The sequence below is a fragment of the Mugil cephalus genome, chromosome 1 (genome assembly GCF_022458985.1).
Source record: "Mugil cephalus isolate CIBA_MC_2020 chromosome 1, CIBA_Mcephalus_1.1, whole genome shotgun sequence".
Classification (NCBI taxonomy): domain Eukaryota; kingdom Metazoa; phylum Chordata; class Actinopteri; order Mugiliformes; family Mugilidae; genus Mugil; species Mugil cephalus.
In genome coordinates this window covers 46,610,737-46,680,377 of record NC_061770.1, presented here as the reverse complement: position 1 = coordinate 46,680,377, position 69,641 = coordinate 46,610,737, and the positions used below count along the sequence as shown (strand labels likewise).

The 69,641-nt window shown below is 43.7% G+C and overlaps 3 protein-coding genes and 5 long non-coding RNA genes across 37 annotated transcripts; 4 read left to right on the top strand and 4 right to left on the bottom strand.

Annotated features, from left to right (window-relative positions):
* Positions 1-29,893: 29,893 nt before the first annotated feature.
* LOC125011408 lies at positions 29,894-31,053 on the top strand. Its single transcript, XM_047590656.1, has 3 exons — positions 29,894-30,183; positions 30,328-30,577; positions 30,913-31,053. The coding sequence occupies exons 1-3, from the start codon at positions 29,894-29,896 to the stop codon at positions 31,051-31,053; spliced, it is 681 nt and encodes a 226-aa protein (XP_047446612.1).
* LOC125021212 lies at positions 30,959-33,246 on the top strand. 2 transcript variants are annotated; one of them, XM_047607188.1, is made up of 6 exons: positions 30,959-31,267; positions 31,401-31,598; positions 31,703-31,950; positions 32,055-32,273; positions 32,369-32,783; positions 32,916-33,246. In XM_047607188.1, exons 1-5 carry the CDS (start codon positions 31,065-31,067, stop codon positions 32,764-32,766), a joined length of 1,266 nt encoding a protein of 421 aa, XP_047463144.1. In that variant the 5' UTR covers positions 30,959-31,064; the 3' UTR covers positions 32,767-32,783; positions 32,916-33,246. The 2 variants fall into 2 exon arrangements, with proteins under 2 accessions (XP_047463144.1, XP_047463135.1); XM_047607179.1 differs by lacking the exon at positions 32,916-33,246 and having other exon boundaries at positions 32,369-32,909.
* Positions 33,247-33,873: 627 nt separating this feature from the next.
* LOC125023137 lies at positions 33,874-35,637 on the top strand. The gene is made up of 2 exons (XR_007114551.1): positions 33,874-34,021; positions 34,683-35,637. It is a non-coding gene; the product is annotated as an uncharacterized LOC125023137 (long non-coding RNA).
* Positions 35,638-35,769: 132 nt separating this feature from the next.
* On the bottom strand, positions 35,770-38,130 carry LOC125023036. Its single transcript, XR_007114515.1, has 4 exons — positions 38,031-38,130; positions 36,887-37,914; positions 36,112-36,664; positions 35,770-35,849 (listed from the first exon to the last, which is right to left on the bottom strand). It is a non-coding gene; the product is annotated as an uncharacterized LOC125023036 (long non-coding RNA).
* A 97-nt stretch (positions 38,131-38,227) lies between these two features.
* Positions 38,228-52,753, bottom strand: LOC125023042. 26 transcript variants are annotated; one of them, XR_007114516.1, is made up of 22 exons: positions 52,654-52,753; positions 51,698-51,856; positions 51,547-51,601; positions 49,319-49,410; positions 48,363-48,521; positions 48,213-48,267; positions 48,005-48,096; positions 47,050-47,208; positions 46,898-46,952; positions 46,690-46,781; positions 45,736-45,894; positions 45,585-45,639; positions 45,378-45,469; positions 44,423-44,581; positions 44,270-44,324; positions 41,774-41,865; positions 40,816-40,974; positions 40,664-40,718; positions 39,493-40,547; positions 39,342-39,396; positions 39,134-39,225; positions 38,228-38,337 (listed from the first exon to the last, which is right to left on the bottom strand). It is a non-coding gene; the product is annotated as an uncharacterized LOC125023042 (long non-coding RNA). The 26 variants fall into 26 exon arrangements; XR_007114517.1 differs by having other exon boundaries at positions 51,698-51,867; positions 52,654-52,752; XR_007114524.1 differs by lacking the exon at positions 52,654-52,753 and having other exon boundaries at positions 48,363-48,532; positions 51,698-52,645.
* A 115-nt stretch (positions 52,754-52,868) lies between these two features.
* On the bottom strand, positions 52,869-59,250 carry LOC125019452. 4 transcript variants are annotated; one of them, XR_007114065.1, is made up of 5 exons: positions 58,281-58,859; positions 58,130-58,184; positions 57,921-58,012; positions 53,005-53,163; positions 52,869-52,908 (listed from the first exon to the last, which is right to left on the bottom strand). It is a non-coding gene; the product is annotated as an uncharacterized LOC125019452 (long non-coding RNA). The 4 variants fall into 4 exon arrangements; XR_007114067.1 differs by lacking the exon at positions 52,869-52,908 and adding an exon at positions 59,234-59,250 and having other exon boundaries at positions 53,026-53,163; positions 58,281-58,439; XR_007114069.1 differs by lacking the exon at positions 52,869-52,908 and having other exon boundaries at positions 53,026-53,174; positions 58,281-58,864.
* A 3,407-nt stretch (positions 59,251-62,657) lies between these two features.
* Positions 62,658-63,835, top strand: LOC124998751. Its single transcript, XR_007111116.1, has 2 exons — positions 62,658-63,337; positions 63,558-63,835. It is a non-coding gene; the product is annotated as an uncharacterized LOC124998751 (long non-coding RNA).
* Positions 63,836-66,179: 2,344 nt separating this feature from the next.
* LOC124997981 (N-lysine methyltransferase KMT5A-like) lies at positions 66,180-68,311 on the bottom strand. Its single transcript, XM_047572480.1, has 4 exons — positions 68,102-68,311; positions 67,779-67,997; positions 67,269-67,683; positions 66,180-67,136 (listed from the first exon to the last, which is right to left on the bottom strand). Exons 1-3 carry the CDS (start codon positions 68,250-68,252, stop codon positions 67,286-67,288), a joined length of 768 nt encoding a protein of 255 aa, XP_047428436.1. The 5' UTR covers positions 68,253-68,311; the 3' UTR covers positions 66,180-67,136; positions 67,269-67,285.
* Positions 68,312-69,641: the final 1,330 nt, after the last annotated feature.

Sequence of the window (69,641 nt, the reverse complement as noted above, 5' to 3'; positions counted from 1 at the left end):
GAAAAGGAGCAGATGCTCGATTTACTAGCCCCAAAAAACCTCACCAGCAAAGCCCATTGGTGAAGTAAAGGATTACTTTCACCGTGCGGAGTTTCAAGCCAGAGGAAGCCCACACATTCACATGCTGGTCTGGATAAAAAAATGCACCCAAGTTTGAAGACCATCCCGACATCCATGTTTTTTCAACAATTTCGATGAAAACCCAGATCCCGTCGCACAATTGAAAAAGGGGCAACAAAAACCAAAAAACACGGGTTTTAAAGGGAATCTACGGGCAAAGCTTCACCAGTAAGAGAAATTTTTTAAAGGGAAACCCCACCCTCATTCAACAGCTTCTCAGATATACCCACCGAAGCAACATGACCAAAAGAACGGGAAACCCGGACACGTCATCTGTCCGGGCAACACTATTATGTTTTTGAAGCGTGATCCAAATGATTGGGTTGGCTTTAACAATTACAATCCCAGATCTCTTCGGCCTGAAAAAAGCCAAATGGGGGCATCCAATACGGTTGTTTACTTCACTGCACAATGTCCCTTTGGGGTTCCTATGTTTTCCAACCAAAGCAGGGGATGACCAAATCCTCAACCGTCATCAAAACCCCCCCCAAAAAATCCAAGGGTTTAAAGACGCGATGAGATAAGCAATCGGCAGGCGACGCAAAGCAAAAGAGGGGGTCCCGGCCCCTCAAGAAGCTGCAGCTTTGCACTTTCCGCTTACCCCTGAAAAGTGCTCTCGCCCTGTTGTGTTTTCCTTTTAACCGATGAGGACGGGTCTTAAAATGATCAAAACCCCCCAAAAGAGAAAAACATGGAGCCCGGCCCTCGGGGAGGTTTTGGCCCTCCGGTGTGCCAGAAAAGACTTAGACCCCACCCCCGTCGGAAAGAGACTTTGAAAGTATGTTTGGGGCAGCCGAATTTTCATCAGAGTACAGGGGAGTGTATGGACAGGGTTTGCCCCCAAAACGAACAAGGGTTTTCCTTTAGAAGAGAAAATGAGGGAAACCAGCCAAAACCCCAATTTTCTGGTTTCCCAGAAAACAAAACACCAGAAAGGTTCTACAGGAGGCCCGTACAATTATCAAAGCTGAACGAAACACAACCAAAATTCTAAAAGTGGGGCGTCAGGGTCCTTTAAACGAAGGGGGTGGGGCCATTTTAAATTTTTTTTAAAACGGGGGGGAGCTGGGGTGTGGGAAAATCCCCATATCATCAATGCATTCATCGGGGGCAACCCGGGAAACAGGGTTTTTTATTGCTTTGAAATTTAACCCGGTCAACAAATTGGGAGTTTTTTGATTTGGGAAAATAAAGGGAATTTTTTGTGATCCTTGTAACCCGACAATTTTGAAAGAGATCCTTATGGCTCTTTTTTGCAGAATGGATAGTGATTGTAGTGAACATATACAGTATAACTATTCCCTTAGACCTCCATACAGTAATTTAAATATGGTAAAGTGATTTGTGGTCTAGAATGTACCATTGAGTAGTGAGATGCTTCTTGAAAGTTTATTTTTTACCTATTTTGAGTGAGCTTTCCAGTTTGTCATCTATTATTACACAGAGAAATTAAATGTCATTAACCTTTTTTCCCTTTTTAACAAACCTTTTACTTCCACCTGCCCTTGGGTAAAACCTTTTTTATTTTCCAAAAAACAGAATGTAGTTTTTACTTTAAATTTATCCCCCTCCAGTACTCCTTTAAATCCCGCCCTTTCCCGAAGCGATGATGACTTCCCCCCCAAAAGGGGTTTGAAAACTCCTTCCCCCGGTGACAAAAGGAGTTTGGAGGAGGGGTGAAAATTTTGGGGAAAATTCCTATTGATGAGAGAGGTGGGAGGCCACAAAGGGCCCAAGGGGCCCGCCAGGGGACCTGAAAGACCTGGAAAAGAAAGGGCCCAACCCAAAAATAAACTCCAAAACCCCTTTCCCCCTGGTAGATGGCAGCAATTAACACTGTGTCTTTCCTTTTTTTTTTTTTTTTTTTTACAGTCCCACACGCTTATCTAGTTATTTCTGCCTTTTCCCACGGAATTTTTTTTTAAAATTGTCTTTCCTTTTCCCTTTTTTTTCCCCGGTCAGGGGTGTGGTGGACTGCAGGAATACGGGGGCCCCGGGCCCGTCCGTTAAACAAATGGTGGGGCCCAAACCCGTGCTCACAAACCAAACCCCCTATTAACAAAACCCTTTCCCCCCAAGTGGGCAGAGGGAAGGTTCAGGGAAAAACAGAGCCTGGGGGTCAGCCGGGCAGTGTGAAGAATTTTCCCATTGGTGAGAGGGGTAGGGCCCTGCCAGGTGGGCCTGAACGCGGGCCCAAAAAGGATAAGTCCCCCCACATGCCCTGAGGGCCACCCCTTCACTCCACTCCCATACTCAAAAACCCCCACCAAAGAGGTTTGTATAAATTTGGGCAGACTGTTTGTCCTGATCCTATTAAAAAAGGGAACTTCCAATAAGTAATTTTCAATAAGCCAAAAGGGAATTTAAATTTATAGTTTATGGTTAAAGGGGATAACACGCCCCCCCGCCTCTCCCCAGGAAATACCAGGGGGGACTTGGCCTGAGGCTGCAAAATATACGGTGTAATTTCTAAAAACTCCCAAATTAAAGGGCCCCCTGCCTTGCTTGCAAAAAAACCCCGTGTCCTAAAAATCTTTTCAAATATAGCAGCAGGTTTTCTCGGAAAGACCCCCAGCATAGGCTCACGAGTCATGAATACGCCAACAACCTACTTTTAGGAAAAAAAACACGCCATCCCGAATGGGGGCTTTTTTTGTTATATGAGTAAAGTCTTTCATGCTTATCTATTACTCTTCTAGGGTCTTTTTCCCAAAGGGAATTTTTTTTAAAAAACAAAGGACAAACATGCCAAATGTGATCTTGTCTTTTATTTTTTTTAATGTTTTTGAGTTCCCCGTTTTATTTCCCCCGTTCAGTGACATGTCAATGCAGAGGCAATGTTTCGGGAAATTCCCCTCTCTTCTGATCACACACACCAGACTGCATGCTTTAAATAATACACAGGTAAAAAGACTTAAAAACCTCGACAAAACTTTAATAGGCCACAAGCAAATTACTTTCATACTTTTTTGCACATACAATAAAAAACCCCCGAAAAAACCCCAAAAAGAGACAATTAAAGGACTTCATAGAGAGCCATGGCCACCTGGGCACCTAATATCAGGGCTTTTTGTTGGCCAACGACTGAAAAAACCCAAAAATGCTTATCTAGTTTCTGCTTTTTCCCCGTGTAACAGGCCAGGGCCCTTTTAAACAAAGAAGCAAAAACAGTGTGGAATCATGACAAGGTGAACCAAAAATAAGCCCCAAAAACATGCCCTGCAGAGTCAAACCCATTATGGGACCAAAAAAAGGAGAGGGTTTTGGATAAACAGAGCCCCCTCGCATTTTTAAATTGGGGAAAAATTCCCATTGATGAGAGTGGGGTAGGGGCAAAAAATTACAGAACAAACCTGGACAAGGCCAATAAGATAAGCCCAACACCTGCCCTGCAGATCCCCTCATTATGGGAACCCCAACAGAGAGAGGTTTTTGAAAATTTTCAAAAGCCCCATCCCGCAGTGAAATCGGAAGAGTTTTCCCATTGAGAAAGTGGGGTAGGGACCAGGGCCCAGGCCATGAATAAACAACCGAGCAATGGGTGGAAAATTTCTGTGGAATCAATGCTTTACTGCAAACCCCCTCTTTAGACAGCAGACATACATACAAAGACAAAAAGGGGGACTGGTGGGGGGGACAGAAACTCCCAAAAAAAGAGAGAGGTTTAGGAAATTTTTAGAGCCCCCCTCGGGAGTAAATCGTGAAGAATTTCCCATTTAGAGAGTGGTGTCGGGGACAAAAAATTACAAACAAACCTGGACAAGGCCAAAAAGGATAAGCCCAACACATGCCCTTCCCGAGTCACCCCCATTATGGGGCCAAAACAGAGAGGTTTTTGAATTTCCCGAGCCCCATCTCAGTGAAATCGTGAAGATTCCCCATTGATGAAAGTGGTGGAGGGACCGGGCCCAGGGCCATGAAAAAACAACCCCCCGGCCCAAAAGGGTGGAAATTTTCTTTTGGAATCAATGCTCACTGGGACCCCCTGAACAGCAAACATACCTACAAAGACATTGGTGGGGCTGGTTTTTGGTGGACAGGGGGCTCCCAAAAAAAGAGAGGGTTTTGAATTTTTCAGAGCCCCATCTTTCAGTGAAATTCCCTGAAGATTCCTATTGAAGAGATGGTGTAGGGGACAAAAACTTAAAAATCATCTGGACAAGGTGAACGAAGAAAAAGCCCAACACATGCCCTGTATGTATGCTGCTGTCCAAGGAGGGGGCAGTGAGCACTGATTGCCCCCACCCTTTGGGGGGCCCCCCCCCCCCCCCCCTCTTGGACAGCAACAAAAATACCCAAAAACATTGGTGGAAATGGGGGAGGGGGCAGGGCCCCCCAAAACAGAGAAAAGGTTTTAGAAATTTTCAGAGGCCCCCAACTGCAGTGAAATCGTTTAAGATTCCCATTAAGGAAAAAAGGGGGTAGGGGCAAAACATACCCCAAAAGACACATGCTTTTAGGGGTCCAAACCCCCTTCACACCACTCGCAATAAATCAAAAACCCCCACCCACAGACAGAGCTGGGCCCCTTTGGGGGTAAAAATAACAACCCAAAAAAAACTTTTGGTTTGGGCGGGGGGGGACCTGGGAGCTCCCAAAACAGAGAGGGTTTAGAAAATACAGAGGCCCCCCTCTGCAGTGAAATCGTGAAGTTCCTATTGATGAGAGTGGTGGGAAGGGGACAAAACTTACAAAACGACCCGGATAAGGCGAATAAGGATAAGCCCAACACATCCCTGAGGGAAACATGCTCACCGCACCCTCTCTTGGGCGCAACATACTCAAAGACACTGGTGGGCTGGTGGAGGAAAAAGAGGAACCCCCACTAAAAACCCGGAGTTTCAAAGGAACCCGGGTGCAGCGTCCCCCCCCCGAAAAAGCCTTTAACACAGAAACAAAAACATGTCTCTGTGTTTAAGGCATCTTCCGGGGGACAGAAAAAAAATGCACTGAATCGTCACCTCAAAGTAAATCCAGTTTAAAAGAGAGGAGTCACCTGTCCCCTCCCCCAGTCCACCAAAGTGGGCCGCTGCTATCTGAAAGAGGGCGCAGTTTAGCACCGATTCCAATCGGACCCGAAAATTCGAATGTTTTCATTTTCCCCAAAAACGAAAGTCCCGAGGGTTTTAAGACCAATGTGTTTTAAATTGGCCCCCTAAAAGATCAGAAGCACGCCGAGGGGTTTTATGAAACCCCCTTCAGCCCGCATTGAAATGGGCCGTGTAGTGAGCCCCCACCAGTCTGCCCGCTCCCGCCCCTTTTAGATGGTTCAATGTGGGGAAACCCCATTCCAAAGGGGGCAAAGGAGGGGTTTGGCCCCTTTCCCCGTTTTTCCCTAGCGGCAAAGGAGGGTTTTTCAATTTTCCAGTTCCAAAGCTGCAAAGGAAAGGGTTTTGGGAATCTCCAGTTCCAAAGCTGCAAAAAGGGAAGGGTTGGGGAATCTCCAGTTTCCAAAACCCGCAAAGGAAAAAGGTTTTGGAAAACTCCAGTTTTCCAAAAACTGCAAAAAAGGGACAAAAAACCCTTCACTCTCAGCACTGAATGATTTCATTTTTCTCTTAATCATATCTATTTATTGAATGCCCAAAGGGTCATTAAAACTCATTAAACCCCCAACCCCCCTTGTCTGGGACAGTGGCCTCCTGTTGTTACAAAACCCTTTCTACAAATAATTTAAAAAACCCAAAAAGAAAACAAAAGTGGGACTTTTTTCTCTCATTTTTGTTAAGACCAACAGAAATCCTTCCCCTGTGGGCAAGATCCCCTTTTAAAGTAAATCCTCCTCTCCGGTGTCACATCAGGGGCAGCAAAATACATGGGGCTTGTCGTCCAACTCTGCATATTGTCAAAGTGACTCGTAATTTTTTGAATGGTAATATAAATTTAAAAAAATTACAAATATTTTTTTCACCATGTGTTTCCATCAGGCCCACTGGGAGTTTACTCCCTAGGACTTTCACAAAGGGCAGCGCTCTGCGCCGGTTTTTGGTTTCCCGACCAAGTTTTTGAAAACCCGGGCCGGGGCATTCAGGGGGGTAAAAAAACGAGGGTTTTTAAAAGTAACCCTTATAAGTTGCATTAAAAAATCCCTTGGTTCTGCGTTTGGGGTTAGCTAACAGCAGCCAGTGCGTCTTGGCTAAAGTACGTTAAATCTGAAAAATATTTGGGCTTTTTATACTTTTTTACATACCTCTCGTTCCACCTTTTCCTACATCTTTTTCGTCATCGGGGGTGATGGATGCTTGACTGCTGGGTGGGAAACAAAAAACGTACAACAGGACCAAAAACCCCGGGACACTCCCCCGCATGCGGAGCAGCCATTTGTCTAATTTTTTTTTTTCTTGGGCCCTCGCCCTGGAAACAGTGGGGCCCTCCTTTTCCCCCCACAAAAATGGGGTTTTCGTAGGTGACGATTTCCCCCGCAGTCTGTTTTCCCCCTGGCCCCGATTTTACCCGGTTTTAAAAAATTTTAAAAATTTTTTTATTTTTAAATCTTAGAAAAGAATATTTTTTTTTTCTTGTCTTCCCTTTTCTTTTCCCCCCAAATATAATAAACGAAAGTTGTTTTTTTCCCTGAAATTGTATTTATTGTATCAGGGGGTGTCCCCAAAACAATGAAAAAAAAAAGTACAACAAAAAATACTTTTATCAAAAATACTAAGACAGTTTGGGGGCAAGGGGTTTTACACATAAAAATACCACAAAAGTAAAAATGGGGTCAAAAGGTGATACTGAGGGTAAAAAATGGCCAAGCTTTATCTAGGGAAACATTTTCCTGGCATCAATTGGAAAAATGCAGGGTTTAATTTTTTTGTCTCAAAAGTCCCCCCAAAAAGACTGAGAAAAAAAAATCCCAAATGCACGGTGGATGATCCCCCTATTGAGTTTGTAGCCCCACGGGGGGAAAAACTGAACTCCAGTCCAAGGGACTCACGAGAATTGGAGGGGAAAACCGAGAGAGAAGAGAAAAGAGAGAAGACAGAGAGATACTGGTTAGAAGGGGGACCTCACAGTGAGTTTAAACAGGATTTTCTTTTCCGTTCTGGGTTTAGTCTCACCTCTGTTTAACCCCAGAACCCGAGTGATCTACGGTCCCAGACCAAAGGACTTTAAAGGGCTTTCCCGGGGCCCCCAAGAAAAAGGGGGGGAGAGAGGGGAGACATAGGTTAACATGCTATTCAGGGAGGGGCACAGAAATTTATAAAAAATTGTGGGAAAAATCCCCCCATAAAACACCTGTAAATGGCTGGGGCAAGTGTTTCCCAAACCCTTCCCCGCTCAGCCCCCCCCTCCCACCCCCAAAAATTCAAAATGCCCCGGTCAAAATGGGTCTGTGTGTTTACCTTTTTCCCTGTCGTGGGTGTTCAGAGGGGAGAAAGAGGGAAAACACAGGGGGTTTAAAAAGATTAAAAGCAAATAGCACACGGACTTGAAGTCGAACGGACTAGTAACGAAAACAAATATATAAAAGGGCCCCACCACTGTACAGTGGGTTGGGGAAACAAAAATCCGCCATTCCAGGGCCAGTCCCTTTTCCCCCGCGAAAGACCCGCCTGCACACGCCGTAGTCCGAAGCGGGTCCCTCACCCACTTCGATGTCCCTGGTTGGGGGGGGAGGGGGATGGTGTCCCGTTTTCTCCTTGGGGAAGCTATTAAATTTCCGCGACGGGGGGGTTTGGGGTTGAAAACCCTTTTTTTCCCAGTGGTTTTAGCCGCCCACTGCTCCAAGTGAAAGGGGACACCACAGGGGAAAGTCTTGGGGGTTTCCAAAAGCAGAGCTCTTGGGAAAAAAGAAAAGGAAACCCAATTTCGTTTTTTCCAAGCCTGCATCATTCCTTTTCCCCTTTTGCCTTCCGGGTTAAACCCCCCGCCAAGGTAATCGCAATTAAAGGGCCCTTTGAAAACCGCGGTGGCAACAACCCTGGGGGCAAAGGGAGGGGAGATTAAAGAGGGGTTCACAATATGAAATTTCATTTGTGTTAGGCTTTTTAAATGGCTCACAAGCCCTTTGCACATACCTTTCCCCTTTGGCTCACCAAAATCCTTGATGGGCCCGAAACCCACCACTTCTGAGGGTGACCTTCTTTATTTATGATTGGGGCACTTTCCCCTGTGTCGAGGGGTGGACACCCTTTGGACACCAAAACCCGTTGCTTGGGGAGTGTTGCCACCCAGCCCCCCTTCTTTTCCCTTCGCCTTTCCACAGTCTTAACCCGTGGTTTCTCCCTCCACAAACACGGCTGGGAAAAGAGGAGAGGACATTCACATTAAAGTTTTTACCCTTGTTAGCTGTAGATGTCCCTGTAACCCAACCTAATCAAAAGACTGTCTACTTTTTTACACCCTTTCACAAAAGATGCTCCTCCCCATGCCACGGGTGCATAACCCTCCACTTTTTCCCTACAGCAACCGCCTTTACTGAACCCACACTGACTCTGACCGCTTGCAGGGAGGGGCCCCCCATTCAGTGTTACGGGAATTTTGGGAGAAAAAGCTGTCCATGTTTTTTCCTTTTTCTTCCTCTCCCGAATCATCTCTTCCTCCCTCCCCCTCTTCTGTAAAGGACCAGGCCCCCCCGGCATTGAAATCCTCAGAAGAAAAATCTGCAAGATTAAAAAGGTTTTTAAGGTTTAAAAACCCGACAATCAGGTCAAACCTCGTAAGGCAAATAATGACTCAATGTTGTGTGTTTTAGACCACCATGCATACCCTCTTAAGCTCTGCAGCAGGTTTTCTAGTTTACAACAATTTTTCCGTGAAGTGTCCCCCATCCGATAATTTTTGCTTTGCAACGGAGGGGTTTTTAAAAGGGCCCCTGTATGCGCCACACCAACGGGGCTCCTCTGTGGGAGGGGGTTTTGGCCCGGGCCCCCGTTTCCACAACCCTCCTTTCCCCCCCGACTCGTCACGTTCCCCCCATTTGTACTGGAATGGAGCAAAAATCCCCCAGAGGGCACATCCACCACGCACTGAAAGATTTTTATTTTCTCTTTTCTCCTCCCCAAAACCCCCTTTTGGGCTGCACCGTACAAAACGCACATGCCCGGCCTCCTGTTGTTAAATTACTACTCGTGCAGACGAGCCCCCAACCCCTTGGGGCACCCCCCGCAATGGGCCCCGGGCCCCATTTGGGCAGGAAAAATTTTGCCTTCCTCGTCTACCCTTTTGGTCGATGGACTTTTGGGGGGGATGTGCTCAAAATATGCCTAAAAAATCGTGGAGACAGAATAAGAATGAAGTTAATGTCCCGTGGAGTTTTTTAAATTGGGCGCTGTAACACAAGGTGAGCCTTTTTCAGCCTGTTAGAAAAACTTACCGCCCCTCCTCCCCCCATCAGGGCAAATGTGGCTATTTCATCGTGGGGCCGTCTTTTTGCCTGCTGACACCAATGCAACCCCCTGCCATCAAATTTTTTCCCCGTCCAACCCCCTCTGGGGAGGGCCCGGAAAACACAGAAGACAAGGGGTTTAATTACAGACATCAAGAATCAAGAGACAAAATTTTGTAAACCCCAAAGGACTCCTTTGGGTTTTAAATGCACACACATAATACACAGCCCTTCAAATAAAACTAAAGAATAAAAAATGGTTTCCCTTTTTCTCTATTAAAATCACCAATGATTAAGACCAACAGAAATCTTCCCTTGGGACAAGATCCCCTTTTAAAGTAAAAACCACTCCTCTCTGGCTTCACTTTAAAGGAGGATGGCTCGTCTTTTGTGTGGCTGCAGGGGGTGGTGCATGAGTGCTGAAAGGGGTGGGAAAAGATTTTAGAGTAACACTGCTGTCACTAGATTTTGGGCCCGAGCCCCCGTTTAAAAGGGAAAGAAACTTACTGTCATTCCTTCCACTGCTTTCCCCTTTCCCCTGGAAGGCCCCAAGATCATTAGGGGCCCACAGTAAAAAAAGCAAATGTGTTACTTTATCCTCACCGGTGAAAAGAAAGGGGATTTTGGAGTTCCATGGTATTGAGTGTCCCCCCTTCTTTGGGAACAGTCAGTACCCCTTTTGACACTCCTTGATGCCTTCCCCGCCCCCCAACTAGTACTTTATACCTTAATAAAAAACAAGACCACAATTAGGGGCAGCACTACATGTTTTTTGTAACACATAAAAACCCCTGTTGGGGCCCAAATGGTGAGTTTTCAAAACCACAAAGAAATCGTAAAAGGAAGAAAGAGTAGGCAGATTAAAACTGACCTGGTTTTGGGCATAGGCCCACTTTTTTCCTTGCCACCGACTTTCTCAGGGGAAAGCAGGGGGGGGTCGATTAGGTTTTGGGACTTTGGAATCTGGATCCCTTTGCCCGCAACGAGAAGAAAGGTCTTCGCATACCCGGGACAAACCGGGTAATTTTTTTTATGTATTGAGGAACGGGCCGGAAACCCAACCCGGGGATTTTTTAGGTCGCCAGCGGGAATTTGCTGGCTTTTGTGCTTTTAGTGAGGGAAAACCCCAAGGGTCACTTTCACCCCTTCAGCTGGGTGTATCTCAGCATCCTGGGGATGTTGTCCACCTTTTCAGGGAAAATTAAAAAGAAGCATTAAAAGATGCCCAAAAAAGCAGAGCCATGTGTGCTGAAACCCCCTCTCTGACACGGAGTGGGAAACTTTTAAATAATATCCAGTGGCTAAATAAGTAACGTCTTATCTCTCCCCTCCCTAAATCAAAACGTACTGTGGAGCTTCAGAAGAGCATAGAATCAGGGTTTTTTTCTCTTAAACCCCCTGTTTTGGGATTTTTGGGCCCCAAACAAGGGCTTTAACAAATTTCCTCTTGAACCCCCCTCAGCAAATTTTTCAATCGACTTGGGAAAATTTTTGGGAAGGCCCCTTGCTGCAAATTTTTATCCGCCACAAAATTCCCGGGAGAATAGGTGGGTTTTTTGAAAGAACAAAGCAACGTTAGTTTCAAATCTGCAGACAAAAACCCCTTGGGGACACTCAAGCCGAAACGCTGTTTTTAACTGGGTGTGTGTTCACAACCGGGTGCCCATGAACTTACCTTTGCCAGTTGGGTCAAAGTGAGCCAGCCCTCATCCTCGTGGGAATCAGTGGGCCCCTCCTTTACCGTGCTTTTAAAGGGTCCACAGCAAAAGGCAGGTTCCTCCGTGGCCAAACTGCACTCCCCCCCCCCCTGGTGGCATTTTGGATGGGCTCCAAGTCCTGCTGGGTTGGGGGCGTTGGGGGCCCCGAAAAACCCCCTGGGGTGAAGGTCCTCCACCAAACCAGCCTTGTTTCTCTGTCTGGGTAGCGCTCGCCCATGGCGTTGTAGTCCCAGTTTTTTTCCCCCGCGTGCCACGCCTTTTATAGAGTCCTTGGCCCCCTGCACTCTGCCCCCTCTTCATGGTGCCCTTCTTCATGCAGACCCGGGGAAAAGGGGGAGCCGGGGGGAATCCTTTTGGTTTTTCACACAGCAGGCAGTGGGCGTGCACCATCCCGCTTTTGTTCTGTGAGAGGGAAAGAGAGAGTTGGGCATGATGTGAAATCGTTATCACCACATTCACATTTTAACCAGTAAAATACTTTTGGATACACCCCAATGTAACCCTGACATCATGGTTGATACTGGGTAAAAAAAAAATGGTTTAGCCTCACCTAGGGAAACATTTTTCCCGGGTATCAACCCTGGTTAGGGTCATACCTGAGGGGTTTCATTTAAATTTCCTGCGCATTTCATTTTATGATAAAATTTTCTAAAAAACAAACCCAAACCCCCCAGACCAACCCCCCCATGAAAAACCTGGGCTTGTTCAAGGACTGGGGGGTGATGACCATTAGAGAAAAAGGGGGCCTCTAATTTTTTTCTGTTTGCAGGTGAAAAATGCTTTGGGGGCCCCGGACCCCAAAAAGAAAGAAGGAAAAAAATCCTTTTTGTTTCATTTTGGGGACAAGGGTCTCTGCTATCGCCGGTGTTGCCCTTTTTAACAGAGGGATTTAGTTTTCCCACTGCATTTCCCACCCCCCAAAAGGGCAAACTTTTTTAAAAAATATCCAGTGTTTTTGGTCTGTGTCTTTTTCAGGGACACTGAGAGGGAAAGCGGAGGCGTGTATATTTTACCTCACTCAAAAAAGAGACTTTAAACATTTTTTCTTTTTAAAATGATACACAGACCCCCACATATATAACATAGGACCAAAAATTTACATTACTTTAAAGCCAATATAAATAAATAGCCAGTGTAGCTTTAAATAAAACTGTTTTCAGTTAGTTTGCTAATTTCATTTGGTTCCTGGTCACCAATAACATCTTATCCGCAACTGGGGGAAAACATTCTTTTAAGAGTCAAACTTTAAAAAGTAGCTACATTGTGGAGTGGAAAATGCATCTTAAATTACCCCCCCAGGACCATTTAAGAGAGTAAAATATCCTTGGGCCCAAATGGAAAATGATGGAAAAATCACGTCAAGACGAGAATCCTTTTCCCGAAGAAGCACAAAAAAAATCTGGAAAAACTCTTTTCCTTCTCCTTCTTCTCTTCTTTTAATCTTTTTCTTCTCAAAGTTCTTCAGCAAACCTGAAATTTTGGTAAAAAAGGGGGAAAACCAAAGTTGGAGACTGGGTCAAGAACTCCCCTGAAAAACCTTTTTTTAAAAACCCCCCCCACTTGGCAGCACCCCCACCCCGTCAAACCAAAACCCCCCCAAGGGAGGGGTAGCTTTGGGGTGTGACTGAAATTTACATACCAAAAGTGAAAGAATGTGTGGGGGTGGGGGTCCAACCCCAAAACTCCCCCCAACAACTTTCATTGTGTTTTTTAGAGTCCGTAAGTTTATTTTTTAAAATTTAAAATTTGTCTACATAAAATAAAATAACAAAACAAAAGTTAAAAACACACAGACAAATATAAAACCCAGCACAGGCAGAGATATTTTTTTTAAAAATCTTTACTATGTCCCATAGGGATTTTAAACCCCTTTAAAAAAATTAAAAAATGTTTTTTTTATCTTAGAAAGAATATTTTTATTTCTTGTCTTTTTCCCCCTTTTGATGTAAAGATGTAATGTAAAAAGTTGTAAATTTTCCCTAATTTTTTATTTAATTTATTGTGTCAGGGGGTGTCCCCAAAACAAAGAAAAAGAAAACTACAACAAATATCCCTTGGGAACAGAAAATAAATAAGGAAAATTTGGGGACGAGGGGTCCACCATGTTAAAATACACAAAAATGTAACGTGGGAACAAAGGGTTGATTTTGGGGGGGAAAAAAAAATGGCCAATTTCTTTTAACTAGGGAAACAATTTTTCCCGGGTAACAACATGGGTTTGGTTTAAAATCAAGGGATTTCCTTTAGTTTCCGCTTCATTTTATTCATGATAACTTTTCTTTACCATCAACCCCCCCCCCCAGACCAACCCCCCCTGACAAAAGGTCCTTTTTCAAGACTGGGGTGGGTGAGCCATTAGTTTGGGAAAAGGGGCCCCTTGTCCCGGCCCCCTTTACTCGTACAGGACTAGAATGCAGAGAATAGAAGACAAAAGGCTTTTTTTGGGTTCCCCCGGAGATCCAGACAAAAGGGGAAAAAAAACAAAAAAAAAGCTAAAAAGGGCCCCAAAAACCCCCAATACTAAACCCCCCAATAAACGTTTCCCCCGGGTTTGGAGAAAACCCCCCCCTCCAAATGGAAACAAACCCCCCCCTGAAACCCCCCCCCCCCCCCAAAAACCCCTCCGATGAAAGGAAAACCCCCCGGGAACCCCCCCAAGTTCCCCCCCCCTAAACCCCGGGAAAGAATTAACAAACCCCCCAAAATTTCCCCCATTTGAGAGGAATAAAAACCCGGGTTCCTTTGGGCCCCTAATGGGTTTGGGGGAAAAAACAAACCCGGGTGCCGGTCAAAGGCCCAAAAACCCTGGGCCCAAAAAGGGGGGACCCAGACACTAAAAAACAAGGGGGAAATAGGGGGCAGGTGGAAAAACCTTTGGACCCTCAGACTGAGACACCCCAAAGGGAAGGGGGAAGTTTAAACCCGAAACGAGAGGGGAAAAAACATTTCAAAATAAAAGAGGAAAAACAAAAGGAAAAAAACAAAACCCAAAACCCAAACAAACCCCCAAACGGTGTTACACCCCCTTTGTTTTCCCGTTTGCAGGTGAAGCCCATCTTAAATCAAAACGCTTGGCAGAAAGGGAAAACATCCCTTTTTGTTTCCCTTTTTTTATTTGGTTGGATTGTATTTGTTGTATCAGAATATGTCCACACATAATGAAAAAGCACTTCATAACATAACATCAGTGGTTGATACTGTTTGCTGTCTGTCATGTCTCCTTGTGGGTTGTCATGTTTGTCTGAGTCATGTGTTGTGTTTCCTGTTTCAGAGCTCGATTGGAACGCTAAATGTGACATTCTGCGCAGCAAGCCCATCACAGTTACGCGCATGTTTGAAAAGAGAGCAGATGCTCTGATGACTAGCCTCATCCTCTCACCAGCAAAGCCCATTGGTGAAAAGTAAAGGATTACTTTCACCGTGCGGAGTTTCAAGCCAGAGGAAGACCCCCACCTTTAAAATGTGGGCCCGGATAAAAAAAAGCAACCCCAAATTTGAAGGACCCCCGAAAAATCCATGTTTTTTCAACAATTTCGATGAAAACCCAGATCCCGTCGCACAATTGAAGGAGCAGACAAAGACAAGTAACACGGATTCAAAGGGAATCTACGTCAAAGCTTCAGCCAGTAAGAGATTTGTTAATGCAACCAGACACCTCATTCAGCAGCTTCTCAGATATACTCCACCGATGCACAAAATACCCTTTAACGGTACCTGGACACTCATCTGTCTGACAAGCCGCCTTTTGTAAATGTTTCTTAAAACGTATCCCAAAAAAATTTTTTGGGGTCAACCCAAATTCCCAATCCAAACTGCTTTGAGCCTGGAATGCCAACATGGGCATCCAATAAAGTTGTTTGAAGACTTTTAGCTGCACAATGTACAGGGGTTTCCCAAAGTTTTCCAAGCCAGAGCAGGAGATGACCAAATTCCTCAACTCGTCATCAAAACCCCCCAAAAAATCCAAGGTTAAAGGGGCCCCGATGAAAATTTAAAACAGGGTCGTGGGGGCGTACGCAAAAAACACAAAAGAGGTCACCCTCAAGAACTGCCCGCTCGCACTTGCAGCTTACCCCTTAAGAAGTGCTCTCCGGGGTCCGTTGTGTTCCCCTTTAGACCGAGAAAGGAAAGGTCCCGAAAATGAGTCACCCCCCGTCAACCCAAGGGCAAAAAAAATGGAGCCAGCCGGAGGAGGGTGGGGCTCAGGGGTGCCCGAAAAGTACTTTTTAAACCCACCTGTCGGGCGAGACTTTGAAAAAAATGGGGGCCAGCCGAAATTTTTCATCGGAGTACAAAGGGGTTGTGTATGGCCCGTTCCCTCCCCCAAAACCCAACAAAGGTTCCTTTAGAAGAGAACTGTAGGGAAAACCCCTCCATCTCCCGATTTTCTGGGTTTTTACAGAAAACAAAAAACCAGAGAAGTTTCTACAGAGGCTGTACAATTGGGTCAAAAACTGAACGAAACACAACATCAATATTCCAAAAGTGGGGCGTCGGTCCTTTTAAAAAGGTGGGGCCATTTTTATTTTTATTGGGCGGGAAGCTTGGGTGTGGCAAGCACATAACATCAATGCATTCATCAGGAGGCAAAAGGGAAACAGGGTTTTTTATTTCTTTTTAAAATGAAAACCCGGTCAACAAATTGTAGTTTTTTTTGATTTGAAAAATAAGAAATTTTGGGGTGATCCTTTTAACTGACATTAAGGAAAAATCCTTATGGCTCTTTTTTTCAGAATGGAAAAAGTGATTGGAAATGAAAAAATTACAGTATAACCCATTCCCCTTTGACCTCCATAAAAGTAATTTAAATAGGGGAAAGTGATTTTGTGGCTAAATGTACCATTGAGTATTAGATGCTTTTTGAAAAGTTTTTTTTTTAACCTATTTTGATGAGCTTTTCCAGTTTTTCATCTATTATTACACAGAGAAACCCTTTAAAGTCCTGAACCTTTTCCATATTAAACCAAACCCTTTTAAATTCCACCTTACTTTTTGGGAACCCTTTTGTAGTTTTTTCCCAAAAAACATGAATGTAGTTTTACTTAAAATTTTTTTTTCTCCAGTACTCCTTAAAAACCCGCCTCTTCAGTGCGATGGGTGACTCCCACCAGAGGGATTTTGAAGACTTCCCTTCCCCGGTGACAGAGGGTTTGGAGGAGGAGTGAAATTGGGGGAAGAATTTCCAAATTTAAAGAAGAGGTGGGAAAGGGCCCCAAAGGCCCCAGGGCCTCTTTCCAGGGGACCGAAAGAAACCAGAATGAGGGGAAAAAAAGATAAACCAAACCCCTTAACCCCCTGGTAATGGCACAATTAACACTGTGCTTTCCATTTTTTTTTTTTTTTTTACAGTCCCACAAAGCTTTTCTAGTTTACCGGCCCCTTTTTCCCCGTGAATTTTTTTTAATTATTTCCCCTTTTTCCTTTTTTTTTTCCCCCGGTTTGGTTTTGGGGGTGGACGCAGGAATACGGGGGCCGGGGCCCGGTCCGTATAAAACAAATGGTTGCAATCAGTGCTCACTGCACCCTCTAATTTAAAACACTCCTTTCCCCAAATGTTCAGAGGGGGAAATTTTAGGGTATACAGAGCCTGATCAGCTGTGGCAGTGTGAAGATTCCTATTGATGAGAGAGGTGTAGGGCCTCTGCCAGGGGCCTGAACCCCGGCCAACAAAGGGTAAGTCCAAACCCCATTTCCCTGAGGGCCACCTCCTTCAGCTCCACTCCCCCCCTTTAAAAACCCCACCAGAGAGATGGGATGTTGAAAAATGGGTCAACTGTGGGTGTCCTGATCCTATTAAAAGGGTTTTCTTCCCCAAAAAGTAAAATTTTCAAAACTAGTGAATTTATTTTAAAAATTTTTGTGTAGGCGATACCGCCCCTCCTGCCCCCCCAGGACTAAACCCCGGGGGGGCTTGGCCTGAGTGCTGCAAAATATAAATTGTAAAAATAGAACTCCAATTACGCCTCTTTTCCTTGCTTGCACTAAACCTGTGGGCCCCCAAAAATTTTTGTTTTAAATAAGCACAGGTGCTCTGTAAAGGGGCCCGAGCTATAGGCCCAAGAGTCTGAAAAAACGCCGTAACAACCAAATTTTAGGAAGAAAAACACGCCATCTTGAATGGTTGCTTTTTGTTGTTATAAGAGTAAAGTCTTACAAAGCTTTTTCTTTGTTACTTTTCTTTTTTCCAAGGGGTAAAAAATTTTTATTAAACAGAAAGGGCATCATGCTACTGTGGCTTGTCCTTTTTTTTTTTGAATGTGTTTTTAAAATTCCCCCCTTTTAATTTTCCCCTGTTTTATTTACATGTCACTGCAAAAGGCATGTGTGCGGAATTCTTTTCCCCTCTCGATTTACACACACCCAACTTTCTGCTTTTAAATAATACCAGGGAAAAAGACATTAACCTCGACATACTTTAAAAAGGCCACAAAAACAAATTACTTACAGTGCTTTGTTTCACATACAAGTAAACCCCGAAAACCCCAAAAAGAGACAATTTTTTGGAGCTTCCCTAGAACCCCTGGGCCCCCTGGTCACCTAATATCTAGTCCCCTTTTGTTTAGGGCCCAAACTGACTGAAAAAAGTCCCACATGCTTATCTAGTTTTCTGCATTTTCCACGTGTAACAGGCCCGGGCCCTTTTAAACCAAAGAAGCAAATCAGTGTGGATTCAGTGCTTTTACGCACCCCCTCTTTGGGCAGCAGACATACTTTCAAAGGGCACTCAAATGGGGGGACTGGTGGGGGGACAGGGGGCTCCCAAAACAGAGAGAGGTTTTTTGGGGGTATACAGAGCCCCCCTCTGCAGTGAAATCTTTAAGATTCCTATTGGTGAGAGTGGGGTAGGGACCAGGGCCAAGGCCCTGAATAAACAAAACCCAGCAAAAGGGGGGAATTGGGTGTGGAATCAAAGCTCACCTGCGCCCTCTACAGACCTCAGACTACGGAGAAAAAGGGGGGACGGGGGAGGGGACCAAGGACCCCCCTCTCTCTAAAACTGGAGTTTCATGGATTTCCAGCTGCAGTCTGTCCCCCCTGAAAATCCTTTTAAAACAGAGAAACAAAATGCAGGGGAACCCCTGACCCCCCCACACCGATTCCCCACCGAGATCCGTTTTGATCCGTGGGGCAATCGGAAATTGGAACTTTAAAGCGTGGGTGGGCCCCCAAAAATGCAGGAATTTTTTTTGTCCCCGGCCCTTTTCCCCGAATTCCCCCGGACAGTCCTGGAAAACATCCCCGGAGGGCCCACAATCGGACTGAAAAGGGCTGAAAATTCAGATGTTTTTTAATTTTCCCAAAACGAAAGTCTGGGGGGTTTTTTTGAAGACCAATGGTTTAAATGCTCCCAATGATCAAGAGCTCGCTGAGGGGGTTCGAACCCAAAACCTTTTAGTGCCTTTTAAAAAAGAGAGAGGGATTGGTTTTTGAAGGGGGACGCCGCAGTGAAACACCCGGAACCCTTTCCCCTGTGTACAGACCAACCCTGCATACCCTTTTAAAAGGGCCGCAGCACGTTCCCAGTGACACCGGTCTCCTGGCCCCGTCCTCATTTCCCGGGAAGCTTGCTTTGCAAAGGGGGCCCGAAAGGGCCCCCGGGATTGAGCCACACCAGTCTGCTGCTCCTGCTCCCTTCAGAAAGGGACAGACAGAGAGACAGAGAGACAGAGAGAGAGAGACAGACAGACAGACAGACAGGCAGAGAGACAGACACGACAAAACAAATGGGTTTGAAAGGGGGGACCGCACAGTGAGGATACAGGATTTTCTCTTTCCCTTCCCGGTTCAGGGCTCACCTCTGTTTTAATCACAGATCCAGAGTGACTACCTGGTCACAGACACGGACTCCAGGACCTTTTCCCGGGCCACAAAAGGGGGGGGAGGGGAAGGGGGGAGACATAGGTTAAAAATGCTAATTTGCAGGGCCCCGAAAATTTATAAGGAAAATTTTGTAAAATGTCCACCATACACACCTGTACAGTGCGGATCAAGAATCCCCGCCATTCCAGGGCCAGTCCCCTTCCCCTGCGAAGACTGCCTGCACCCCGGGTGTAAGGGCAAACGGATCTCCTCACCCACTTCCCATGTCCCCTTGCTGGCCAGGAGGAGGAAGGGGGTCTGTTTTTTTCCTTTTGGGGAGCTTTAGCTTGCAGGACGGGGCTTTGCGTTTTTAAAATTTTTTTTCGAGTGCTTTATAGCCGTCCCACAGTCTCCCGGGGGCGGGTGACACTCACAGGGGAACGTCTGGGGGGGTCCCCCGCAGAAACTCCCTTAAAGAAGAAAAGGTAGCCCAACTCATTTTTCCAAAGCTCTGGGATCATTCTTTTCCCCCCCCCTTTCCTTTGTGATTACCCTGCCAAGGGAATCGCAGATTACGGAGCCCTTTTAAAAAAAACTTGGTGGCAACAACCCCTGTGGGCAAAGGGGGGGAGATTAATAGGCTGTTCACGATATGATTGTATTTGGGGGTTAGGCTTGACGTGCTCACAAGAAAATTTTTCACATACCTTTCCCCCCTTTTTTTCACCAAAATCCTTTTGATGGTCCCCAAACCCGGAAACCCCTTTTGAGTGGTGACCCTTTTTTATGAATCCTTGGGGGCACTTTCCCCCCGGGTCCCGAGTGGTGGGAAAGCCACTTGGACACTACCACTTGCTTTGGGGGGTGTTGCCACTCCCCCCCCTTCTCGTGCGCCTTGCCCCCAGTCCCGGGAACCCCTGGGGGCCGTCTGACAAACACGGGTGTAAAAAAGAGGAGAGAAAAATTCACATTAAAAAATTTCACACTTTTGAGCTTTTTGATGTCCCCCCCCCGTATACCCCCAAACCAAAACAATTTAGAGCTACGTATTTACCCTTTCACAAGAGATGATCCTCCCGCAAGCCACGCGCAAAACCCCCCCCACCTGTCATACAGCACCCTGCCTTTCCCCTGAACCCAGCCTGACTCTGAATCCCCTTGCATGGAGGCCCGCCCATTCAATGTTACGGGGGAATTTTGGGGAGAAAACGCTGGGCATGTTTCCCCCTTTTTTTCTCTTCCGAACGTCTCTTTTCCCCTCTTTCCTCCTTCCCGTTACTGAAACCCGCCCTCCCGTCAGTTGAATCCCAGGAGAAGATCTGCAAGATTAAAAAGGTTTCAAAGGTAAACACGGGCAAACAGGTCCCAAACCCCGTAAGGCAAATAAAGACTCAATGTTTGTGTTTTTAGGGCCCCCATTTCCCTACCCCTTAAAAATCTGGGAGCAGGTTGCTAGTGAAAAAAGTCCGTGAAGTGTCCTCATCCCCATAAATTTTTCCCTTTTTTAACCCCCGGTTTACTGGGCCCCGCTGCAAATCGCTTTGGGGCATTTTTGGGTGGGGTTTTCCCAAATCGCTGGGGTTGGGGGGGTTTTGGGCCCCGAAAAACCCCCCCGGTGTTTTAAGGGCCTCCAGCAGAGGCCCCGCCTTTTTTGCCCTGTCCCGGGTAGCGCCGCACAAAAACTTTGAAATCCCCCGTTTCGGCCCCGCGTTCCCCCGCCTTTTATAGAGTCCCCTTTTCCCTCTCAGCTCGCCTGCCCCCTCTTCATGAGTGCTTTTTTCTTCATGCAGGGCCCGGGAAAAAGGGAGCGGGAGGGAGATCTTGGGGGTTTTTTTTACACAGCAAAGGGAGTGGACGATGCGACGATCTGCTTTCTTTCTGTGAGAGGGGAAAAAGAATTTGACATGATGTGTAATCGTTATCACCACAAATTTACATTCAACCCCATGTAAAATACCCCATGGACACCCAAGTACCCTTTAAAATCATTTGGTTTTTACTGGGGGAAAAAGAAAGGCCATGCCTCACCTAGGGAAAGCATTTTTCCCCGGGTATCCCACATGGTTTTGGGCCATATCAGAGGGGTTTCATTTAGTTTCCTGCCGCGTTTTATTCATGATAACCCTTTTCTGACAAACAACCAAGGCCCCCCCCAAACCCAAAACCCCCCCGACACGGTCCCGTTTCCAAAGGGCTGTGGGTGATGAAACCATTAGAGAAAAATGGGGGCCCCCCTAAAGGGTTTTTTGTTTGCAGGGGAAACTGCTTTTGGGCCGGACCCCAAAAAGAAAGGGAAAGGGAAAAAAACTTTTTGTTTCCTTTTGGGACAAGATTTTCGCTACACCTGGTGTAGGGTTTTTAAAAAGAGGGGTTTAGTTTCCTAAATGCCTTTTACCCCACTGCATCTTTTTAAAAAATATTTCCCGGGCTGGGCTGTGTCAAACAAGGACACTGAGAGGGAAAACGGAGGCGTGATATTGGGTCTCTTTTACCTCACACAGAGACTTAACTTTTTTTTCTTTTTACCCGAAACACAGAAACCCCCCAAAAATAAAACATAGGACCCAAAATTTTACATTAGCTTTAAAGCCCCCAAAATTTTATAAAATAGCCCCCAAAATTTGGGGAGCTTGATATCCCGACTGTTTTTTGTTAGTTTTTCTATTGCAAATTGGTTTTCCCGGTCCCCCAAAAACCCAAGCTTTATCCCCCTATCGAGGGAAACATTCTTTTTTAAAAGTCCCAAAAAATTAATAAGTACACATTGTGGAGTGGGGAAAAAGCATCTTTAAAAAACCCCCAGGATCCCTTTTTAAAGGGGAGAAAAAATATCCTGGTCAACCGGAAAATGATGAGGAGAAATCACGATCAAGGGCGAAATCCTTCCTGAAGAACAAACAAAAAAAAACTGGAAAAACTTCTCCTTCTCCTTTTTTCTTCTTCTTTTTAACTTCTTCTTCTCAAAGTTCTTCAGCAAAAACCCGAAATGGGGGTAAGAGAACACACAAAGTGTGGAGACTGGGGTTTTAAGAAAATCACCTGAAAAATACCTTTTTTTAAATCCCCCCCCCCACTTTTCAGTCCCCACCCACCCCCCTCACACAAAAAAACCCTCCCAAGCAGGTTTTACTGGAGTGTGGGCTGAAAATTTTCATACCTATAATGAATGAATGTGGGGGGCGTGTGTGTCCCTCCAAGACTCCCCCCAACAAAATTTTTATTGTTTTTTCAAAAGTCATAAGTTTTTTTTAAAAATTTAAAATTTTGCTCTACAAAAAATAAAATAACAAAACAATCCCCGTTAAAAAACACAACAGACCCAAAAATAAAACAAAAGCACAGGCAGAGATATGGTTAAACATCTTTACTAAGGGCCCAATGATTTTAAACCCCTTTTAAAATTTAAATAGTGTTTTAATTTTTTCTTAAAAGAAAAATTTTTTTTTTTGTCTTTTTCCCCTTTTGAAAGTATATGAATGTAGATTGTAATTTTCCCAAGAGAAATTTTATTTAATTTATTGTGTCAGGGGATGTCCACACACAAGGGAAATTTTAAACTACAACTAAATATACTTGAACAGAAAATATGTAAGACAATTTTGGGGGGCGAGGGGTCCACACATGTTAAAATACACACAATGATAACGGGGTCAATGCTTTATTCTGGGGGGAAAAAAAAATGGCCATGCTTCATCTAGGAAGCATTTTTTCCTTTATTTTCAAAAATGGTTTTGGGGGCATACAAGGGGTTTTTATTTAGTTTCCCCGCTGCATTTCATTCATGATAACTTTACTGACCATCAAAACCCAAACCCCCCCCGACCAACCCCCCCCTGACACTGGTCTTTTTTCAAGGACTGTGGGGGGAAAGAGCCCCTTAGTGGAAATGGGGCCCCTTGTCAGGGGCCCTGAAATCGTAGCAGGAAATCAGAAAGGGAGAGATATAGAAAAGGGCAAAAGGCTTTTATTTGGGTTCCCCCGGAGATCTCAGAAAAAGACCAAAAAAATGGGTAAAAAAGCTAGATGCCAAACTCTGACACTGAGAACAAAAAAATGTCCCCGGGGGAGGGAAAAATCAAATGAAAGAAACAAAACGAGAAACACAAAAACCCCCGAATGGGGAAAACCGCAAAGGGCAAAAAATCTAAACAAGGAAAGAAATTAAAAAACAAAAATTTCACTATTCGGAGGAATAACCGCTTACTTGGCAAATTCTATGGGTGTGGACAAAAACAAGGGTCTGGTGCAGGGCCCAGGGCGATAACACTCTGGCACCAAAACAAGGGGCACACAGACTACCCTTAAAAAACATGGGGGGAAATTGGGGGGGCAGGTGGAAACACTTAGGGCAATCCCAAATAGACACATGAGGAAGGGCAAGTGACCTGAAACGAGAGGAGAATTTTCTTTTTTAAATTAAAAAGAGGAAATGACAGGACAAAAAAAACCCAAAACAAGACCAAACCCCCAACACGGTGGGCCAAACCCCTATTTTTTTTCCCGTTGCAGGTTTAAGCTCCCCTCTTAGAAATCAGCGCTGGGAGAAGAAGGAAAACATCTTTATGTTACATTTGTTATTTGTTGGATTGTATTTGTTTTTATCAGGGAAAATTCCCACTAATAAAAAGCACTTCATAACATAACATTTATGGTTGATACTGTTTGCTGTCTGTCATGTCCCCCTTGGGGGGGTTGTCATGTTTGTCCCGAGTCCCGTTTGGTTTCCTGTTTTCCCAAACTCGATTGGAACCTAAAAAGTGACATTCTGCGCACAAGCCCCTCACAGTTTTTCCGCGCATGTTTGAAAAGAGAGCAGATGCTCTGATGACTAGCCTCATCCTCTCACCAGCAAAGCCCATTGGTGAAGTAAAGGATTACTTTTACCGTCGGGGTTTTTAAGCCAAGGAACCCACACATTCACCCTGGGGGGCTGGGGTAAAAAAAAAAGCACCCAAGTTTTGAAGACCCCCTTTCCCCACTTCCCCTGTTTTTTTTCCCAAAAAAATTTCGATGAAAACCCCAGACCCGTCGCACAAAAAAGGGGCAAAACAAAGAAAAAGTAACCGGATTCAAAGGGGAACAAAGTCAAAGCTTTTAGCCATAAAAAGATTTGTTAAGAAACCCAAAACCTCAATTTAGCAGCTTCTCAGATTACTCCACCGATGCAACAGACCAAAAGAAAAGTAACCCCGGGCACAGGGCATCTGTCTGACAACCCCTAAAGTAGTGTTTTGAAGCGTGAACCAAATTGGGTTGTTGGATCCCCCAATTACAATCCAGATCTGCTTCGAGCCTGGAATGCCAACAAAGGACATCCAATACCCTTGTTGATGGGCTTCAGGGTGCACAATGTACATGGTGTCCTATGTGTCCCAAAGCCAGAGCAGGAATGACCCCAAAATTTCCCAACTCCCTCATCAAAAAAACCCCAAAAAAACCAAGGTTAAGAGCGCGATGAGAGGGAAACAGATCGTGGGAGGGCGTACGCAAAGCACAGAGAGGTCAGCGCTCCCCAAAAATCAGCTCGCACTTGCAGCTTACCCCTGAAGAAGTGCTCTCGCTCCGTTGTGTTCCTTCAGACCGATGAGGACGGTCTGAAAATGAGTCACCCCGTCAACAGAGTCAAAAACATGGAGCCAGGCTCGGAGGATGTGTGGACGTCAGGTGTGCCAGAAAAGTACTTAGACCGACCTGTCCCGGGCGAGACTTTTAAAGTAAGTGGGCTACCGAATTTGCCCTCAGAGACAGGTAGTTTTAAAAAACAGTTCGCCCAAAACCCATCAAGGGGCCTTCAGAAGAGGAAAAAAGTAGGCAAAACCACCCATCAGATTTGCTGGTTTTCCGAAAAAACCAAAAAAAGCAGAGAATTCTAAAAGGGGACTGTAAAAATTGATCAAAGTCTGAACAAAAAACAAGCAAACAAAATTCCCACAGTGGGGCGTCAAATGGTCCCTTTTAAAAGGGGTGGGGGGGGCCCAAATTTATTTTATGACGGGAGGAGCTGGCTGTGGCAAGTCACATATCATCAAGTGCATTCATCAGGAGGCAACAGGAAGCAGGTTGTTTATTGCTTTGAAAGTGAACCAGGTCAACAAATTGTAATGTTTTTGATTTGAAGAATAATGAATTTGTGTGATCCCCTTGTAACTGACATTATGAATGATCCCTTTAAGGGCTTTTTTTTGCAGAATTTGGAAAAATGATTGTAGTGAACATATACAGTATAACTATTCCCTTAGACCTCCATACAGTAATTTAAATATGGTAAAGTGATTTGTGGTCTAGAATGTACCAAAAGGAGTGGAATCTTTTTTGAAAGTTTTTTTTTTTTACCTAATTTTTAGTGAGCTTTCCAGTTTGGCATCTATTAATTCCCCAGAGAAACTTTAAGTCAGAACCTTTTTCCCTATTAACACCTTCACTTTCCCCCTGCAAATTTTGGGGGAACCCTTTGTAGTTTCCAAATAACATTAAAGTAGTTTTTTAAATAAATTTAACTTCTTTTCCCGTAGCTCCTTTAAAACCCGCCTTTTTCCCGATGCTTATTTAAAGACTCCCACCAAGGGAAAGAAGACTTCTTCCAGGTGACCCGAGGATTTGGAGGAGGAATTTAAATTGTGAAAAAATCCTATTGATGAGAAGGTGCAGGCCACAAACCTAGGGGCCCCTGCCAGGAAACCTGAAAGCTGAATGAGGCCCAAAAAAGATAAACTCAAACCCCTTTCCCCGAGATGGGAAACAAATTTAAAACTGTGTCTTTTCCCTTTTTTTTTTTTTTTTTTAAACAGTCCCAACCCCGGGTTAAACTAGTTTACTTTCGCCCTTTTTCCCCGTGAAATTTTTTTTAATAATTTCTTTTCCTTTTTTTTCCACGGTCAAAGGTTTTGGTTGGGCGCAGGGAAAACGGGGGCCGGGGCCGGTCCTTAAAAAAAAAATGGTGTGCAATCAGTGCTCACTGCCCCCCTCCCATTAAAACCCCTCCTCCCAAGGGGCCCGTGGGGAGAGGTTCAGGATAACAACCCGATCACTGTTGGCAGTGTGAAGATTCCAATTTAAGAAAAGAGTGTTAATGGGGGCCCTGCCAGGTGACCCCGAACGCGGGCCCAAAAAGGATAAGTCCCCCACATGCCCTGAGGGGGCCAACCCCCCCTTCCCGCTCCCAAATCCAAACTCAACCGCCACCCCAAAAGAATGGTAGTATAAAAATGGCCGACGTGGTGTCCTGATCCATTAACGGGGATCTTCCAATAATATTGTCAATAAGCTAGTGAAATTTTGTTTTAATATTTAGGTAGGCGATACCCCCCTCCTTCCCTCTCCCCAGGACTAACCCCGGGGGGAACCCTTGGGCCCGATTTCTGCAAAAAAAACGGAGTATTGCAGAAAATCCAATTTTCGCCTCCTGCCTTTCGGGGACAAAAACCCGTGTCCTAATATCTGTTCAAATATAGCAGCAGGTGTCTTGTTAAAGAGCCCGGCTTAGGCCACATCATGAAAACTGCCGTAACAAACCCACTTTTTGGAAGAAAAACACGCCATCTTTGGGAATTTGGTTTGTTTTTTTTTAAGAGTAAAGTCTTTTCAAAGCTTAACTAGTTACTGCTCTTTCCAAGGTAATATTTTTATAAAAAAAAGGACAAACAAGCTAAATGTGACTTTTTCTTTTATTTTTTAATGGTTTGGTTCCCCGTTTTAAATTTCCACTGTTCAGTGACAAGTCCAAAGCAAAAGGGGATGTGGGGCGGGAAATTTTTCCCTCCTGAACACACACAAACACAACCCGGGATGCTTTTAAATAAATACACAGGAAACCCAAAATTAAAACCCCCGACATACTTTAATAGGGCCCCAAGCAAATTACAACTAGCTTTGTTTTCAACATACAATAAACCCCTCCTAAAACCACAAAAAGAGACAAATTTCGGACTTCATTTGAGGAGGCCCTGGCCACCAGGCCAAACCAATTTCTAGCTTTTTGTTTTAAAAAAAGCGGGCTGAAAAAAGTCCCCCATGCTTTTTTTTCAATTTTCTGCATTTTCCCCCGTGTAAAAAGGGCCCGGCCATGTTTTAAAAAACGAAGCAAATCAGTGTGGAAAACATGACAAGGTGAACCAAAAAATAACCCCCCCCCCGCCCTGCAGAGTCCCCCTCATTAGGGACCAAAACAAAAGGGTTTAAAGGGAAAAAAGAGCCCCATCCCGCATTGAAAAATTGGGGAAGATTCCCCATTGATGAGAGTGGGTAGGGGGCAAAACTTTCCCGAACAAAACCCGGCAAGGCCAATAAGGAAAACCCAACAAGCCCGCAGAGTCACCCCCATTTAAAGGGGCCCCCAACAGAGAGGAAAGGGTTAAAATTTACAGGACCCCATCCTTTCAGTTAAATCGGAAAAATTTCCCATTTTATTAAAGTGGTGTAGGGGCCAGGGCCTAGGCCAAGAAAACCCAAACCCAGCAAAAGGGGGGAATTTGGGTGTGGAATTTAATGCCACTGCACCCCCCCTAAAACAGCAGACATACATCAAAGACATTGGGGGACTGGTGGAGGGACAAAACTCCCCAAAAAAAAGAGGTTTAGAAAATTTTCAGAGCCCCCTCTGCCCGTGGGAAAACGTGGAAAAATTCCCATTGATGAGAAGTGGGGTAGGGACAAAAAATTCAGAACAACCTGGACAAGGCCCAATTTAAAGGGTAACCCCAAAAAGCCCTGCAAAAGTCACCTCAAAAATGGGACCAAAAAACAGAGAGAGGGTTAAAAATTTACGAGCCCCATCGCAGTGAAATCGGAAGATTCCCATTTAGATGAAAGTTGGGGTTTGGACCAGGGGCCCAAGGGCCCTAATAAAAAACCGAGCAAATGGGTTTGGGAATTTCTGTGGAACAATGCTCACTGCACCCCTCCCGGAACAGAACAAACATTTCCAAAGACATTGGTGGCCCGTTGGGGGTGGGCAGGGGGGCTCCCCAAAAAAGAGGAAAGGGTTTAGAAATTTTCAGGCCCCATCTGCAGTGAAAAACGTGAAGAATTTCCTTTTTTTTTTAAAAAGTGGTGTAGGGGGCAAAACTTTAAAAATCGGGTCTGGGCAAGGTGAACGAAAAAAAAAATAAGCCCAACACATCCCTTTTGTATGGGCGCTGCCCAAAAGAGGGGCAGTGAGCACTGATTTTCCACGCACCCTCTCTTGGGGCAGCAGACATACATACAAAGACAATTGGTTGGGCTGGGGGGGGGGACAGGGGGTCCCAAAACAAAGAGAGGTTTAGAATTTACAGAGCCCCCCCTCTGCTGAAATCCCTGAAAATTCCTATTTTAAAGAGAGTGTGTAGGGACAAAACTTACACAACACACATGCTTTGGGAGGTTTACCTCCTTCACACCAGCTCGCATACCCCAAACCCCCAAACCCCCGACAAGCTTGGCCCTTCCTTTGGGGGTGAAAAAAAAACCCCCCCCCCCAAACCCCCCCCCGAGACAAAGGGGGACTGTTTGGGGGGGACATGGGAGCTCCCAAAACAGAAGAGGTTAAAAATATACCCGAACCCCATCTGCATGAAATCGTGAAGATTCCATTGATGAGAGTGGGGTAAAAGGGGCAAAAACTACAAAAGACCGGGGGGGGTAAGGCGAAAAGGGGAAAACCCAACACATGCCCTGAGGAATCATGCACACTGGGAAAACCCCCTCTTGGAAAAGCAGACAAAAAACAAAAAGAGGCCCATTTCCACTAATGGCTCATCACCCACAGTCCTTGAACAAGACCAGTGTCATGGGGGGGTTGGTTGATGGTCAGTAAAGTTATCATGAATGAAATGCAGCAGGAAACTAAATGAAATCCCTCTGATATGACCCTAACCATGTTGATAGCCAGGAAAATGCTTCCTAGGTGAGGCATGGCCATCTTTTTACCCCAGTATCAACCACTGATGTTAAGTTACATTGTGTGTGTCCATGTGTATTTTACATGTGTTGAATGTGAATGTGGTGATAACGATTACACATCATGTCAACTCTCTCTTTCCCTCTCACAGAAAGAAAGCAGATCGTCGCATCGTCCACTGCCTGCTGTGTGAAAAACCACAAGATCCCTCCCGCTCCACCTTTCCCGGGTCTGCATGAAGAAGAGCACTCATGAAGAGAGGCAGGCAGAGCTGCAGAGGGCCAAGGACTCTATGAAGGCGTGGACACGCGGTGGCCGAAACTGGGACTACAACGCCATGTGCGAGCGCTACCCAGACAGAGCAACAAGGCTGGCTCTGCTGGAGGACCTTCACACCAGGGGGTTTTTCGTGGCCAACGCCCCCAACCCAGCAGACTTGGAGCCCATCCAAATGCCACCAGCGAGTGCAGCTGCCACGGAGGAACCTGCCAGTGCTGTGGAGCCTTCAAGCACTGGTGAAGAGGGGTCCACTGATTCCCACGAGGATGATGCTGGCTCACGTGACCCAACATGGCAAAGGTAAGTTCATCGCATCGGTGTGACACACACCAGTTCAAACAGCGATCGGCTTGAGTGTCACCAAGGTTGTAGTCTGCAGATTTGAAACTAACGTTGCTTTGTTCTTTCAGAAATCCACCTCAGTTCTCCCAGAATTGTGTGCGGATGAACATGCAGACAAGGGGCCTCTACCAGAAGTTCCCAGTCGATTGCAAAATGCTGATGGGGTTCAAGAGGCATTTGATCAACGTCTTGAATGTGCCAAACTGCCAACAGGAGGTAAGAGATAACCCTGAATCTATGCTCTTCTGAAGCTCCACAGTACGTGTGAGTGAGGGAGGGAGAGAGATAAGACGATACTTACTAGACCACTGGATATTATTTAAAAAGATGCACTCCGTGTCAGAGAGAGTTCAGCACACATGGCTCTGCTTTCTTGCATCATTTAATGCTTCTCTTCAACTTTCATGACAGGTGGACAACGTCTCCAGGATGCTGAGATACATCCAGCCTGAAGGGGATGAAGTGAGCTTGGATTTCCTCACTAAAAGCACCGAAGCCAGCGATTACCTGCACGACCTGAAACTCGCCAAGTTGAGTCCGGCCACGATCCTCAACTACATAAAGAACATGATCCGGTTTGTGCAGTATGCGAAGACCTTTCTTCACGTTGCTGCGAAGGATCCAGACTTCCACAGGAAGTGCCAGACCTACATCGACTACCTCTGCGTCCTGAGAAAGTCGGTGGCCAAGGAAAACAGTAGGGCCATATGTCAAACCAGGTCAGTTGTTAATCTGCCTACTCTTTCTCTCCTTTTACGAGTTCTCTTGTGTCACTGATACTCACCAGTCTGCTCTACACAGAGGTTATGTGATACAGAAACATGTAGTGCTGCTCCTCATTGTGGTCTTGTGTTTTATTCAAGGTATAAGTACTACGTTGGTGGGCAGAAGAGCATCAAGGAGTGTCAGAAGGTACTGACTGTTGCAAAGAAGGAGACACTCAATACCATGGAACTCCTAAATCGCTTCATTTCACCGAGTGAGGATGCAGTAACACATTTGCGTTATTACTGTGAGGCCATAATGATCTTGGGGCACTTCCAGAGACCGGGAGCAGTGGAAGGAATGACAGTAAGTATCTTTCCCCTTAAAACAAGGCTCAGCCAGAATCTAGTGACAGCAGTGTTACTCTAAAATCTGTTCACACCTTTCAGCACTCATGCACCATCCCCGCAGCCACACACAGACAGAGCCATGCTCACATTAAAGTGAAGCCAGAGAGGAGTGTTTACTTTAGAAGGATCTTGTCCACATGGGAAGATTTCTGTTGGTCTTAATCATTGGTGATAATGAGAGAATAAAGGGCACCCTCTGTTTATTCTTTAGTTTTATTGAAGGGCTGTGTATTATGTGTGTGCATTTAAAGCCAGGAGTCCATTGTGTTTACACAATATAGTCTCTTGATTCTTGATGTCTGTAATTCACACCTTGTCTTCTGTGTTTTCCAGGCAGCAGAGTGGTTGGACAGGAAGAATTCTGATGGCAGAGTCTGCATTGGTGTCAGCAGGCACAAGACGGCCACGATGCAAATAGCCACATTTGCCCTGACTGGGGAGGAGGAGGAGGCGGTAAGTTCTCTAACAGGCTGAAATGGCTCACCATGTGTTACAGCGACACATTTAGCAACTCCACAGACATTAACTTCATTCATATTCTGTCTCCACAGATATTTCAGGCATATTTTGAGCACATCCGCCCAAAGTCCATCGACCCAGAAGTAGACGAGGAAGGCAGATTTTTCCTGTCCAAATGGGGCCGGCCCATTGCGAGTGCCACCAATGATGTGGCTCGTCTGCACGAGTAGTAAGTAACAACAGGAGGCCATGCATGTGCTGTGTGTACTGTGCAGACCAAGAGGGTTGGGGAGAGAAAGAGAAAATGAAATCATTCAGTGCAGTGAGTGGATGTGTCATCTGAGATTTCTGCTCCATTCCAGCTACAAATGTGAGAACGTGACGAGTCGGGAGATCAGGAGGGTTGTGGAAACGGAGGCGGCCAACACCTGCACAGAGGAGCAGCAGTCTGGTGTGGCGCACTACATGGCCCATTCAACCTCCGTTGCAAAGCAACATTATCGGATGAGGACACTTCACGAGACTGTTGTCACTAGCAACCTGCTGCAGAGCTTAAGAGGGTATGCATGGTGGTCTGAAACACACAACATTGAGTCATTATTTGCCTTACAGAGGTCTGACCTGATTGTCAGTGGTTAACCTTGAAACCTTTTTAATCTTGCAGATCTTCTTCTGAGGATTCAACTGACGGGAGGGCTGGTCCGTCACAGAAGAGAGGCAGAGAGGAAGAGACTGATTCGGGAGAGGAAGAAACGGAGAACATGACAGCGTTTCTCTCCAAATTCCCAGTAACACTGAATGGGCGGCCTCCCTGCAAGCGGATCAGAGTCAGTGCTGGGTTCAGTGAAGGCCGTGTGCTGTATGACAAGTGGAGGGTTATGCAGCGTGGCATGCGGGAGGAGCATCTCTTGTGTAAGTGTAAATACGTAGACAGTCAATGATTAGGTTGGGTATACATGACATCTACAGCTCACAAGTGTGAAACTTTAATGTGAATGTCCTCTCCTCTTTTACAGCCGTGTTTGTGAGACGAGCACCCACGGTTCAGACTGTGGCAAGGCGCATGGAGAAGGAGGGCTGGAGTGGCAACACTCCCCAAGCACAGCTGGTGGTGTCCAAGTGGCGTCCACCCACTCAGACACAGGTGGAAAGTGACCCAAGGATCATAAAGAAGGTCACCACTCAGAAGTGGTCAGGTCTGACCATCAAGGATTTTGGTGAGCCAAAGGGGAAAGGTATGTGCAAATGTCTTGTGAGCACAGTCAAAGCCTAACACAAATGCAATCATATTGTGAACAGCCTCATTAATCTCACCTCCCTTTGCCCACAGGAGTTGTTGCCACCAAGCGGTTTTCAAAGGGCTCCGTAATCTGCGATTACCATGGCAGGGTAATCACGAAGGCAGAGGGGAAGAGAATGATGCAGAGCATGGACAACGAGATGGGCTACCTTTTCTTCTTTCAAGAGCTCTGCGTGGACGCCCAGACGTTCCCCTGTGAGTGTCATCCTCACATGGAGACAGTGGGACGGCTCATGAACCACTCGAAGAAAAGGTTCAACGCAAAGCCCCGTCGCTGCAAACTAAAGCTTCCCCAAGGAGAAACAGACACCATCCTCCTCCTGGCCAGCAAGGACATCGAAGTGGGTGAGGAGATCCGCTTTGACTACGGCGTGTGCAGGCAGTCATTCGCAGGGGAAGGACTGGACCTGGAATGGCTGGATTCTTGATCCAGCACTGTACAGTGGTGAGACATTTATATCATTTGTTTTCTGTTACTAGTCACGTTCAGACTTCAAGTCTGTGCTGCTACTTCTGTACATCATGTTAACACCTGTGTGTCCCTCTTTCTCCCCTCTGAACACCCACGACATGGCAGTAAACACACAGATCCATTTTGACCAGGGCATGTGAAGTTTTGGGTGAGGAGGGCAGGCTGCAGCTGGAATGGTTGGACACTTGCTCCAGCACAATACAGGTGTGTATGGTGGACATTTACACAATTTCTTATCAATTCTGTGCTCCTGCTGAATAGCATGTTAACCTATGTCTCTCCCTCTCTCCTCCCCCTTCTTGTGGACCTGGAGTCCTGGAGTCCTGTGTCTGCGACCAGTAGATCACTCTGGATCTGTGGTCTGAACAGAGGTGAGACTGAACCAGAACGGAGAGAAAATCCTGTATACTCACTGTGAGGTCTCCCTTCTAACCAGTGTCTGTCTGTCTGTCTCTCTGTCTCTCTCTCTCTCTGTCTCTCCTCCAACTTCTCGTGAGTGCCTCTGACTGGAGTTCAGTGTTTCCCACCAGTGGAGCTACAAACTCAATATGGGATCATCCCCCCCGTGCAGTTGGATTTATGTTTCTCAGTCATCTTGAGACTCTTGAGACAAAACAATTACCCTGCATTGTTCCAATTGATAGCCAGGAAAATGCTTCCTAGATGAAGCATGGCCATCTTTTTACCCTCAGTATCAACCATTGATCCCATGTTACGTTGTGTGTATTTTATCATGTGTGAACCCCTTGTCCCCAAACTGTCTTACGTATTTTCTGATACAAGTATATTTAGTTGTACTTTTTATTTCATTGTGTGTGGACATCCCCTGATACAATAAATACAATTTCATGGAAAAACAACTCTACGTTTCATTATACTTGGGGGAAAAGAGAGGGAAAGACAAGAAATAAAAATATTCTATTCTAAGAGTAAAATAAACACAATATTTAAACTTTAAAGGGTAAAATCAGGCCAGGGGGAACAGACTGCAGCTGGAATCGTCACCTCACGTAACCCCAGTTTAGTGGGAGGAAGGACGTCACTGTTTCCACGGCGACGGCAAGAAAAAAAAAATTAGACAAAATGGCTGCTCGCATGCGGTGAGTGTCCGCGGGCTTTGGTCCTGTTGCTACAGACTTTTGTTTGCACCCAGCAGTCAAGCATCCATCACCTGCCGATGACGAGAAGATGTAGGAGAGGTGGAACGAGAGGTATGTAAAAAGTATATAAAGACCGATACTTTACAGACGTAACGTACTATAGCCAAGACGCACATGGCTGCTGTTAGCTAACACAACGCAGCAACACAACGGATATTTAATGCAACTTATAACGTTACGTTAAAACCCTCGTTATTTTTACCCTCTGAATGCGCCGGCCGGTTCGAAACTTGGCTCGGGAACCGGAACCGGCGCAGAGCGCTGCCCGTGTGAAAGTCCTATGAGTGAACTCCCAGTGAGGCCTGATGCGAAACACATGGCTGAGAAAATATTTGTAATATATTTTATTAATATTACCATTCATAAAATACTGAGTCACTTTGACAATATGCAGAGTTGACGACAAGCACATGTATCCTGCTGCACTGATGTGACACCAGAGAGGAGGATTTACTTTAGAAGGATCTTGTCCACATGGGAAGATTTCTGTTGGTCTTAACAATTAAAATGAGAGAATAAAGTGCACTTTGTGTTCATTCTTTTGTTTTTTATTATTTGTAGTAAGCATAGTAACAACAGGAGGCCACTGTGCAGATCAAGAGGGTTAGGGGTTAATGACGTATACTGAGCCTTGCATTCAATAAATAGATATGATTAAGAGATAATGAAATCATTCAGTGCTGAGAGTGAATGGTTTTGTGCTCCTTTGCAGCTTTGGAACTGGAGATTGCCAACCTTCCTTTGCAGCTTTGGAACTGGAGATTGCCAACCTTCCTTTGCAGCTTTGGAACTGGAGATTGCCAACCTTCCTTTGCAGCTTTGGAACTGGAGATTGCCAACCTTCCTTTGCAGCTTTGGAACTGGAGATTGCCAACCCTCCTTTGCAGCTTTGGAACTGGAGATTGACAACCCTCCTTTGCCGCTATGGAACTGGAGATTGCCAACCCTCCTTTGCCGCTTTGGAACTGGAGATTGCCAACCATTGAACCATCTGAAGGGAGCAGGAGCAGCAGACTGGTGTGGCTCACTACACGGCCCATTCTCAATGCAGCTCGAAGAGGTTCTCATCAAAGCCCTCGGCGTGCTTCTGATCATTCAGGAGCAATTAACACATTGGTCTTCAAACCTCAGACTTTCGTTCTTGGGCAATGAAAACATTCGAATTTTCAGTCCGACTTGGAATCGGTGCTCACTGCGCCCTCTATCAGATAGCAGCGGACACATTGGTGGACTGGTGGAGGGGACAGGTGACCTCCCTCTCTCTAAACTGGAGTTACATGAGGTGACGATTCCAGCTGCAGTCTGTCCCCCCCTGAAGATGCCTTAAACACAGAGACATGTTTTGATCTCTGTGTTAAAGGCATTTTCAGGGGGGACAGACTGCAGCTGGAATCTCATGTAACTCCAGTTTAGAGAGAGGGAGCTCCTCTGTTTCCTCCACCAGTCCACCAGTGTCTTTGTATGTATGTCTGCTGTCCAAGAGAGGGTGCAGTGAGCACTGATTCCTCAGGGCATGTGTTGGGCTTATCCTTATTCGCCTTATCCAGGTCGTTTTGTAAGTTTTGTCCCCTACACCACTCTCATCAATAGGAATCTTCACGATTTCACTGCAGATGGGGCTCTGTATATTCTAAACCTCTCTCTGTTTTGGGAGCTCCCATGTCCCCTCCACCAGTCCACCAATGTCTCTGGATGGGTTGTTATTTTTCACCTCCAAGAGGCCAGCTCTGTCTGTGGTGGCGGTTGAGTATGCGAGCTGGTGCTGAAGGAGGTGACTCCTCAAAGCATGTGTCGTTGTGTAAGTTTTGTCCCCTACACCACTCTCATCAATAGGAATCTTCACGATTTCACTGCAGATGGGGCTCTGTAAATTCTAAACCTCTCTCTGTTTTGGGAGCCCTGTCCCCTCCCCCAGTCCACCAATGTCTTTGTATGTATGTCTGCTGTCCAAGAGAGGGTGCAGTGAGCAATCAGTGCTCACTGCACCCTCTCTTGGACAGCAGACATACATACAGGGCATGTGTTGGGCTTATCTTCGTTCACCTTGTCCAGATCGATCTTTAAGTTTTGTCCCCTACACCACTCTCATCAATAGGAATCTTCACGATTTCACTGCAGATGGGGCTCTGTAAATTCTAAACCTCTCTCTGTTTTGGGAGCTCCCCTGTCCACCTCCACCAGTCCACCAATGTCTTTGTATGTATGTCTGCTGTCTCAGAGAGGGTGCAGTGAGCATTGATTCCACAGCAATTCCACCCATTTGCTCGGTTGTTTATTCATGGCCTAGGCCCTGGTCCCTACACCACTTTCATCAATAGGAATCTTCACGATTTCACTGCAGATGGGGCTCTGTAAATTCTAAACCTCTCTCTGTTGTGGTCCCATAATGAGGTGACTCTGCAGGGCATGTGTTGGGCTTATCCTTATTGGCCTTGTCCAGGTTGTTCTGTAAGTTTTGTCCCCTACACCACTCTCATCAATAGGAATCTTCACAATTTCAATGCAGATGGGGCTCTGTTTATCCTAAACCTCTCTCTGTTTTGGTCCCATAATGAGGTGACTCTGCAGGGCATGTGTTGGGCTTATCTTTGTTCGCCTTGTCCAGGTCGTTCTGTAAGTTTTGTCCCCTACACCACTCTCATCAATAGGAATCTTCACGATTTCACTGCAGATGGGGCTCTGTAAATTCTAAACCTCTCTCTGTTTTGGGAGCTCTTCTGTCCCCTCCACCAGTCCACCAATGTCTTTGTATGTATGTCTGATGTCTGATAGAGGGCGCAGTGAGCATTGATTCCACAGCAATTCCACCCATTTGCTCGGTTGTTTATTCATGGCCTAGGCCCTGGTCCCTACACCACTCTCATCAATAGGAATCTTCACGATTTCACTGCAGATGGGGCTCTGTATATCCTAAACCTCTCTCTGTTTTGGTCCCATAATGAGGTGACTCTGCAGTGCATGTGTTGGGCTTATCTTTGTTCACCTTGTCACTGATTCCACACTGATTTGCTTCGTTGTTTAAACATGGCCTGGCCTGTTACACGTGGAAAATGCAGTAACTAGATAAGCATGTGGGACTTTTTTCAGTCAGCTTGGCTCAACATAAAGACTAGATATTAGGTGACCAGGTGGCCATGGCTCTCTATGAAGCTCCGTAATTGTCTCTTTTTGTGGTTTTACAAGGGTTTACTTGTATGTGCAACAAAGCTACTGTAAGTAATTTGCTTGTGGACTATTAAAGTATGTCGAGGTCTAATGTCTGTTACCTGTGTATTATTTAAAAGCATGCAGTCTCTGTGTCTGTCACTGAACAGTGGAAATAAAATGGGGAACTCAAACACATTCAGAAATAAAAGACAAGATCACAGTAGCATGATATCCTTCTGTTTAATGTACACTGAATATACACTACACTATACAAGGGAAAAGGGGAGGGAAAAGACAAATAAAAAATAAAATAAATAAAAACTTTACTCACATAATAACAAAAGCAACCATTCAAGATGGCGTGCTTTTCTTCCCTAAAAGTAGGTTGTTAAGGCAGTATTCATGACTCGTCAGCCTATAGCTCGGGCTCTTTCACAGAGACACCTGCGGCTATATTTGAACAGATATTAGGACACAGGTTTAGTGCAAGCAAGGCAGGAGGCGTAATTGGAGTTCTAGCAATACACCGTATATTTTGCAGCACTAAGGCCAAGTCCCCCCTGGTAGTCCTGGGGAGAGGCAGGAGGGGCGTGTATCGCCTACACTAAACTATAAACTAAATTCACTAGCTTATTGACAATACTTATTGGAAGATACCCGTTAATAGGATCAGGACACACACAGTCTGACCACTTTCATACATACCATCTCTCTGGTGGCGGTTGAGTAAGGGAGCTGAAGCTGAAGGAGGTGGCCTCTTGTGGTGGGCTTATCCTTATTCGCCGTGTTCAGGTCACCTGGCAGAGAAAGACAATATTAAAAAAAATTCATGTGGAAAAGGCAGTAACTAGATAAGCATGTGGGACTGTAATAAAAAAGAAGGAAAGACACAGTGTTAATTACTGCCATTTACCGAGGGTAAGTGGCGGGCTTATCCTTGTTCACCTCGTTCAGGTCGTTCAGGTCACCTGGCAGAGGCAGACAATATTAAAAAAAAATCATGTGGAAAAGGCAGTAACTAGATAAGCATGTGGGACTGTAATAAAAAAGAAGGAAAGACACAGTGTTAATTACTGCCATGTACAGGGGGTAAGCATGGGGCTTATCTTTGTTCGCGTTCAGGTCGTTCAGGTTGGCAGAGGCCCTAGGCCTTTGTGGCCTGCACCCCTCTCATCAATAGGAATCTTCACAATTTCACTCCTCCTCCAAACTCCTGTCACCTGGGAGGAGTCTTCAAATTATCAAAAGACATCTCTTGTTTGCTAACTGTTCAAATATCCATCGTTTAGTGCAGGATATCTTCCAATAACGGTTGATAAGCTAGTAAATTTAGTCTATAAATGTATAGTATAGTGTAGCCATCACCCTTCTATGTCTACCATGTTCATACTTTTTTTACAGAAAAATACTTCATTGGGGAAAACATACACAAACATCAACATAATACATCAACAGCAATCACTTAAATCAACACAACAAAAACTATGTCCATACAATTTACACACACATAGTCTGAACACGTTCATACATACAATTTACAAACGAAACAGTGCTGCAGTTAACGGTTAACCCATACTGCTTCCTAAATGCAGAATGCAGAATAAAGACAAATAAAAAATAAAATAAATAAAAACTTTACTCACATAATAACAAAAGCAACCATTCAAGATGGCGTGCTTTTCTTCCCTAAAAGTAGGTTGTTAAGGCAGTATTCATGACTCGTCAGCCTATAGCTCGGGCTCTTTCACAGAGACACCTGCGGCTATATTTGAACAGATATTAGGACACAGGTTTAGTGCAAGCAAGGCAGGAGGCGTAATTGGAGTTCTAGCAATACACCGTATATTTTGCAGCACTAAGGCCAAGTCCCCCTGGTAGTCCTGGGGAGAGGCAGGAGGGGCGTGTATCGCCTACACTAAACTATAAACTAAATTCACTAGCTTATTGACAATACTTATTGGAAGATACCCGTTAATAGGATCAGGACACACACAGTCTGACCACTTTCATACATACCATCTCTCTGGTGGCGGTTGAGTAAGGGAGCTGAAGCTGAAGGAGGTGGCCTCTTGTGGTGGGCTTATCCTTATTCGCCGTGTTCAGGTCACCTGGCAGAGAAAGACAATATTAAAAAAAATTCATGTGGAAAAGGCAGTAACTAGATAAGCATGTGGGACTGTAATAAAAAAGAAGGAAAGACACAGTGTTAATTACTGCCATTTACCGAGGGTAAGTGGCGGGCTTATCCTTGTTCACCTCGTTCAGGTCGTTCAGGTCACCTGGCAGAGGCAGACAATATTAAAAAAAAATCATGTGGAAAAGGCAGTAACTAGATAAGCATGTGGGACTGTAATAAAAAAGAAGGAAAGACACACTGTTAATTACTGCCATGTACAGGGGGTAAGCATGGGGCTTATCTTTGTTCGCCGCGTTCAGGTCGTTCAGGTTGGCAGAGGCCCTAGGCCTTTGTGGCCTGCACCCCTCTCATCAATAGGAATCTTCACAATTTCACTCCTCCTCCAAACTCCTGTCACCTGGGAGGAGTCTTCAAATTATCAAAAGACATCTCTTGTTTGCTAACTGTTCAAATATCCATCGTTTAGTGCAGGATATCTTCCAATAACGGTTGATAAGCTAGTAAATTTAGTCTATAAATGTATAGTATAGTGTAGCCATCACCCTTCTATGTCTACCATGTTCATACTTTTTTTACAGAAAAATACTTCATTGGGGAAAACATACACAAACATCAACATAATACATCAACAGCAATCACTTAAATCAACACAACAAAAACTATGTCCATACAATTTACACACACATAGTCTGAACACGTTCATACATACAATTTACAAACGAAACAGTGCTGCAGTTAACGGTTAACCCATACTGCTTCCTAAATGCAGAATGCAGAATAAAGACAAATAAAAAATAAAATAAATAAAAACTTTACTCACATAATAACAAAAGCAACCATTCAAGATGGCGTGCTTTTCTTCCCTAAAAGTAGGTTGTTAAGGCAGTATTCATGACTCGTCAGCCTATAGCTCGGGCTCTTTCACAGAGACACCTGCGGCTATATTTGAACAGATATTAGGACACAGGTTTAGTGCAAGCAAGGCAGGAGGCGTAATTGGAGTTCTAGCAATACACCGTATATTTTGCAGCACTAAGGCCAAGTCCCCCCTGGTAGTCCTGGGGAGAGGCAGGAGGGGCGTGTATCGCCTACACTAAACTATAAACTAAATTCACTAGCTTATTGACAATACTTATTGGAAGATACCCGTTAATAGGATCAGGACACACACAGTCTGACCACTTTCATACATACCATCTCTCTGGTGGCGGTTGAGTATGGGAGCTGGAGCTGAAGGAGGTGGCCCCTCAGGGCATGTGGTGGACTTATCCTTGTTGGCCGCGTTCAGGTCACCTGGCAGAGAAAGACAATATTAAAAAAAATTCATGTGGAAAAGGCAGTAACTAGATAAGCATGTGGGACTGTAATAAAAAAGAAGGAAAGACACAGTGTTAATTACTGCCATTTACCGAGGGTAAGTGGCGGGCTTATCCTTGTTCACCTCGTTCAGGTCGTTCAGGTCACCTGGCAGAGGCAGACAATATTAAAAAAAAAATCATGTGGAAAAGGCAGTAACTAGATAAGCATGTGGGACTGTAATAAAAAAGAAGGAAAGACACACTGTTAATTACTGCCATGTACAGGGGGTAAGCATGGGGCTTATCTTTGTTCGCCGCGTTCAGGTCGTTCAGGTTGGCAGAGGCCCTAGGCCTTTGTGGCCTGCACCCCTCTCATCAATAGGAATCTTCACAATTTCACTCCTCCTCCAAACTCCTGTCACCTGGGAGGAGTCTTCAAATTATCAAAAGACATCTCTTGTTTGCTAACTGTTCAAATATCCATCGTTTAGTGCAGGATATCTTCCAATAACGGTTGATAAGCTAGTAAATTTAGTCTATAAATGTATAGTATAGTGTAGCCATCACCCTTCTATGTCTACCATGTTCATACTTTTTTTACAGAAAAATACTTCATTGGGGAAAACATACACAAACATCAACATAATACATCAACAGCAATCACTTAAATCAACACAACAAAAACTATGTCCATACAATTTACACACACATAGTCTGAACACGTTCATACATACAATTTACAAACGAAACAGTGCTGCAGTTAACGGTTAACCCATACTGCTTCCTAAATGCAGAATGCAGAATAAAGACAAATAAAAATAAAATAAATAAAAACTTTACTCACATAATAACAAAAGCAACCATTCAAGATGGCGTGCTTTTCTTCCCTAAAAGTAGGTTGTTAAGGCAGTATTCATGACTCGTCAGCCTATAGCTCGGGCTCTTTCACAGAGACACCTGCGGCTATATTTGAACAGATATTAGGACACAGGTTTAGTGCAAGCAAGGCAGGAGGCGTAATTGGAGTTCTAGCAATACACCGTATATATTTTGCAGCACTAAGGCCAAGTCCCCCCTGGTAGTCCTGGGGAGAGGCAGGAGGGGCGTGTATCGCCTACACTAAACTATAAACTAAATTCACTAGCTTATTGACAATACTTATTGGAAGATACCCGTTAAATAGGATCAGGACACACACAGTCTGACCACTTTCATACATACCATCTCTCTGGTGGCGGTTGAGTAAGGGAGCTGAAGCTGAAGGAGGTGGCCTCTTGTGGTGGGCTTATCCTTATTCGCCGTGTTCAGGTCACCTGGCAGAGAAAGACAATATTAAAAAAAATTCATGTGGAAAAGGCAGTAACTAGATAAGCATGTGGGACTGTAATAAAAAAGAAGGAAAGACACACTGTTAATTACTGCCATGTACAGGGGGTAAGCATGGGGCTTATCTTTGTTCGCCGCGTTCAGGTCGTTCAGGTTGGCAGAGGCCCTAGGCCTTTGTGGCCTGCACCCCTCTCATCAATAGGAATCTTCACAATTTCACTCCTCCTCCAAACTCCTGTCACCTGGGAGGAGTCTTCAAATTATCAAAAGACATCTCTTGTTTGCTAACTGTTCAAATATCCATCGTTTAGTGCAGGATATCTTCCAATAACGGTTGATAAGCTAGTAAATTTAGTCTATAAATGTATAGTATAGTGTAGCCATCACCCTTCTATGTCTACCATGTTCATACTTTTTTTACAGAAAAATACTTCATTGGGGAAAACATACACAAAACATCAACATAATACATCAACAGCAATCACTTAAATCAACACAACAAAAACTATGTCCATACAATTTACACACACATAGTCTGAACACGTTCATACATACAATTTACAAACGAAACAGTGCTGCAGTTAACGGTTAACCCATACTGCTTCCTAAATGCAGAATGCAGAATAAAGACAAATAAAAAATAAAATAAATAAAAACTTTACTCACATAATAACAAAAGCAACCATTCAAGATGGCGTGCTTTTCTTCCCTAAAAGTAGGTTGTTAAGGCAGTATTCATGACTCGTCAGCCTATAGCTCGGGCTCTTTCACAGAGACACCTGCGGCTATATTTGAACAGATATTAGGACACAGGTTTAGTGCAAGCAAGGCAGGAGGCGTAATTGGAGTTCTAGCAATACACCGTATATTTTGCAGCACTAAGGCCAAGTCCCCCCTGGTAGTCCTGGGGAGAGGCAGGAGGGGCGTGTATCGCCTACACTAAACTATAAACTAAATTCACTAGCTTATTGACAATACTTATTGGAAGATACCCGTTAATAGGATCAGGACACACACAGTCTGACCACTTTCATACATACCATCTCTCTGGTGGCGGTTGAGTAAGGGAGCTGAAGCTGAAGGAGGTGGCCTCTCGTGGTGGGCTTATCCTTATTCGCCGTGTTCAGGTCACCTGGCAGAGAAAGACAATATTAAAAAAAATTCATGTGGAAAAGGCAGTAACTAGATAAGCATGTGGGACTGTAATAAAAAAGAAGGAAAGACACAGTGTTAATTACTGCCATGTACAGGGGGTAAGCATGGGGCTTATCTTTGTTCGCCGCGTTCAGGTCGTTCAGGTTGGCAGAGGCCCTAGGCCTTTGTGGCCTGCACCCCTCTCATCAATAGGAATCTTCACAATTTCACTCCTCCTCCAAACTCCTGTCACCTGGGAGGAGTCTTCAAATTATCAAAAGACATCTCTTGTTTGCTAACTGTTCAAATATCCATCGTTTAGTGCAGGATATCTTCCAATAACGGTTGATAAGCTAGTAAATTTAGTCTATAAATGTATAGTATAGTGTAGCCATCACCCTTCTATGTCTACCATGTTCATACTTTTTTTACAGAAAAATACTTCATTGGGGAAAACATACACAAACATCAACATAATACATCAACAGCAATCACTTAAATCAACACAACAAAAACTATGTCCATACAATTTACACACACATAGTCTGAACACGTTCATACATACAATTTACAAACGAAACAGTGCTGCAGTTAACGGTTAACCCATACTGCTTCCTAAATGCAGAATGCAGAATAAAGACAAATAAAAAAAAAAATAAATAAAAACTTTACTCACATAATAACAAAAGCAACCATTCAAGATGGCGTGCTTTTCTTCCCTAAAAGTAGGTTGTTAAGGCAGTATTCATGACTCGTCAGCCTATAGCTCGGGCTCTTTCACAGAGACACCTGCGGCTATATTTGAACAGATATTAGGACACAGGTTTAGTGCAAGCAAGGCAGGAGGCGTAATTGGAGTTCTAGCAATACACCGTATATTTTGCAGCACTAAGGCCAAGTCCCCCCTGGTAGTCCTGGGGAGAGGCAGGAGGGGCGTGTATCGCCTACACTAAACTATAAACTAAATTCACTAGCTTATTGACAATACTTATTGGAAGATACCCGTTAATAGGATCAGGACACACACAGTCTGACCACTTTCATACATACCATCTCTCTGGTGGCGGTTGAGTAAGGGAGCTGAAGCTGAAGGAGTGGCCTCTTGTGGTGGGCTTATCCTTATTCGCCGTGTTCAGGTCACCTGGCAGAGAAAGACAATATTAAAAAAAATTCATGTGGAAAAGGCAGTAACTAGATAAGCATGTGGGACTGTAATAAAAAAGAAGGAAAGACACAGTGTTAATTACTGCCATTTACCGAGGGTAAGTGGCGGGCTTATCCTTGTTCACCTCGTTCAGGTCGTTCAGGTCACCTGGCAGAGGCAGACAATATTAAAAAAAAAATCATGTGGAAAAGGCAAGTAACTAGATAAGCATGTGGGACTGTAATAAAAAAGAAGGAAAGACACACTGTTAATTACTGCCATGTACAGGGGGTAAGCATGGGGCTTATCTTTGTTCGCCGCGTTCAGGTCGTTCAGGTTGGCAGAGGCCCTAGGCCTTTGTGGCCTGCACCCCTCTCATCAATAGGAATCTTCACAATTTCACTCCTCCTCCAAACTCCTGTCACCTGGGAGGAGTCTTCAAATTATCAAAAGACATCTCTTGTTTGCTAACTGTTCAAATATCCATCGTTTAGTGCAGGATATCTTCCAATAACGGTTGATAAGCTAGTAAATTTAGTCTATAAATGTATAGTATAGTGTAGCCATCACCCTTCTATGTCTACCATGTTCATACTTTTTTTACAGAAAAATACTTCATTGGGGAAAACATACACAAACATCAACATAATACATCAACAGCAATCACTTAAATCAAAACAACAAAAACTATGTCCATACAATTTACACACACATAGTCTGAACACGTTCATACATACAATTTACAAACGAAACAGTGCTGCAGTTAACGGTTAACCCATACTGCTTCCTAAATGCAGAATGCAGAATAAAGACAAATAAAAAATAAAATAATAAAAACTTTACTCACATAATAACAAAAGCAACCATTCAAGATGGCGTGCTTTTCTTCCCTAAAAGTAGGTTGTTAAGGCAGTATTCATGACTCGTCAGCCTATAGCTCGGGCTCTTTCACAGAGACACCTGCGGCTATATTTGAACAGATATTAGGACACAGGTTTAGTGCAAGCAAGGCAGGAGGCGTAATTGGAGTTCTAGCAATACACCGTATATTTTGCAGCACTAAGGCCAAGTCCCCCCTGGTAGTCCTGGGGAGAGGCAGGAGGGGCGTGTATCGCCTACACTAAACTATAAACTAAATTCACTAGCTTATTGACAATACTTATTGGAAGATACCCGTTAATAGGATCAGGACACACACAGTCTGACCACTTTCATACATACCATCTCTCTGGTGGCGGTTGAGTAAGGGAGCTGAAGCTGAAGGAGGTGGCCTCTTGTGGTGGGCTTATCCTTATTCGCCGTGTTCAGGTCACCTGGCAGAGCAGACAATATTAAAAAAAATTCATGTGGAAAAGGCAGTAACTAGATAAGCATGTGGGACTGTAATAAAAAAGAAGGAAAGACACAGTGTTAATTACTGCCATTTACCGAGGGTAAGTGGCGGGCTTATCCTTGTTCACCTCGTTCAGGTCGTTCAGGTCACCTGGCAGAGCAGACAATATTAAAAAAAAAATCATGTGGAAAAGGCAGTAACTAGATAAGCATGTGGGACTGTAATAAAAAAGAAGGAAAGACACACTGTTAATTACTGCCATGTACAGGGGGTAAGCATGGGGCTTATCTTTGTTCGCCGCGTTCAGGTCGTTCAGGTTGGCAGAGGCCCTAGGCCTTTGTGGCCTGCACCCCTCTCATCAATAGGAATCTTCACAATTTCACTCCTCCTCCAAACTCCTGTCACCTGGAGGAGTCTTCAAATTATCAAAAGACATCTCTTGTTTGCTAACTGTTCAAATATCCATCGTTTAGTGCAGGATATCTTCCAATAACGGTTGATAAGCTAGTAAATTTAGTCTATAAATGTATAGTATAGTGTAGCCATCACCCTTCTATGTCTACCATGTTCATACTTTTTTTACAGAAAAATACTTCATTGGGGAAAACATACACAAACATCAACATAATACATCAACAGCAATCACTTAAATCAACACAACAAAAACTATGTCCATACAATTTACACACACATAGTCTGAACACGTTCATACATACAATTTACAAACGAAACAGTGCTGCAGTTAACGGTTAACCCATACTGCTTCCTAAATGCAGAATGCAGAATAAAGACAAATAAAAAATAAAATAAATAAAAACTTTACTCACATAATAACAAAAGCAACCATTCAAGATGGCGTGCTTTTCTTCCCTAAAAGTAGGTTGTTAAGGCAGTATTCATGACTCGTCAGCCTATAGCTCGGGCTCTTTCACAGAGACACCTGCGGCTATATTTGAACAGATATTAGGACACAGGTTTAGTGCAAGCAAGGCAGGAGGCGTAATTGGAGTTCTAGCAATACACCGTATATTTTGCAGCACTAAGGCCAAGTCCCCCTGGTAGTCCTGGGGAGAGGCAGGAGGGGCGTGTATCGCCTACACTAAACTATAAACTAAATTCACTAGCTTATTGACAATACTTATTGGAAGATACCCGTTAATAGGATCAGGACACACACAGTCTGACCACTTTCATACATACCATCTCTCTGGTGGCGGTTGAGTAAGGGAGCTGAAGCTGAAGGAGGTGGCCTCTTGTGGTGGGCTTATCCTTATTCGCCGTGTTCAGGTCACCTGGCAGAGGCAGACAATATTAAAAAAAATTCATGTGGAAAAGGCAGTAACTAGATAAGCATGTGGGACTGTAATAAAAAAGAAGGAAAGACACAGTGTTAATTACTGCCATTTACCGAGGGTAAGTGGCGGGCTTATCCTTGTTCACCTCGTTCAGGTCGTTCAGGTCACCTGGCAGAGGCAGACAATATTAAAAAAAAAATCATGTGGAAAAGGCAGTAACTAGATAAGCATGTGGGACTGTAATAAAAAAGAAGGAAAGACACACTGTTAATTACTGCCATGTACAGGGGGTAAGCATGGGGCTTATCTTTGTTCGCCGCGTTCAGGTCGTTCAGGTTGGCAGAGGCCCTAGGCCTTTGTGGCCTGCACCCCTCTCATCAATAGGAATCTTCACAATTTCACTCCTCCTCCAAACTCCTGTCACCTGGGAGGAGTCTTCAAATTATCAAAAGACATCTCTTGTTTGCTAACTGTTCAAATATCCATCGTTTAGTGCAGGATATCTTCCAATAACGGTTGATAAGCTAGTAAATTTAGTCTATAAATGTATAGTATAGTGTAGCCATCACCCTTCTATGTCTACCATGTTCATACTTTTTTTACAGAAAAATACTTCATTGGGGAAAACATACACAAACATCAACATAATACATCAACAGCAATCACTTAAATCAACACAACAAAAACTATGTCCATACAATTTACACACACATAGTCTGAACACGTTCATACATACAATTTACAAACGAAACAGTGCTGCAGTTAACGGTTAACCCATACTGCTTCCTAAATGCAGAATGCAGAATAAAGACAAATAAAAAATAAAATAAATAAAAACTTTACTCACATAATAACAAAAGCAACCATTCAAGATGGCGTGCTTTTCTTCCCTAAAAGTAGGTTGTTAAGGCAGTATTCATGACTCGTCAGCCTATAGCTCGGCTCTTTCACAGAGACACCTGCGGCTATATTTGAACAGATATTAGGACACAGGTTTAGTGCAAGCAAGGCAGGAGGCGTAATTGGAGTTCTAGCAATACACCGTATATTTTGCAGCACTAAGGCCAAGTCCCCCCTGGTAGTCCTGGGGAGAGGCAGGAGGGGCGTGTATCGCCTACACTAAACTATAAACTAAATTCACTAGCTTATTGACAATACTTATTGGAAGATACCCGTTAATAGGATCAGGACACACACAGTCTGACCACTTTCATACATACCATCTCTCTGGTGGCGGTTGAGTAAGGGAGCTGAAGCTGAAGGAGGTGGCCTCTTGTGGTGGGCTTATCCTTATTCGCCGTGTTCAGGTCACCTGGCAGAGAAAGACAATATTAAAAAAAATTCATGTGGAAAAGGCAGTAACTAGATAAGCATGTGGGACTGTAATAAAAAAGAAGGAAAGACACAGTGTTAATTACTGCCATTTACCGAGGGTAAGTGGCGGGCTTATCCTTGTTCACCTCGTTCAGGTCGTTCAGGTCACCTGGCAGAGAAAGACAATATTAAAAAAAATCATGTGGAAAAGGCAGTAACTAGATAAGCATGTGGGACTGTAATAAAAAAGAAGGAAAGACACACTGTTAATTACTGCCATGTACAGGGGGTAAGCATGGGGCTTATCTTTGTTCGCCGCGTTCAGGTCGTTCAGGTTGGCAGAGGCCCTAGGCCTTTGTGGCCTGCACCCCTCTCATCAATAGGAATCTTCACAATTTCACTCCTCCTCCAAACTCCTGTCACCTGGGAGGAGTCTTCAAATTATCAAAAGACATCTCTTGTTTGCTAACTGTTCAAATATCCATCGTTTAGTGCAGGATATCTTCCAATAACGGTTGATAAGCTAGTAAATTTAGTCTATAAATGTATAGTATAGTGTAGCCATCACCCTTCTATGTCTACCATGTTCATACTTTTTTTACAGAAAAATACTTCATTGGGGAAAACATACACAAACATCAACATAATACATCAACAGCAATCACTTAAATCAACACAACAAAAACTATGTCCATACAATTTACACACACATAGTCTGAACACGTTCATACATACAATTTACAAACGAAACAGTGCTGCAGTTAACGGTTAACCCATACTGCTTCCTAAATGCAGAATGCAGAATAAAGACAAATAAAAAATAAAATAAATAAAAACTTTACTCACATAATAACAAAAGCAACCATTCAAGATGGCGTGCTTTTCTTCCCTAAAAGTAGGTTGTTAAGGCAGTATTCATGACTCGTCAGCCTATAGCTCGGGCTCTTTCACAGAGACACCTGCGGCTATATTTGAACAGATATTAGGACACAGGTTTAGTGCAAGCAAGGCAGGAGGCGTAATTGGAGTTCTAGCAATACACCGTATATTTTGCAGCACTAAGGCCAAGTCCCCCCTGGTAGTCCTGGGGAGAGGCAGGAGGGGCGTGTATCGCCTACACTAAACTATAAACTAAATTCACTAGCTTATTGACAATACTTATTGGAAGATACCCGTTAATAGGATCAGGACACACACAGTCTGACCACTTTCATACATACCATCTCTCTGGTGGCGGTTGAGTAAGGGAGCTGAAGCTGAAGGAGGTGGCCTCTTGTGGTGGGCTTATCCTTATTCGCCGTGTTCAGGTCACCTGGCAGAGAAAGACAATATTAAAAAAAATTCATGTGGAAAAGGCAGTAACTAGATAAGCGTGTGGGACTGTAATAAAAAAAAAAAAGGAAAGACACAGTGTTAATTGCTGCCATCTACCAGGGGTAAGTGGCGGGCTTATCCTTGTTCACCTCGTTCAGGTGTCAGGACGGCAAGCAGACATATAAAAAAAATCAGTGGAAAGCAGTACTATAAGCATTGGGACTGTAATAAAGAAGATAACATGTAATAGAGCTTAATGACCGCTTACTTGTTGCAGCTAGCTTTGCGACCCTCTACTCATAGATAAATCTTCATGACAAATACTAGACAACATCAACTCAAATATACTACAGAATACTTAATAACAACAAAATTGTCAACAATTACACATAGTCGAACACTTCATACTAATTTAAACAAACATGTCATAACGTTATCAAATTCAAATCAATCTAATAACAGAAATACAATTTAAAAAAAATCAAAATAACAAACACAACATCAAACTCTACTAAATATTAACATATTCTCCCAATTAACCGACTCTTCACAACTCATTTACAAAAACACGCAGTAGGTAACACGTTATGCAGAACAAAAATAAAAAAAAAAATTCCCATAAGCGAGGCGTGTTCTCCAAATAAATTTCTAATGAATATTGATACCTTATGTCAGGACACCGGCATTAAATACCACTTGTGGCAGGGAGGAGGTAAGGGCTGTGCTACCTTATTCGCCGGTCAGTCCCCGAAGCATGAAAAAAGGAGTAATAACATGACTTAATAAAAAAAGAAAGACAATTATTATGATAAATTATCCTTAATAACAGGAATAACACACAAGTAGAAAAAAAAAAAACCATTATCGTTGGGGTGAGTAGGGGCACTAGTGCCCGTTGGGCTTCTTGCGGCAGGCTCCGAACTTATCATTGAATCACATTATCTCTCAAACAGAAGAGTTAAATTCAAATCCTTGTGAGTTCATTCATCTTGTCAGTATCTTAGTATAGAGAAATATTAAAAAATAGTAAGCATACTATTGACGTAAAAAAATTATGAACAACACTATCTCGCCTATCACATACATTTACACACACATAGTCTAACACGTTCTACATACAATTTACAAACGAAACACGCAGTTAACGGTTAACCATATCTTCTAATCGAATGCAGATAAAGACAAATAAAATAAAATAATAAAAACTTTATCAATAATACAAAGCAACATTCAAATGGCTGCTTTTTCCTAAAATGTTGTTAAGGTATCATACCTCAGCTATGTCGGCTCTTTCACAAGACACTGCGGCTATAGAAATACTTCATTGGGGAAAACATACACAAACATCAACATAATACATCAACAGCAATCACTTAAATCAACACAACAAAAACTATGTCCATACAATTTACACACACATAGTCTGAACACGTTCATACATACAATTTACAAACGAAACAGTGCTGCAGTTAACGGTTAACCCATACTGCTTCCTAAATGCAGAATGCAGAATAAAGACAAATAAAAAATAAAATAAATAAAAACTTTACTCACATAATAACAAAAGCAACCATTCAAGATGGCGTGCTTTTCTTCCCTAAAAGTAGGTTGTTAAGGCAGTATTCATGACTCGTCAGCCTATAGCTCGGGCTCTTTCACAGAGACACCTGCGGCTATATTTGAACAGATATTAGGACACAGGTTTAGTGCAAGCAAGGCAGGAGGCGTAATTGGAGTTCTAGCAATACACCGTATATTTTGCAGCACTAAGGCCAAGTCCCCCCTGGTAGTCCTGGGAGAGGCAGGAGGGGCGTGTATCGCCTACACTAAACTATAAACTAAATTCACTAGCTTATTGACAATACTTATTGGAAGATACCCGTTAATAGGATCAGGACACACACAGTCTGACCACTTTCATACATACCATCTCTCTGGTGGCGGTTGAGTAAGGGAGCTGAAGCTGAAGGAGTGGCCTCTTGTGGTGGGCTTATCCTTATTCGCCGTGTTCAGGTCACCTGGCAGAGAAAGACAATATTAAAAAAAATTCATGTGGAAAAGGCAGTAACTAGATAAGCATGTGGGACTGTAATAAAAAAGAAGGAAAGACACAGTGTTAATTACTGCCATTTACCGAGGGTAAGTGGCGGGCTTATCCTTGTTCACCTCGTTCAGGTCGTTCAGGTCACCTGGCAGAGGCAGACAATATTAAAAAAAAATCATGTGGAAAAGGCAGTAACTAGATAAGCATGTGGGACTGTAATAAAAAAGAAGGAAAGACACACTGTTAATTACTGCCATGTACAGGGGGTAAGCATGGGGCTTATCTTTGTTCGCCGCGTTCAGGTCGTTCAGGTTGGCAGAGGCCCTAGGCCTTTGTGGCCTGCACCCCTCTCATCAATAGGAATCTTCACAATTTCACTCCTCCTCCAAACTCCTGTCACCTGGGAGGAGTCTTCAAATTATCAAAAGACATCTCTTGTTTGCTAACTGTTCAAATATCCATCGTTTAGTGCAGGATATCTTCCAATAACGGTTGATAAGCTAGTAAATTTAGTCTATAAATGTATAGTATAGTGTAGCCATCACCCTTCTATGTCTACCATGTTCATACTTTTTTTACAGAAAAATACTTCATTGGGGAAAACATACACAAACATCAACATAATACATCAACAGCAATCACTTAAATCAACACAACAAAAACTATGTCCATACAATTTACACACACATAGTCTGAACACGTTCATACATACAATTTACAAACGAAACAGTGCTGCAGTTAACGGTTAACCCATACTGCTTCCTAAATGCAGAATGCAGAATAAAGACAAATAAAAAATAAAATAAATAAAAACTTTACTCACATAATAACAAAAGCAACCATTCAAGATGGCGTGCTTTTCTTCCCTAAAAGTAGGTTGTTAAGGCAGTATTCATGACTCGTCAGCCTATAGCTCGGGCTCTTTCACAGAGACACCTGCGGCTATATTTGAACAGATATTAGGACACAGGTTTAGTGCAAGCAAGGCAGGAGGCGTAATTGGAGTTCTAGCAATACACCGTATATTTTGCAGCACTAAGGCCAAGTCCCCCCTGGTAGTCCTGGGGAGAGGCAGGAGGGGCGTGTATCGCCTACACTAAACTATAAACTAAATTCACTAGCTTATTGACAATACTTATTGGAAGATACCCGTTAATAGGATCAGGACACACACAGTCTGACCACTTTCATACATACCATCTCTCTGGTGGCGGTTGAGTAAGGGAGCTGAAGCTGAAGGAGGTGGCCTCTTGTGGTGGGCTTATCCTTATTCGCCGTGTTCAGGTCACTGGCAGAGAAAGACAATATTAAAAAAATTCATGTGGAAAAGGCAGTAACTAGATAAGCATGTGGACTGTAAAAAAAGAAGGAAAGACACAGTGTTAATTACTGCCATTACCGAGGTAAGTGGCGGCTTATCCTTGTTCACCTCGTTCAGGTCGTTCAGGTCACCTGGCAGAGGCAGACAATATAAAAAAAAAATCATGTGGAAAAGGCAGTAACTAGATAAGCATGTGGGACTGTAATAAAAAAGAAGGAAAGACACACTGTTAATTACTGCCATGTACAGGGGGTAAGCATGGGGCTTATCTTTGTTCGCCGCGTTCAGGTCGTTCAGGTTGGCAGAGGCCCTAGGCCTTTGTGGCCTGCACCCCTCTCATCAATAGGAATCTTCACAATTTCACTCCTCCTCCAAACTCCTGTCACCTGGGAGGAGTCTTCAAATTATCAAAAGACATCTCTTGTTTGCTAACTGTTCAAATATCCATCGTTTAGTGCAGGATATCTTCCAATAACGGTTGATAAGCTAGTAAATTTAGTCTATAAATGTATAGTATAGTGTAGCCATCACCCTTCTATGTCTACCATGTTCATACTTTTTTTACAGAAAAATACTTCATTGGGGAAAACATACACAAACATCAACATAATACATCAACAGCAATCACTTAAATCAACACAACAAAAACTATGTCCATACAATTTACACACACATAGTCTGAACACGTTCATACATACAATTTACAAACGAAACAGTGCTGCAGTTAACGGTTAACCCATACTGCTTCCTAAATGCAGAATGCAGAATAAAGACAAATAAAAAATAAAATAAATAAAAACTTTACTCACATAATAACAAAAGCAACCATTCAAGATCTTTTCTAAAATAGTTTAAGCGTATTCATACACAACCTAAACCGCACTTTAAAACACTGCTAATTGAAAATTAAGACAATTTAGTCAAAAGCAGACTAATTGAACACAATACAATTTTACTAAGCCAAGTCCCCTGAGTCGGGAAGCAGGAGGGGCTTACAAAAAAACTAAATAAAATTCACAGATATTGAAATCTTATGGATAACGTTATAGGACAGGAACATATCTGACATATACACTCTTCTGGGGCGGTGAGTAAGATGAACAAGAGGCCAGTGGTGGGTACTTGCGTTTCAGTACTGCAGGAACAAATTAAAAAATCATTAAAAGCGTACAGTAAGCAGTGGGCGTAAAAAAAAAAGGAGCATGTTAATTCAGCTTACGAGGAAATGCGGATATCTGTTCGTAGTGTACGTCACTGAGAGGAGACAATTTAAAAAACATTGAAGCAGTAACTGATAGCTTGGACGTATAAAAGAAGACACCTGTTATAAATGTAAGGGGGAAGCATGGTTATCTTGTTGCAGCGAGGTCGTCACTGGAGCTAGCTTTAGGCCTGCACTCTAAGATCTTAAATAATTAGCCTCAAAGGCCTTTGTACCTGGGACCTTCAATTATCAAAGAATCCTATTTCATCCTCTCAAACTCGTCACTGAGGATTTAAATCAACATCTCTTTTTCTAACTTTCAAATATCCACGTTTATGCAGATATCTTCCATAACGTTGATAACTAGTAAATTATCTATAAATGTATATTAGTGTAGCCATCACCTTCTATGTCACCATGTTCAACTTTTTTACAAAAAATACTTCATTGGGAAAACATACACAAACATCACATAATACACAACAGCAATCACTTAATCAACACACAAAAACTATGTCCTACAATTACACACACATATCTAACACGTTCATACATACAATTACAACGAAACAGTGCTGCAGTTAACGGTTAACCCATACTGCTTCTAATGCAAATGCAGAATAAAGACAAATAAAAAATAAAATAAATAAAAACTTTACTCACATAATAACAAAAGCAACCATTCAGATGCGGCTTTTCTTCCCTAAAAGTAGGTTGTTAAGCAGTATTCAGACTCTCAGCCTATAGCTCGGCTCTTTCACAAGACACCTGCGCTATATTTGAACAATATAGGACACAGTTAGTGCAAGCAAGCAGGAGCGTAATTGAGTTCTAGCAATACACCGTATATTGCAGCACTAAGCCAAGTCCCCCCTGGTATCTGGAAGGCAGAGGGGCGTTACGCCTACACTAAACTATAAACTAAATTCACTAGCTTATTGACAATACTATTGGAAATACCCGTTAATAGATCAGACACACACAGTCTGACCACTTTCATACATACCACTCTCGGTGGCGGTTGGTAAGGAGCTGAACTGAAGGAGGTGCCTCTTGTGGCTATCTTATCCCGTGTCATCACGAAGAAAGACAATATTAAAAAATTATGGAAAAGGCAGTATAGATAGCATGTGGACTTAAAAAAAAGAAGGAAGACACAGTATTACTGACTTGTACTGGGTAGCATGGGCTTATCTTTTCGGCTTAAAGGTCGAGTAGGAGGCCTAGGCCCATTGTGCTCCCTCTCACAAGATCTCACAATTCCTCCCCTCCAACCCTGCAGGAGTTTCAAATTACAAAATCGTGTATTAAACCATCGTTACGAACCCATAACGTTGATAAAGAATGTCTATAAATATATAACATACTATGCCCATGTCACTTTTTTTACAAAAATACTATTGGAACAACCACACAACTAAATCACAACATAAACAACAACAAAACATTCATACATTTCAAACATACTAACAGTACATACAATTTCAAACGAAACATGGCAGTTCGTTAACCACTGCTCAAATAAAGCAATAAGCAATAAAATAAAATAAAAAAAACTTACTCCATAAACAAGCAACCATCATGGCGTGCTTCTTCCAAGTGTTGTAGCAGTATATGACCTACCTATGCTCCTTTCAAGAGACACGGGCTTATAACAATATTAGGACCGGTAGTGCAAGCAAGCGAGGCGAATTGGTCTAGCAATAACCGTTTTGCAGCACAAGGCCAAGTCCCTGTAGCGGAGGAGGAGGCGTTAGCTCACTAACATAACTAAATTCATACTTTTGCAATATTTTGAAGAACCTTATAATAGACCACAGTTGCCACTCATACACATCTCTGGTGGCGTTGATAGAGTGAGGAAGAGGGCCTCTTGGTGCTATCTTCCCGTTAGTCACTGAGATGTTCAAATATCCATCGTTTAGTGCAGGATATCTTCCAATAACGGTTGATAAGCTAGTAAATTTAGTCTATAAATGTATAGTATAGTGTAGCCATCACCCTTCTATGTCTACCATGTTCATACTTTTTTTACAGAAAAATACTTCATTGGGGAAAACATACACAAACATCAACATAATACATCAACAGCAATCACTTAAATCAACACAACAAAAACTATGTCCATACAATTTACACACACATAGTCTGAACACGTTCATACATACAATTTACAAACGAAACAGTGCTGCAGTTAACGGTTAACCCATACTGCTTCCTAAATGCAGAATGCAGAATAAAGACAAATAAAAAAATAAAATAAATAAAAACTTACTCACATAATAACAAAAGCAACCATTCAAGATGGCGTGCTTTTCTTCCCTAAAAGTAGGTTGTTAAGGCAGTATTCATGACTCGTCAGCCTATAGCTCGGGCTCTTTCACAGAGACACCTGCGGCTATATTTGAACAGATATTAGGACACAGGTTTAGTGCAAGCAAGGCAGGAGGCGTAATTGGAGTTCTAGCAATACACCGTATATTTTGCAGCACTAAGGCCAAGTCCCCCCTGGTAGTCCTGGGAGAGGCAGGAGGGGCGTGTATCGCCTACACTAAACTATAAACTAAATTCACTAGCTTATTGACAATACTTATTGGAAGATACCCGTTAATAGGATCAGGACACACACAGTCTGACCACTTTCATACATACCATCTCTCTGGTGGCGGTTTGAGTAAGGGAGCTGAAGCTGAAGGAGGTGGCCTCTTGTGGTGGGCTTATCCTTATTCGCCGTGTTCAGGTCACCTGGCAGAGAAAGACAATATTAAAAAAAATTCATGTGGAAAAGGCAGTAACTAGATAAGCATGTGGGACTGTAATAAAAAAGAAGGAAAGACACAGTGTTAATTACTGCCATTTTACCGAGGGTAAGTGGCGGCTTATCCTTGTTCACTCCGTCAGGTCGTTCAGGTCACCTGGCAGAGGCAGACAATATTAAAAAAAAAATCATGTGGAAAAGGCAGTAACTAGATAACATTGGGACTGTAATAAAAGAAGAAAGAACACTGTTAATTACTGCCAGTACAGGGTAAGATGGGGCTTATCTTTTTGCCGTTCACGTCAGTTGGCGAGGCCCAGCTTTGTGCCTCACCCCTCTCATCAATAGACTTCACAATTTCACTCCTCCTCCAAACTCCTGTCACCTGGAGGAGTCTTCAAATTATCAAAAGACATCTCTTGTTTGCTAACTGTTCAAATATCCATCGTTTAGTGCAGGATATCTTCCAATAACGGTTGATAAGCTAGTAAATTTAGTCTATAAATGTATAGTATAGTGTAGCCATCACCCTTCTATGTCTACCATGTTCATACTTTTTTTACAGAAAAATACTTCATTGGGGAAAACATACACAAACATCAACATAATACATCAACAGCAATCACTTAAATCAACACAACAAAAACTATGTCCATACAATTTACACACACATAGTCTGAACACGTTCATACATACAATTTACAAACGAAACAGTGCTGCAGTTAACGGTTAACCCATACTGCTTCCTAAATGCAGAATGCAGAATAAAGACAAATAAAAAATAAAATAAATAAAAACTTTACTCACATAATAACAAAAGCAACCATTCAAGATGGCGTGCTTTTCTTCCCTAAAAGTAGGTTGTTAAGGCAGTATTCATGACTCGTCAGCCTATAGCTCGGGCTCTTTCACAGAGACACCTGCGGCTATATTTGAACAGATATTAGGACACAGGTTTAGTGCAAGCAAGGCAGGAGGCGTAATTGGAGTTCTAGCAATACACCGTATATTTTGCAGCACTAAGGCCAAGTCCCCCCTGGTAGTCCTGGGAGAGGCAGGAGGGGCGTGTATCGCCTACACTAAACTCATAAACTAAATTCACTAGCTTATTGACAATACTTATTGGAAGATACCCGTTAATAGGATCAGGACACACACAGTCTGACCACTTTCATACATACCATCTCTCTGGTGGCGGTTGAGTAAGGGAGCTGAAGCTGAAGGAGGTGGCCTCTTGTGGTGGGCTTATCCTTATTCGCCGTGTTCAGGTCACCTGGCAGAAGAAAGACAATATTAAAAAAAATTCATGTGGAAAAGGCAGTAACTAGATAAGCATGTGGGACTGTAATAAAAAAGAAGGAAAGACACAGTGTTAATTACTGCCATTTACCGAGGGTAAGTGGCGGGCTTATCCTTGTTCACCTCGTTCAGGTCGTTCAGGTCACCTGGCAGAGAAAGACAATATTAAAAAAAATTCATGTGGAAAAGGCAGTAACTAGATAAGCATGTGGGACTGTAATAAAAAAGAAGGAAAGACACACTGTTAATTACTGCCATGTACAGGGGGTAAGCATGGGGCTTATCTTTGTTCGCCGCGTTCAGGTCGTTCAGGTTGGCAGAGGCCCTAGGCCTTTGTGGCCTGCACCCCTCTCATCAATAGGAATCTTCACAATTTCACTCCTCCTCCAAACTCCTGTCACCTGGGAGGAGTCTTCAAATTATCAAAAGACATCTCTTGTTTGCTAACTGTTCAAATATCCATCGTTTAGTGCAGGATATCTTCCAATAACGGTTGATAAGCTAGTAAATTTAGTCTATAAATGTATAGTATAGTGTAGCCATCACCCTTCTATGTCTACCATGTTCATACTTTTTTTACAGAAAAATACTTCATTGGGGAAAACATACACAAACATCAACATAATACATCAACAGCAATCACTTAAATCAACACAACAAAAACTATGTCCATACAATTTACACACACATAGTCTGAACACGTTCATACATACAATTTACAAACGAAACAGTGCTGCAGTTAACGGTTAACCCATACTGCTTCCTAAATGCAGAATGCAGAATAAAGACAAATAAAAAATAAAATAAATAAAAACTTTACTCACATAATAACAAAAGCAACCATTCAAGATGGCGTGCTTTTCTTCCCTAAAGTAGTTTGTTAAGGCAGTATTCATGACTCGTCAGCCTATAGCTCGGGCTCTTTCACAGAGACACCTGCGGCTATATTTGAACAGATATTAGGACACAGGTTTAGTGCAAGCAAGGCAGGAGGCGTAATTGGAGTTCTAGCAATACACCGTAAATTTTGCAGCACTAAGGCCAAGTCCCCCCTGTAGTCCTGGGGAGAGGCAGGAGGGGCGTGTATCGCCTACACTAAACTATAAACTAAATTCACTAGCTTATTGACAATACTTATTGGAAGATACCCGTTAATAGGATCAGGACACACACAGTCGACCACTTTCATACATACCATCTCTCTGGTGGCGGATTGAGTAAGGGAGCTGAAGCTGAAGGAGGTGGCCTCTTGTGGTGGGCTTATCCTATTCGCCGTGTTCAGGTCACCTGGCAGAGAAAGACAATATTAAAAAAAATTCACGTGGAAAAGGCAGTAACTAGATAAGCGTGTGGGACTGTAATAAAAAAAAAAAAAAAAGGAAAGACACAGTGTTAATTGCTGCCATCTACCAGGGGTAAGTGGTGGGTTTATCTGTTCACCCGTTCAGGTCGTTCAGGTCACCTGGAGAGGCAGAAACAATATTAAAAAAAAAATCATGTGAAAAAAAGGTCAGTAACTAATAAGCATGTGGGACTGTTAAAATAAAAAAAGAAGGAAAGACACACTTTTAAATTTCTGCCAGTACAGGGGTAAACATGGGGCCTTATCTTTGTTCGCCGCGTTCAGGTCGTTCAGGTTGGCAGAGGCCCTAGGCCTTGTGCCTGCAACCCCTTCCCTCAATTTGGAAAACTACCAATTTCAAATCCTCCTCCAAACTCCTGTCACCTGGAGGAGTCTTCAAATATCAAAAGACATCTCTTGTTTGCTAACTGTTCAAATATCATCCGTTTTGTGCAGGAAAACTCAATAACGTTGATAAAGCAGTAAATTTAGTCTATAAATTATAGTATAGTGTAGCCATCACCCACTATGTTACCATGTTCATACTTTTTTTACAGAAAAATACTTCATTGGGGAAAAAAAATACACAAAACACAACATAATTTCATCAACAGCAATCAATTAAAATCAAACACAACAAAAACTATGTCCATACAATTTTACACCACAATGTCTGAACACGTTCAAAACAACCCAAATTTTAAAAAAGAAACATGTGCTGCAGTTAACATTTAACCCCTACTGCTTCCTAAATGCAATCAGAATAAAACAAATAAAAAATAAAATAAATAAAAACTTTTACTCACATAATAACAAAAGCCCAAACCATTCAAGAGGCGTGCTTTCTTCCTAAAAGTAGGTTGTTAAGGCAGTATTCAGATGTCCCGCCTATAGCTCGGGCTCTTTCACAGAGACACCTGCCCCCTATATTTAACAGATATTAGACACAGGGTTTAGTGAAGCAAGAGGAGGCTATTGGAGTTCTACAATACACCTATATTTTGCAGCACTAAGGCCAAGTCCCCCCTGGTAGTCCTGGGGAAGGCAGGAGGGCGTGTATCCCTCACTAAACCCAAATAACTAAATTCACTAGCTTATTACAATACCTTTGAATATACCCGTTTAAAGATCAGGACAAAACCATCTGACCACTTTCATACATAACCACCTCTGGTGGCGGTTGAGTAAGGAGCCTGAAGCTGAAAGAGGTTTGGGCCCCTTGTGTGGGCTTTTCCTAATTCCCCCGTGTTCAGGTCACCTGGCAGAGGCAGACAATATTAAAAAAAATTCATGTGGAAAGGCCCGGGTTTAACTAGATAACATTGGGACGTAATAAAAAAAAAAAGACACAGTGTTAATTACTGCCATTTACCGAGGGTAAGGCGGGCTTATCCTTGTTCACCTCGTTCAGTCCGTTCAGGTCACCTGGCAAGAGCAGACAATAATTAAAAAAAAAAAACATGTGGAAAAGGCAAATAACTAGAATCAAGCCATGGGACTGAATAAAAAAGAGGAAAGACACAAATGTTAATTAAATGCCATGTAACAGGGGGTAAGCAGGGGCTTTTTCTTTTCGCCCGTTCAGTCTTCAGGTGGCAAGGCCTAAGGCCTTTGTGCCCCGCAACCCCCTCTCATCAATAGAATCTTCAACAATTTCATCCCCCTCCAAACTCCTGTCACCTGGAGATCTTTCAAATTATCAAAAAATCTCTTGTTTTGCTAACTTTTTCAAATATCCATCGTTTAGTGCAGATTCTTCCAATAAAGGTTGAAAAGCTAGTAAATTTAGTCTAAAATGTATTAGTGTAGCCACAAACCCCTTTTTATGTCTACCAATTTATACTTTTTTACCAGAAAAATACTCATTAAGGGGAAAACATACAAAACATCAACATAAAACCAACAGCAATCACTTAAATCAACACAACAAAAACATGTCATCACAATTTACAACACAAAAGTCTGAACACGTTTTATCATACAATTTACCCAAAAGAACAGTGCTGCAGTATAACGTTAACCCATTACTGCTTCCTAAATGCGAATGCAGAATAAAGACAATATAAAATAAAATAAATAAAAACTTTACTCACATAAACACAAAGCAACCATTCAAGATGGCGTCCTTTCTTCCCAAAAAGTAGGTTGTTAAAGGCAAGTATTCATGACTCGCAGCCTATACTCGGGTTTTCACAAAAAAACACCTGCGTATATTTGAACAGATATTGGACACAGTAAGTGCAAGCAAGGCAGGAGGCGAATTGGAGTTCTAGCAATACACCGTAAAATTTTGCAGCACTAAGGCCAAGTCCCCCCTGGTAGTCCTGGGAGAGGCAGGAGGGCGTTAAACCCCCTACACTAACTATAAACTAATTCACTAGCTTATTGACAATACTATTGGAAAAATACCCTTAATAGATCAGGACACACACAGTCTACCACTTTTCATACATAACCTCTCCTTTGGGGCGAATGAGTAAGGAGCTGAAGCTGAAGGGTGGGCCCCTTTTTGTGGCTTATTTCCCTTTTTCGCCCGTTTTCAGGTCACCTGGCAGAGAAGACCCAAAATTAAAAAAAATTCATTGGGAAAAATAAAATAATGAACAGGGAAAAAAAAAAAAAAAAACGGGCAAAGATAAGCCCCATGCTACCCCTGTACATGGCAGTAATTAACCTGTGTCTTTCCTTCTTTTTTATTACAGTCCCACATGCTTATCTAGTTACTGCCTTTTCCACATGAATTTTTTTTAATATTGTCTTTCTCTGCCAGGTGACCTGAACACGGCGAATAAGGATAAGCCCACCACAAGAGGCCACCTCCTTCAGCTTCAGCTCCCTTACTCAACCGCCACCAGAGAGATGGTATGTATGAAAGTGGTCAGACTGTGTGTGTCCTGATCCTATTAACGGGTATCTTCCAATAAGTATTGTCAATAAGCTAGTGAATTTAGTTTATAGTTTAGTGTAGGCGATAAACGCCCCTCCTGCCTCTCCCCAGGACTACCAGGGGGGACTTGGCCTTAGTGCTGCAAAATATACGGTGTATTGCTAGAACTCCAATTACGCCTCCTGCCTTGCTTGCACTAAACCTGTGTCCTAATATCTGTTCAAATATAGCCGCAGGTGTCTCTGTGAAAGAGCCCGAGCTATAGGCTGACGAGTCATGAATACTGCCTTAACAACCTACTTTTAGGGAAGAAAAGCACACCATCTTGAATGGTTGCTTTTGTTGTTATGTGAGTAAAGTTTTTATTTTTTTTATTTTTTATTTGTCTTTTCCCTCCCCTTTTCCCTTGTATAGTGTAGTGTATATTCAGTGTACATTAAACAGAAGGATATCATGCTACTGTGATCTTGTCTTTTATTTCTGAATGTGTTTGAGTTCCCCATTTTATTTCCACTGTTCAGTGACAGACACAGAGACTGCATGCTTTTAAATAATACACAGGTAACAGACATTAGACCTCGACATACTTTAATAGTCCACAAGCAAATTAATTACAGTAGCTTTGTTGCACATACAAGTAAACCCTTGTAAAACCACAAAAAGAGACAATTACAGAGCTTCATAGAGAGCCATGGCCACCTGGTCTATCTAGTCTTTATGTTGAGCCAAGCTGACTGAAAAAAGTCCCACATGCTTGTCTAGTTACTGCATTTTCCACGTGTAACAGGCCAGGCCATGTTTAAACAACGAAGCAAATCAGTGTGGAATCAGTGACAAGGTGAACAAAGATAAGCCCAACACATGCACTGCAGAGTCACCTCATTATGGGACCAAAACAGAGAGAGGTTTAGAATTTACAGAGCCCCATCTGCAGTGAAATCGTGAAGATTCCTATTGATGAGAGTGGTGTAGGGGACAAAACTTACAAAATGACCTGGACAAGGCGAATAAGGATAAGCCCAACACATGCCCTGCAGAGTCACCTCATTATGGGACCACAACAGAGAGAGGTTTAGAATTTACAGAGCCCCATCTGCAGTGAAATCGTGAAGATTCCTATTGATGAAAGTGGTGTAGGGACCAGGGCCTAGGCCATGAATAAACAACCGAGCAAATGGGTGGAATTGCGTGGAATCAATGCTCACTGCACCTCTCTGAGCAGCAGACATACATACAAAGACATTGGTGGACTGGTGGAGGTGGACAGGGGAGCTCCCAAAACAGAGAGAGGTTTAGAATTTACAGAGCCCCATCTGCAGTGAAATCGTGAAGATTCCTATTGATGAGAGTGGTGTAGGGGACAAAACTTACAGAACGACCTGGACAAGGCGAACAAAGATAAGCCCAACACATGCCCTGCAGAGTCACCTCATTATGGGACCAAAACAGAGAGAGGTTTAGAATTTACAGAGCCCCATCTGCAGTGAAATCGTGAAGATTCCTATTGATGAGAGTGGTGTAGGGGACAAAACTTACAGAACAACCTGGACAAGGCGAACAAAGATAAGCCCAAACATGGCCTGTTGTAATGTCTGCTGTCAAGAGAGGGTGCAGTGAGCACTGATTGCTCACTGCACCCTCTCTTGGACAGCAGACATACATACAAAGACATTGGTGGACTGGGGGAGGGGACAGGGCTCCCAAAACAGAGAGAGGTTTAGAATTTACAGAGCCCCATCTGCAGTGAAATCGTGAAGATTCCTATTGATGAGAGTGGTGTAGGGGACAAAACTTAAAGTTCGACCTGGACAAGGTGAACGAAGATAAGCCCAACACATGCCCTGTATGTATGTCTGCTGTCCAAGAGAGGGTGCAGTGAGCACTGATTGCTCACTGCACCCTCTCTTGGACAGCAGACATACATACAAAGACATTGGTGGACTGGGGGAGGGGACAGGGCTCCCAAAACAGAGAGAGGTTTAGAATTTACAGAGCCCCATCTGCAGTGAAATCGTGAAGATTCCTATTGATGAGAGTGGTGTAGGGGACAAAACTTACACAACGACACATGCTTTGAGGAGTCACCTCCTTCAGCACCAGCTCGCATACTCAACCGCCACCACAGACAGAGCTGGCCTCTTGGAGGTGAAAAATAACAACCCATCCAGAGACATTGGTGGACTGGTGGAGGGGACATGGGAGCTCCCAAAACAGAGAGAGGTTTAGAATATACAGAGCCCCATCTGCAGTGAAATCGTGAAGATTCCTATTGATGAGAGTGGTGTAGGGGACAAAACTTACAAAACGACCTGGATAAGGCGAATAAGGATAAGCCCAACACATGCCCTGAGGAATCAGTGCTCACTGCACCCTCTCTTGGACAGCAGACATACATACAAAGACACTGGTGGACTGGTGGAGGAAACAGAGGAGCTCCCTCTCTCTAAACTGGAGTTACATGAGATTCCAGCTGCAGTCTGTCCCCCCTGAAAATGCCTTTAACACAGAGATCAAAACATGTCTCTGTGTTTAAGGCATCTTCAGGGGGGGACAGACTGCAGCTGGAATCGTCACCTCATGTAACTCCAGTTTAGAGAGAGGGAGGTCACCTGTCCCCTCCACCAGTCCACCAATGTGTCCGCTGCTATCTGATAGAGGGCGCAGTGAGCACCGATTCCAAGTCGGACTGAAAATTCGAATGTTTTCATTGCCCAAGAACGAAAGTCTGAGGTTTGAAGACCAATGTGTTAATTGCTCCTGAATGATCAGAAGCACGCCGAGGGCTTTGATGAGAACCTCTTCGAGCTGCATTGAGAATGGGCCGTGTAGTGAGCCACACCAGTCTGCTGCTCCTGCTCCTTCAGATGGTTCAATGTTGGCATCTCCAGTTCCAAGCGGCAAAGGAGGGTTGGCAATCTCCAGTTCCATAGCGGCAAAGGAGGGTTGGCAATCTCCAGTTCCAAGCGCAAGGAGGGTTGGCAATCTCCAGTTCCAAAGCTGCAAAGGAGGGTTGGCAATCTCCAGTTCCAAAGCGGCAAAGGAGGGTTGGCAATCTCCAGTTCCAAAGCTGCAAAGGAGGGTTGGCAATCTCCAGTTCCAAAGCTGCAAAGGAGCACAAAACCATTCACTCTCAGCACTGAATGATTTCATTATCTCTTAATCATATCTATTTATTGAATGCAAGGCTCAGTATACGTCATTAACCCCTAACCCTCTTGATCTGCACAGTGGCCTCCTGTTGTTACTATGCTTACTACAAATAATAAAAAACAAAAGAATGAACACAAAGTGCACTTTATTCTCTCATTTTAATTGTTAAGACCAACAGAAATCTTCCCATGTGGACAAGATCCTTCTAAAGTAAATCCTCCTCTCTGGTGTCACATCAGTGCAGCAGGATACATGTGCTTGTCGTCAACTCTGCATATTGTCAAAGTGACTCAGTATTTTATGAATGGTAATATTAATAAAATATATTACAAATATTTTCTCAGCCATGTGTTTCGCATCAGGCCTCACTGGGAGTTCACTCATAGGACTTTCACACGGGCAGCGCTCTGCGCCGGTTCCGGTTCCCGAGCCAAGTTTCGAACCGGCCGGCGCATTCAGAGGGTAAAAATAACGAGGGTTTTAACGTAACGTTATAAGTTGCATTAAATATCCGTTGTGTTGCTGCGTTGTGTTAGCTAACAGCAGCCATGTGCGTCTTGGCTATAGTACGTTACGTCTGTAAAGTATCGGTCTTTATATACTTTTTACATACCTCTCGTTCCACCTCTCCTACATCTTCTCGTCATCGGCAGGTGATGGATGCTTGACTGCTGGGTGCAAACAAAAGTCTGTAGCAACAGGACCAAAGCCCGCGGACACTCACCGCATGCGAGCAGCCATTTTGTCTAATTTTTTTTTTTCTTGCCGTCGCCGTGGAAACAGTGACGTCCTTCCTCCCACTAAACTGGGGTTACGTGAGGTGACGATTCCAGCTGCAGTCTGTTCCCCCTGGCCTGATTTTACCCTTTAAAGTTTAAATATTGTGTTTATTTTACTCTTAGAATAGAATATTTTTATTTCTTGTCTTTCCCTCTCTTTTCCCCCAAGTATAATGAAACGTAGAGTTGTTTTTCCATGAAATTGTATTTATTGTATCAGGGGATGTCCACACACAATGAAATAAAAAGTACAACTAAATATACTTGTATCAGAAAATACGTAAGACAGTTTGGGGACAAGGGGTTCACACATGATAAAATACACACAACGTAACATGGGATCAATGGTTGATACTGAGGGTAAAAAGATGGCCATGCTTCATCTAGGAAGCATTTTCCTGGCTATCAATTGGAACAATGCAGGGTAATTGTTTTGTCTCAAGAGTCTCAAGATGACTGAGAACATAAATCCAACTGCACGGGTGGATGATCCCATATTGAGTTTGTAGCTCCACTGGTGGGAAACACTGAACTCCAGTCCAGAGGCACTCACGAGAAGTTGGAGGAGAGACAGAGAGAGAGAGAGATAGAGAGAGAGACAGAGAGATACTGGTTAGAAGGGAGACCTCACAGTGAGTATACAGGATTTTCTCTCCGTTCTGGTTCAGTCTCACCTCTGTTCAGACCACAGATCCAGAGTGATCTACTGGTCACAGACACAGGACTCCAGGACTCCAGGGCCACAAGAAGGGGGAGGAGAGAGGGAGAGACATAGGTTAACATGCTATTCAGCAGGAGCACAGAATTGATAAGAAATTGTGTAAATGTCCACCATACACACCTGTATTGTGCTGGAGCAAGTGTCCAACCATTCCAGCTGCAGCCTGCCCTCCTCACCCAAAACTTCACATGCCCCGGTCAAAATGGATCTGTGTGTTTACTGCCATGTCGTGGGTGTTCAGAGGGGAGAAAGAGGGACACACAGGGGTTAACATGATGTACAGCAGTAGCAGCACGGACTTGAAGTCTGAACGTGACTAGTAACAGAAAACAAATGATATAAATGCCTCACCACTGTACAGTGCTGGATCAAGAATCCAGCCATTCCAGGTCCAGTCCTTCCCCTGCGAATGACTGCCTGCACACGCCGTAGTCGAAGCGGATCTCCTCACCCACTTCGATGTCCCTGCTGGCCAGGAGGAGGATGGTGTCTGTTTCTCCTTGGGGAAGCTTTAGTTTGCAGCGACGGGGCTTTGCGTTGAACCTTTTCTTCGAGTGGTTCATGAGCCGTCCCACTGTCTCCGTGTGCGGATGACACTCACAGGGGAACGTCTGGGCGTCCACGCAGAGCTCTTGAAAGAAGAAAAGGTAGCCCATCTCGTTGTCCATGCTCTGCATCATTCTCTTCCCCTCTGCCTTCGTGATTACCCTGCCATGGTAATCGCAGATTACGGAGCCCTTTGAAAACCGCTTGGTGGCAACAACTCCTGTGGGCAAAGGGAGGTGAGATTAATGAGGCTGTTCACAATATGATTGCATTTGTGTTAGGCTTTGACTGTGCTCACAAGACATTTGCACATACCTTTCCCCTTTGGCTCACCAAAATCCTTGATGGCCAGACCTGACCACTTCTGAGTGGTGACCTTCTTCATGATGATTGGGTCACTTTCCACCTGTGTCTGAGTGGGTGGACACCACTTGGACACCACCAGCTGTGCTTGGGGAGTGTTGCCACTCCAGCCCTCCTTCTCCATGCGCCTTGCCACAGTCTGAACCGTGGGTGCTCGTCTCACAAACACGGCTGTAAAAGAGGAGAGGACATTCACATTAAAGTTTCACACTTGTGAGCTGTAGATGTCATGTATACCCAACCTAATCATTGACTGTCTACGTATTTACACTTACACAAGAGATGCTCCTCCCGCATGCCACGCTGCATAACCCTCCACTTGTCATACAGCACACGGCCTTCACTGAACCCAGCACTGACTCTGATCCGCTTGCAGGGAGGCCGCCCATTCAGTGTTACTGGGAATTTGGAGAGAAACGCTGTCATGTTCTCCGTTTCTTCCTCTCCCGAATCAGTCTCTTCCTCTCTGCCTCTCTTCTGTGACGGACCAGCCCTCCCATCAGTTGAATCCTCAGAAGAAGATCTGCAAGATTAAAAAGGTTTCAAGGTTAACCACTGACAATCAGGTCAGACCTCTGTAAGGCAAATAATGACTCAATGTTGTGTGTTTCAGGCCACCATGCATACCCTCTTAAGATCTGCAGCAGGTTGCTAGTGAAAACAGTCTCGTGAAGTGTCCTCATCCGATAATGTTGCTTTGCACCGGAGGTTGACTGGGCCATGTAGTGCGCCACACCAGACTGCTGCTCCTCTGTGCAGGTGTTGGCCGCCTCCGTTTCCACAACCCTCCTGATCTCCCGACTCGTCACGTTCTCACATTTGTAGCTGGAATGGAGCAGAAATCTCAGATGACACATCCACTCACTGCACTGAATGATTTCATTTTCTCTTTCTCTCCCCAACCCTCTTGGTCTGCACAGTACACACAGCACATGCATGGCCTCCTGTTGTTACTTACTACTCGTGCAGACGAGCCACATCATTGGTGGCACTCGCAATGGGCCGGCCCCATTTGGACAGGAAAAATCTGCCTTCCTCGTCTACTTCTGGGTCGATGGACTTTGGGCGGATGTGCTCAAAATATGCCTGAAATATCTGTGGAGACAGAATATGAATGAAGTTAATGTCTGTGGAGTTGCTAAATGTGTCGCTGTAACACATGGTGAGCCATTTCAGCCTGTTAGAGAACTTACCGCCTCCTCCTCCTCCCCAGTCAGGGCAAATGTGGCTATTTGCATCGTGGCCGTCTTGTGCCTGCTGACACCAATGCAGACTCTGCCATCAGAATTCTTCCTGTCCAACCACTCTGCTGCCTGGAAAACACAGAAGACAAGGTGTGAATTACAGACATCAAGAATCAAGAGACTATATTGTGTAAACACAATGGACTCCTGGCTTTAAATGCACACACATAATACACAGCCCTTCAAATAAAACTAAAGAATAAACAGAGGGTGCCCTTTATTCTCTCATTATCACCAATGATTAAGACCAACAGAAATCTTCCCATGTGGACAAGATCCTTCTAAAGTAAACACTCCTCTCTGGCTTCACTTTAATGTGAGCATGGCTCTGTCTGTGTGTGGCTGCGGGGGATGGTGCATGAGTGCTGAAAGGTGTGAACAGATTTTAGAGTAACACTGCTGTCACTAGATTCTGGCTGAGCCTTGTTTTAAGGGGAAAGATACTTACTGTCATTCCTTCCACTGCTCCCGGTCTCTGGAAGTGCCCCAAGATCATTATGGCCTCACAGTAATAACGCAAATGTGTTACTGCATCCTCACTCGGTGAAATGAAGCGATTTAGGAGTTCCAT

Excerpts from the sequence above, each read along its gene's own strand:
- LOC125011408 (XM_047590656.1), top strand. The coding sequence starts at position 29,894 with ATGCTGAGATACATCCAGCCTGAAGGGGATGAAGTGAGCTTGGATTTC. Across the intron at positions 30,184-30,327 it reads AGGGCCATATGTCAAACCAG|GTATAAGTACTACGTTGGTG; the intron begins GTCAGTTGTTAA and ends GTTTTATTCAAG. Across the intron at positions 30,578-30,912 it reads CAAGGCTCAGCCAGAATCTA|GCAGCAGAGTGGTTGGACAG; the intron begins GTGACAGCAGTG and ends TGTGTTTTCCAG.
- LOC125021212 (XM_047607188.1), top strand. The coding sequence starts at position 31,065 with ATGTGTTACAGCGACACATTTAGCAACTCCACAGACATTAACTTCATT. Across the intron at positions 31,268-31,400 it reads GTGGCTCGTCTGCACGAGTA|CTACAAATGTGAGAACGTGA; the intron begins GTAAGTAACAAC and ends GCTCCATTCCAG. Across the intron at positions 31,599-31,702 it reads CTGCTGCAGAGCTTAAGAGG|ATCTTCTTCTGAGGATTCAA; the intron begins GTATGCATGGTG and ends TTAATCTTGCAG.
- LOC124997981 (XM_047572480.1), bottom strand. The coding sequence starts at position 68,252 with ATGACAGCGTTTCTCTCCAAATTCCCAGTAACACTGAATGGGCGGCCT. Across the intron at positions 67,998-68,101 it reads GCGGGAGGAGCATCTCTTGT|CCGTGTTTGTGAGACGAGCA; the intron begins GTAAGTGTAAAT and ends CCTCTTTTACAG. Across the intron at positions 67,684-67,778 it reads TGGTGAGCCAAAGGGGAAAG|GAGTTGTTGCCACCAAGCGG; the intron begins GTATGTGCAAAT and ends CTTTGCCCACAG.